The sequence below is a fragment of the Phycodurus eques genome, chromosome 4 (assembly GCF_024500275.1).
Source record: "Phycodurus eques isolate BA_2022a chromosome 4, UOR_Pequ_1.1, whole genome shotgun sequence".
In the NCBI taxonomy this organism is placed as follows: Eukaryota; Metazoa; Chordata; class Actinopteri; order Syngnathiformes; family Syngnathidae; genus Phycodurus; species Phycodurus eques.
Genome location: NC_084528.1, coordinates 15903549 through 15964496, shown reverse-complemented (window position 1 = coordinate 15964496; position 60948 = coordinate 15903549). Strand labels below are relative to the sequence as shown.

The following is a 60948-nucleotide window of genomic DNA, read 5'->3' as shown; positions in this document are numbered from 1 at the left end:
AATCAGCCGGGCTGATTTATCTAGTCTTAATACCTATGCTCGGCGAACCCAATAGAAAATGTGTGACGTCATGTGACTTTCTTGTGTTGTGATTGGTGAACTTGACTTAAACATCACTCGGGCGTAAATTGGATTGGCGCAAACAGCGGCATGAGGAATAATTGATAAATAAAAGTAGCGAGCGAAATTTTGATCATCGATCACGGAGTAAAATTCACATCAGGGCTCACTTTGGCCATCTTAAGGTCCATGTATGGATCTTGCGTGGAGCCCCAGATCGAGGGAGATTATCAGTGGTATTGTATGTCTTCCATTTTCTAATAATAATCTAATACTTATTTTCCACCATAATTTGCTAATAAATTCTTTAAAACTCAGACTGTGATTTTCTGGATTTTTTCCCCTCCTTTTGTCTCTCATAGGTGAGGTATACCTATGATGAAAATTACAGGCCTCTCTCATCTTTTTAAGTGGGAGAACTTGCACAATTGGGGGCTGACGAAATACATTTTGCCCCACTGTACTAGTATGCTCTTAATAGTAACTATGTTACTATTAAGGCAAAAGTAGTAGTAGACATCTGGACTAGATTTTAAGAATTTTATGCCATAAGTAGTCCTATTAGTGTATCATCAAATAAAAATCCACTAACCCAAAAAAATAATATAAGCAACTAAAACTCGCATTATATCTTTATTAAGCGGCTTAACACATCATAGTTCTCTTCATGTAGGAACTCTAATATAGTATCAAAACATTTTTAAAAAGTACAAATAACAAAGACAATGTAAACAACATTCACAAGAAAAAAACGATTTTGTCATGGCAGAATTATAGTTTGTCATTTAGTAAAAAACAAAAACAAAATGCAATTCAACCGGCTATAATTAATGTAGCTGTGTGTGCCTCCAAAAAAGACATTTGTTAAAAGTATTCCCAACTATTGGGATCAAACGCAATGATTTTATCATTTTGCGTTCTCCAATAAAACGGCAAAATACATTGTGTTAAAAGTACAAAAGGTGAAATGTACAGAATGCATGTAACTGTTAAAATCTGGCCATTAAAAAGCCTGTTTTGAAGTTTAAGTGTTATAGTAATAAAAAAATAAAATAAAATAAAAAAACATCGCATGCTGCCTTGGGGCTGGATTGTGCTGCATGAAATAAAGCATCCTCATTGGATGAGGTGGACGTGATTCCAAAGATTGGCGACCGATGAATGTAATGAGTCAAATTGTGCTCCTTAAAGGAAGTGACGACCTTTAGAAGGCGACCTCCCTGCGCCCCGCTGCTCCACCCCTCAGGCTCGTTTGAGCTTGTCGATGTGAAAAGTGAGTTTGAGGGCGGGGCCGAGCTTCAGGCCCATGTACTTCATCATCGTGTCGCTACGCAGCAGCAGCAGCGCCTTGCCGTCGATCTCCTGCGGCGGAGGACAGACGCTCGCGTCATGTCATCTTCATGCTGGACATATGGAGTACAGAGGCACCTTGACTTACAAGTACCCCAACTTAGGAGTTTTATGCTTGGTCTTTTTTTTTTTCCCCCCAGGTATGAGCCAGTACCAGTCATGCCAGCGCTCGAGTAAATTGCGGGGAAACAAAAAAAAAAAATAGAGGAATTCGGGTACGGTAATGCCCTCGGCAGGTGGGTAAAGAGACCGACAGCTCCTCGTGCACTCTCAGCCTTTTATTCATCGAGAAAAAGACTCAATACAAAATAATATTAGTATACCAGTTAGGATACTCCTGATAAAATTAAATAATGTAACTAACATTTTTGAACACATCTGAACATCCACTCATCCATTTTCTGTACCGCTTTATCCTCAATAGGAGGATATCCCAGCTATCTTCAGGCGAGAGGCGTGAACCGGTCACCAGCCAATCACAGGGCACATATAAACAAACAACCACTCGCGCACACATTCAAACCTAAGGGCAAATTAGAGTCTTCAATCAACCTACAATGCATGTTTTTGGGATGTGGGAGGAAACCGGAGTGCCCGGAGAAAACCCACGCAGGCACAGGGAGAACATGCAAACTCCACACAGGCGGGGCCGGGGATTGAACCCGGGTCCTTAGAACTGTGAGGCTGACGCTCTCACCAGTCGGCCACCGTGCCGCCCACATCTGAACATGTGAAATATATTTTTTTATTGTATTTTTCAACATCCGCCTCACAGTTCTAAGGACCCGGGTTCAAATCCGGCCACGCCTGTGTGGAGTTTGCATGTTCTCCCCGTGCCTGCGTGGGTTTTCTCCGGGTACTCCGGCTTCCCCCCACATCCCAAAAACATGCAGGGTAGGTTAATTGGAGACTCTAAATTGGTTGTTTGTTTATATGTGCCCTTTGATTGGCTGGTGACCAGTTCAGAGTGTACCCCGCCTCTCGCCCAAAGATAGCTGGGATAGGGTCCAGCATGCCCGCGACCCGAGTGAGGAGAACCGGTATGGAAAATGAATGGATATATAATAAAAAATATGGTATAATTTTGGCGTGAGGTACCGTGTTCCTTTTTTTTACACAACGCAACCCTTGTACATACAGTAATTACACTTACACTAAAACCAGTGTATTTGTTTACATTCTCTTTTATTCAGTTTTGTTTTTATACAATACAATATTCCCCCAGATACTGTAATTTCTCGTGTATAATACGCTCTTGATTATAATAGGCACACCCAAACTTGACCCCAAAAATTAAGAAAGGTCTACCCATATACAATGTGTACCCATGATTCCATTCACGTTTATATGCTATAACAGTTTGTGGTTACTCACTTGTGATTTGTTTTTCTGCCCAACTCTAATCAGCTATATTAATACTGAGATGTGTTTGCTCTTTAATAATGTATTTAATGCTGTGATCCACCGTAGTTAAGTTTTTAATTAGAAAACGATTCAATAGAATTCAAAATAAAAAAGCCACAATATTAAAGCTAATGCGTATCGTTAAAAAAAATACATTAATAAAAATATATATATAGATATATATTTATATATACATATATACACACACACACACACACACATACACACACACACACTGCGATTGGGTGGCGACCAGCACAGGGTGTACCCCGCCTCCTGCCCGAAGTTCGCTAGGATAGGATCCAGCATCCTCCCGCAAGCCTAGTGACGATAAGCGGTACAGGAAATGGATGGATGGAGATACTCCCATATCGCTGTTTTTGTGCTTATAAGTATTGCTTTGGCGCACTCTTGTGGAATCTTGGTGCCAAGGAACTATGTTGATGCAAGTTGAGGAGCTTCAATGTAGTGCTTTTCCAGCATCTTGTGGCATCTATAGGCAATTCTAACTCTTGGCGTCAATTACTTATAGATTTTTGCTATTCGCGGCAGGGCTCGGGTGATGTTGCATATAAAATGAGAACTTGCAATGCGCTGCTGTAGGCACCACTGCTGAATCTCACTAGGCCACGCCACTTAAATCTACGAATACTGTACAGTAAGTATGTACAGAAATTACTCTTTACAAAACCAGATGATTTCTTTGTCGTCTTTTATGATGTTCAATTTTTATACAAGTGCTATTTTTCTTTATTCAAACCACGTAACAAAAATGTCTGTTTTACAGATTGATGGCATTTCAAATGATTTCAGGGGGGAAACTTGATTTGCTGTACGAGTAAATTGAGTAACGAGTTTGGTCATGGTACGAATTAAACTCGTAAGTCAAGGTACCACTGTAATGATATCCACGTATGCTTACGTGTTTCCTGAACAGGTCGGCGTGCGGCGCCAGCACGGGGTCGATGTCTTGGATGTACCGCATGACGTCTTCGACGCTCCACATGGTGGGGTCCTGGCCAGAAGCCGATCCTAAAGGAGCACAAACACCGACTCATGCAGGTACTCTGTGTGTGCGTGTGTGCGCGTGAGTACCTGATGTGCCTTCGCGTTCTACACGGCTCTCCAACTTTTGTGAGCTCGGGGAGCAGGGGCTCTTCTTTAAGTGCTCTACTGTTGCCGCCACCGCGCTGGTCTTGACGGACTACCCTGACCAGCACAGAACATTCAACTGATAAAATATGCTATTTCCACCAATAGTAAACCTGGACAAGTACTGGCTTAAGCAGGGGGACAGGGGCACTGCAGGATTTGAGTCCCTGGCGGTGTAGTGTGTTACTGATGATAGCCTTTTTTACTTTGGTCCCAGCTCTCTGCCAGTCATTCACTCGGTCCACCCGTATGGTTCTGAGATTTTTGCTCACCGTTCTTGTGATCATTTCGACCCCATGGGGGGAGATCTTGCGTGGAGCCCCAGATCGAGGGAGGTTATCAGTGGTCTTGTATGTCTTCCATTTTCTAATAATTGCTCCCACAGTTGATTTCTTCACACCAAACTGCTTACCTATTGCAGATTCAGTCTTCCCAGCCTGGTGCAGGTCTACAATTTTGTTTCTGGTGTCCTTTGACAGCTCTTTGGTCTTGGGCATAGTGGAGTTTGGAGTGTGACTGCTTGAAGTTGTGGACAGGTGTCTTTTATACTGAGAACGAGTTCAAACGTGCCATTAATACAGGTAACGAGTGCAGGACAGAGGAGCATCTTAAAGAAGAAGTTACAGGTCTGTGAGAGCCAGAAATCTTGCTTGTTTCTAGGGGACCAAATACTTATTTTCCACCATAATTTGCTAATAAATTCTTTAAAACTCAGACTGTGATTTTCTGTTTTTTTCCCCTCCTTTTGTCTCTCATAGATGAGGTATACCTATGATGAAAATTACAGCCCTTTCATCTTTTTTCATCACAGCCCTTTCATCTTTTTAAGTTGGAGAACTTGCAAAATTGGTGGCTGACTAAATACTTTTTTGCCCCACTGTACTATGTCAAGCACTCACTCTTTAAACTCCACCATACCGCTCTGTTTTACAGATGCCATGTTAAGAAGCAATTCCTCTTTGAATTTAATCTTAAACTTCAGCTTTACAGATGCCATTTCAAGCACTCTCTTTCAACTCAACTGTAAACTTCAGCTTTAAAAATGCCCTGTCAAGCACTCTCTTTCACCTGCACTATAAACATAATTTTTACAGACGCCAACTCTGCTGAACATGTGATGTGCTATGATAATGGCGTCTGCAGTGACCCACGGTGGTGGTATGAGTCATAGCAAATTTATTTACAAAAATGGTACAACAGGGCTCGAGACTAAAACCAAATTGGTCACGTGACCTTTTTTCCCCCCAGCTTATGTGACTACAAATTTCATCGTCACATTTTCCTGAGTGCATGTTTTAATGGTTGAAAGTCACCTTCCCCCCCCCGCCCCCCTCCCGCTGCAATATCCTCTTTGAGAGACTGAGACTGAGTGTGTGAGAGAGAGAGCGAGAGAGAGCGCTGTGACCGTGTGACGGCGTGTCAATCATTGTTATGAATTCCATTTGAGTTTAAAGCAACCCGCTGCAATATGATTGGCTGCCTGTCGTCGGGTTATAGGGTTACTGTTAAATATGCCACCACAACGTACGCTGATGCGTCTGGCCAGTGGCCACCACATACCTATATTGATGCTAGCCCGCTAGTTATTTATTTTAAATGACAAGTGTGGGGCTTCAACTCATCTGGACTACCGGTGAGCAAGCTCGCGAGCCCACGACCATTTAAAGTCTGGTAAGCCGGTAAACCGCTCCTGCCGCCAAGTCACCTACAGCTTTTCTTTTTACACACAACATTATCACTATCAATGCTGCTATAATTGTCGCGTGAATAATACCAAATAATAATAATACCTGAGTGACGTATGATAGACTCAAAATTATGAGGATCTGTCCGTGCGTGTGTGTTGGGGAAGCTATACTGTTAACTGCAAAGATTGCCGGCTTAATTTGTCTCTCGTTTTCATCCCACTCATTATTACAAACACAGAGACACAGTCATGTGCAAAGGTTTTAATAACTTTGTCATGAAGCTAGCAAAGCTAACAAATCTATCTAAACCCTGTTTATAGCACAGACATACAGATACTGTATGTGCAAAGTTAAAAAGTCCAGACTCCTTTAGAGGGGATTGTATAGGAAAACAAACTATCATGAAAATAAAGTGCAATAATTACAGTAATGATTTATTTATGTTCTGTTTGGGACTATGATTTTAAATAGGTAAATTGGTTTGTTTTGCGAGTATATCACTTGCAAAATAGTATGACGAATCATAAATGATACTTTCATATGGTGGTACACTTCTGTAATCATTTTTAAATGTAAGTTAATAGTTGTGATAATGCTAAAAATTAAGTGGATTTCCCAGGGGGAAGCGGGTTAGGAGCACTCATTATAAGAACTGGCCCCTCTGAGTTGAACAAATGATCAAATAAAAGTAAATAATTAATTTTTTGTTGTTTGTTCTTTAAATTTAATTGACCTGTTTTGTCTGCTACTGCTTGTTGCGGACAGAATTGTGTTCACAGTAACATATCTTGAAAATATCATCTCTTGAGTATTCATACGAAACTATGGTAATGTCATGGTCATGCTGTACCTTCTCAAAAAAAATGGTGCGACCAAATCATGTGCTGGTGCGACCAACTTTTTTCAGTTGGTGCTACTAGTGCAAAAGCCCTGTTCAAGTGAGCACAGAAATTGATGCCCGTCGTGAATTAGAGTGGAGGTCACTGTCTGAGGAATTACAGTATGTGAGCATCAACAAATATGACACCATTTTTTTCAATCTGCTGACAATAAGGAGTGCTGTTATTCGTCACCATGAAATATATCATGAGGTAGTCGTACCATTGGCAGAGGGCTGGGAGATCTTGGCCACTTTTGAGGGCATGGAGCTTTTGTACGAATCCTGCAGGAGCCTCTTAGTGCCTCGACCGGGACCCGTGGTCAAGTTGTCTCCCAAACTTCTCCTGTCTGAATGCAAAAAAGGAAGTGTTATACAGTGAACCTGAAGCTATATTGCAGATTTTTACAGTATACAGGAAAGTCCAAATTTAGAATTGCAAGTCTTTAATGCAGGATCACGTTGTGCTGCAAAATGCTGGGCGGCACTGAGGTCTACTGGAAGACATGCAGCAGCAGAGGAAGAAACACAAGAAAAAGAGGCAGAGAAGGTCCACAACTAAACTACAGGAATAGTGTTTTTTTGCAACTGGACAGAGAAAACATGCCTACTTGTAATTTTGTATTTATTGCTGCTCCACGTGTGTTAAAGTAGCAGTCATGTCTACAGCCTTTCTTCTAATATGTTAGCATTAAGCTAGCAAACCTCTGCTATTATATGGTTTGGTTGAACATTTTGGTGTTTAAATATACAATGTAGGTCTGGGCGATATGGCCTAAAAATAAAATGTCATATTTAAAATAAAAAATACAAATTAATTTGCGATTTTCTTTCCCAATTTACCCCACCCCCCTTTACTTTTTTTTAATACTTTTTTCCCGACCGATTTTACTTTTTCCTAAGAAAAGTAAGTTCAAATAACAATTTGAATAAAATACTACTGGGAACAGAAATGTAGCATAGCATCGAGAAGCGACTGTAAGCAGGACAAACGCACGAAGACGTGCTTGTGCCCAACGGCGGCGAAAAAAAGTGTGTCTTAACTTTGTTAAAATTAATGACCAGTCGCCTCAGTGCAACATTTGGAAGAAGATTATATTGCGCAAAGGAGGCTTTCACAATGTGTAACGTCTGACACGCTCTGAGCCTCAGCCTACACCGCATGGAGCTTCAGTGAACTCAACTCTCAGTCAATTGGGTGAGTGAAACAAAATATGTCTGTGCCAACAATGAGGCAGCTAACAAGGTAAACAGTTGGTTGCACTTTTGCACTGATGGTTTTTAGCGTTTATTTTAGTCTTCAAACCAACGTAAGAGCTGATGACAGAAAAAAAAGCTTAACATTAAAACTTCACCGTAGCAACTTTATATCACAATGAATTGGGACAAAATTCACATCAACGCTGTCTCACTGTATCACAAACACTAACCTTGTGCCTCATCGGTGGGTAAGGAAAAGAATAAACCTTTTATATCATTTGGTTCAATCCATTAAAAAAAATAAAAATACCCCAATTCCAATTAAGTTGGGACGCTGTGTTAAACATAAATAAAAACAGAATACAATGATTTGCGGCGGCACGGTGGCCGACTGGTTAGAGCGTCAGCCTCACAGTTCTGAGGACCCGGGTTCAATCCCCGGCCCCGCCTGTGTGGAGTTTGCATGTTCTCCCCGTGCCTGCGTGGGCTTTCTCCGGACACTCCGGTTTCCCCCCGCATCCCAAAAACATGCATGAATTGGAGACTCTAAATTGCCCGTAGGCATGACTGTGAGTGCGAAGGGTTGTTTATTCCTATGTGCCCTGCGATTGGCTGGCAACCAGTTCAGGGTGTACCCCGCCTCCTGCCCGATGACAGCTGGGATAGGCTCCAGCACCCCCGCGACCCTAGTGAGGAGAAGCGGCTCAGAACATGGATGGATGGACAATGATTTGCAAATCATGTTCAACCTATATTTAATTGAATACACTACAAAGACTAGATATTTAATGTTCAAACTGATAAACTTTATTATTTTTAGCAAATAATCATTACCTTAGAATTTTATGGCTGCAACACGTTCCATAAAAGCTGGCACAGGGTCATGTTTACTACTGTGTTACGTCACCTATTCTTTTAACAACATTCAATAAACGTTTGGGAGCTGAGGACACTAATTGTTGAAGCTTTGTAGGTGGAATTCTTTCCCATTCTTGCTTCTTGTACAGCTTCAGCTGCTCAACAGTCCGGGGTCTCCGTTGTCGTATGTTACGCTTCATAATGCGCCACACATTTTCAATGGGAGACAGGTCTGGACTGCAGGCAGCCAGTCTAGTACCCACACTATTTTATTATGAAGCCACGCTGTTGAAACACGTGCAGAATGTGGTTTGCCATTTTCTTGCTGAAATAAGCAGGGGTGTCCATGAAATAGACGTTGCTTGAATGGCAGCATGTTTTTCCAAAACCTGTATGTACCTTTCAGCATTAATGGTGCCTTCACAGATGTGTAAGTTACCCATGCCATTGGCACTAACACAGCCCCATACCATCACAGATGCTGGCTTTTGAACTTTGCGTCCATAAAAGTCCGGAGGGTTCTTTTCCTCTTTGGCCCGGAGGACAAGACGTCCACAATTTCCAAAAACTATTTGAAATATGGACTCGTCGGACCACAGAACACTTTTCCACATTATATCAGTCAATCTTAGATGAGCTCGGGCCCGAGAAGCCGGCGGCGTTTCTGGGTGTTGTTGATAAATGGCTTTTTTTGTATAGGAGAGTTTCAAGTTGCACTTACGGATGTAGCACCGAACTGTATTTACTGACTTTGGTTTTCTAAAGTGTTCCTGAGCCCATGTGGTGAGACTTTACACATTGATGTCGGTTGTTGATGCAGTGGCGCCTGAGGGATCGAAGGTCACGGGCATACAATGTTGGTTTTCGGCCTTGCCGCTTACATGCAGTGATTTCTCCAGATTCTCTGAATCTTTTGATGATATTATGGACCGTAGATGATGAAATCCCTAAATTCCTTGCAATTGTACGTTGAGGAACATTGTCCTTAAACTGTTCGACTATTTTCTCACGCACCTGTTCACAAAAAGGTGAACCTCGCCCCATCTTTGTTTGTGAATGACTGAGCAATTCAGGTAAGCTCCTTTTACACCCAATCATGGCACCCACCTATTCCCAATTAGCCTGTGCACCTGTGGGATGTTCCAAACAGGTGTTTGATGAGCATTCCTCAACTTTCTCAGTCTTTTTTGCCACCTGTCCCAGCTTTTTTGGAACGTGTTGCTGCCATAAAATTCTACGTTTATGATTATTTGCTAAAAACAAAATCAACATGATATTTTGGTTGAGGGCTAGGACATGAGATCTGTGCTTGTTGTCTGTATCTTTTATACATTTAAACCCGTGTACGGCTGCATGGTTCTACTGGACCACCTCTGTCGTTGTAGAATACAACGACACCCCCTCCAGCTCTCATCTGATTTTCTCACAAGTACTGTTGTACAAATAGGGTGAGGCAACTTGCAGCTAGGTAGCACATACTGTAGCTGGAGACCAACTCTAGCTACTCCTCCACTAAGAAGGAGCAGAGTGTTTAAACGGGTTGCATCTTGGGACGTGAAACTCAAGAGCAAAAAAATATGCAGGTAGGCGTGAATAGTTTTTTAGTACATACCTGGGGTCTACAGTTTGCAGTAAGTGGATAAACGCAATCTTTCTGCTGTAGCTATGGGCCATAACTTTAGCGATGTGCAAAGCGGCCGCTTGAGTGATTGCCCTCCATCGTGCCCATTTACATTTCATACATGATGCCTTCGATAAATGAGTCCACCACAGTAAGCTGCTTTTTAGCAGGAGCTTGTTGGTTGTAGCGAGCCTGTTCCACTTTTAAAGATTGACATTTCTCCCACTTGGCTGGATGCTGACGTTTCCGATGCTGGAATAAGTTCGCTGTGCTGGTGTCTTTTGTTGCAATGGGCTTTTCGACAGACTTAACAGCGTGCAGCTAACTTCTTCCACGTCTGTTGCCACAATTCCTTTCTTTTGAACAAATCTTTTGCTTTCATTAGCGGTGTTGCCACAATTCCTTTCTTTTGAACAAATCTTTTGCTTTCATTAGCGGTAGCCATGTTGTTACGCGAGTCTGACGGAAAGAAGGGGGAGGGTGGTAGCTACGAAAGCCCCAAAAATTTTAGTTTATTATTTTTTAAATTATCCGCAATTAAAAACTTGGGGGGAAAAAAATTATATATATATATATCAACCAGGCCTAATTCAATTTTATCTGTTAGTTTTAAAGGAAACCTCTATTGGAACTGCAAAATAAACATCTAGAAGCAAGCACATTTTTCCTCTTATTTGGAGAAGTATGTGAGCAAGAGTCAGCGATGTCATACAATAGAGGGGGTGGGGGGGGTCGCGTATAGCCCACGATAAACGGGGGTTCCCTGTAGCTTTCATTTTTTATCAGATGACATGTAACCAGGGCTGACATGTACCTGTATGGAAAGTGTGGCCGTCGTAGTGCAGGTTTTCTCTGGCCACAGGCTGACTCCCAAACAGTGGGTCGCAGTGAAGGTTGTGACAAAGCTTCTCCAGAAAGCGGAGGACATAGGTGACACTGCTGACGGTAGGCAGCGTCAGCGTGTGCTGCTGCTTCTCAAAGAAGGCTGGAAGCACATATTCACCCACAAACTCAGTCAGTCAGTATTTCAAGCAAAGTTCATTTCATATTTCATATTTTCATACTATTATTTCAAATAACCTCACCTGAAATGACCTCACCCCCCTGGCCGGCCTTAAGGCAGGAGAAGATGGTTGCCTGGTTGTGGGCAGAGTCAACGCAGGCTTGGACGCACTGCTGAAGCACAGACGACGCCCGGCCGGGCCCGAAGTGGTCCGGCAGCTGCTGGATGCGCCGCTGGTCCAGATGGGGCCCAACCTTGCCATACTTGTTTAGGTAGACACAAACTAGGCGGGCAAAATGACAATGATAATCGATGCGAAGCGATAGAGTGGGGGAACACTGTAATATTATAGCATTTACCTGTGGGGGCCTGTAGTGCAGATTTGGGAATGGTGGCGTTGTCGAGGGGCACAGTGCTGGTGTCAGGCTCCGGGGTGCTGCTGGTGGGAGATGTGGGGACTGGATTAGGTACCAGGCGAGGTTTTCTCTAGATAAAGAAGAATTACAGCATTAAATTTGTACCAGTCTTGAAAAACATCACCATTTAAAAGGATAACATACAATCGAAGCGTCTGTCATGTGTTGTTGGGCTGTGGCACGAAAATACGTGTAGATCTTTTGACACAGTACAAAAAAAAAAACAAAAAAACAAAATCGCCAAATTGAGGATATAGCGACTGGCACTGACATTCAATCGCAAGTGTACATTATGAGGCCAAACATGAGCAAGAGCAGCATCAGTGTACAATGTTACCATTAAAGGTGGAAATACAAACTTGCAGCTGCTGATGTGTGCCTCAAAGGTAAACTAATAACTTGTCACTTGTCAGCAGAATGGAGCTCTCCTTTATAACCAAGCTTCTCCTGTGAGTATTATTGTTATTATTGTAAAGTCTACAATACTGGTTAATGAAGCAGATGCACAAATAAATGTGTCAAAATGTTTAATTTGACATGTGTTTAGTGTTAGTAATTTAATTTGCATCAATTTACACCAATAATTGGTTAATAAACAGTTTCAAATACAAATTGATTTTGCAATATATTTTAATGCAAAATCAAATTTCATCTGATTATTCTAGATCAAGATTAAAGATTCTTTGTCATTGTAGAAGACATGCTACGACAAAATTCAGGTGCACTCAAGAACCAGACTAAAATCAAATAAGTATAAAAGTTAAGTAATAAAATACTTCCATTTATTCACTTCAACTCACATTCAACTAACATTTTGCACTCCACATTTATACCATACTCTAAGTACAAACATGTGCAGTGAAAGGATAGCAGTCCAGACATCATAAATGAGAATAAAATGCATGTTAATGGGGAAAAAAATAATAATAATGGGGGGCAATTCTTTGATGGAATAGTCGGTAGGATAATCGATTCTAAAAAGATTCAATAGTGACAGCCCTAGGCTGCCCTTTGATAGGATAATTGATTCTAAAAAGATTTTATAGTGACAGCCCTAGGCTGCGCTAAGTGTTGCATTTAAGAGCAAATGCAAAAATGAGGCGGCACGGTGGCCGACTGGTTAGAGCGTCAGCCTCACAGTTCTGAGGACCTGGGTTCAATCCCCGGCCCCGCCTGTGTGGAGTTTGCATGTTCTCCCGTGCCTGCGTGGGTTTTCTCCGGGCACTCCGGTTTCCTCCCACATCCCAAACACATTCATTAATTGAAGACTCTAAATTGCCCGTAGGTGTGACTGTGAGTGCAAATGGTTGTTTGTTTGTTTGTGCCCTGCGATTGGCTGGCAAGCAGTTCAGGGTGTACCCCACCTCCTGCCCGATGATAGCTGGGATAGGCTCCAGCACGCCCGCGACCCTCGTGAGGAGAAGCGGCTCAGAAAATGGATGGATGGATGGATGGATGGATGGATGGATGTAAAAATGAGCTGTAAATGTAGTTACGAGCGAGGAAAATCTATGTGGTTGGTATCGTTGATTTTGAGATATCTTTTTTATTTTAATTTAATTTTTTTAAACCTGTCCTGTTCAGCTGCATGGCCATGTAGAAAGGTGGATCTGTATGCCTTTTGTGCTGGAACAGTTTTGCTGTGCAGCAGGGGAGTTTGAAAACCTCTTGAGTTGATATCTTAATATAACCTGTGTTATTGTTTGCTGTCACAGCACAAGCAATTAAAGCCTATAGCGTGTTTATATGGAACTTATGAGTGAATGAACATATCACATGCATGTTAGTCAACTGGTGTACCGAGTTGCTGACCCGGCACATTGAGGAAGGGTGGGCCCGGGCCCCTCCATCATCAAGGGGGGCCAACCCAGCGCCTTGCCCAACCAAAGCGCCCGACCGGTCCCAAAGGGAGGGGCATGGGTACTGGACCACCCCGAGATCTGAGATAGTAATATCTTGAAAATCAGTCAGTCACTCCTATCCACTCTCTGTGACTTTTTTGTCATAGTTCCCGCTCCCTGTGACTTTCGCTCCCGTTCCTGTCCAATCACGTGATTAATAATGAAATTTACTCCCATACCGCAGGATCCAGTGGGAATCCCCCAAAAATGTCTGCCTCTAGTTCAAATCTCGACTCAGGACTTCCTGTGTGGAGTAACATTTGCACGTTCTGCCCCGTGTTGCGTGTTTTTTTTCTGGGTACTACGGCTCCCTCCCACATAACAAAAACATGCATGGTAGGTTAACTGAGGCACATCGACCTATATACTGTTACAGGTCCAACCATCCATTTGCTGAACCGCTTATCCTCACCAGGGTCACGGGTCTGCTGGCGCCCAAACCAGCTGACTTTGGGCTCGAGGTGGGGTACACCCTGAACTGGTCGCCAGCCAATTGCAGGGCACATATAGACAACCATTCACACTCACATTCATACCTACGGACAATTTCGAGTCTGGATTCAAATGTGAGTATTAATGGTTGTTTGTTTAAACGTGCCTTGTAATTGGCTGGCGACCAGTCCAGAGTGTAGCCCACCTCATGCTCAAAGTAAGCTGGGATAGGCTGCAGCTTACCCATGACCCTAATGTGGATAAGTGCCATACAAAATGGATGGAGGAATGGATGGACTGATATTGTTAACATTTAATATAATAATGTCAGAAAGTTGGCAATTCACAATTTATACTTTTCCAAAACCCTTTTGTTTTCTCTCCATGCTGTTTGATTACTTGCTTACTGCGCAATATAAATTACCGACCTCATGAGGTTTTAGGAATAGTTTTGAGTGACAATGGTAAGATAAAAATGGTTGGCAGTTGTTCAGAATACAATATTTCTCTCTCGGGCATGTCACATGGGGAACAGCATCTACAAAGTAAAGCGACAGGCCAAGTTCAATAAAATATTGGCAATGCTGGCTGGTTGGCAGCTTCAATGAATCTCTGGCGGCTACATTATCATCATTAGGGTCTGATGCACACTCTTATGATCTGCCTTGCCAGCTTGCAAAGTGGAAGCGTCACTCAGAAACTGCATTTGACAAGCACACAACCAACTATTACGGGTGGAACAGCTACCTTGCTGCCAGGCTTTGGGCCTCTTTTCTTTGGGATCTTGACGGGTGTGTCCTGTGTCTGCGGCAGGGCTATCCTCTGTGCCCAGTTGCCTGGGAGTCTGCCGCGGGGTCGTCCTGGACCTGCCGTGGGCCGCCCGGGCCCGGCAATGGTGTCTGGCAAAAAGCCGGCTCTCCTTACCCAGCTCAACTGCAAAGACGAGGCAAAGAGCGTGATGATGGAAATAATGGTCCCATTACTGCCCAAAAATATAGAATTGGTAGAAACCAGTGGCGGGGACTTACCTGACTTGAATCTAGCACTAGATACCACTGCCACAACGTCCCAATTACAAAAACCAATCAATACTATATAATAACGCAATATAGTAGCACATTAGGATGGCGATTTAATCAAAATTTCAGCTTTTTAAATTGTGGCTTCGGTAGCTTACTGATATGCATTGTTAACACTGAAGTAAGAAAGAAAGCTTTTATCTATATAGCACTTCTTTATAACATGCAGTTACAAGGCGCTCAATAAACATGCACAAGTGAGACAGATTGTTTAGAGTAGAAAAAACATGTAGGCAAAGTAGACAAGGTTGCAAACATGACACTAAAAGAAATCAACTAGAATAAAACAAAACAAAACATGGCAGGTGAATAGAAAGGCTTGACAATATAAATGAGTTTTCAGGCGTCGTTTAACAAGACATGGCAGCCAACAGAAATGAGCTGGTTTTACTAAAGAGGTACAGTTTTGTCGGTTTGGAATTAATTGGTTCGTGTGTGTGTGTATGTGTGTGGAGGTACGGGTTCATGCTTCGCGTTTCCACTATATTGCAGATTTTAATTCTAGGTGTTACTCTTTTTTTTATACTGTTTGTACAATACTTTGGTGCTATCCATTGCTCTTGCTCTTTCTCAATATATTGTGTTTGTATAGTTTTAGATGCATTTATAGGCCTTTCAAAAAAATTTATGTGCCGTAAATGCAACAAAAACATGCCTCGTGTGTATTTAAATAGGGTATTTCTACTGGAATTTGAGGTAGTTGAAGCCGCTCTAGTACGACAATAGCCATTTTGACAAAAAATACTTTTGAGACACACTGGAGAGTTACTTAACAATAACCTCCCGACTGTTCAATCAAGGAATCTCTTAAAGAGAATCTGTCCCAACAAAATAAAGTTTGACAAAAAAAATCTAAAGAATGACATGATCCGAGGAAATTCCAGAAGAGATCTATCAGTCTGGAAAGGCTTACAAAAGTCATTTCTAATGCTTTAGGATTCCTGTGAACCATAGAGGAGAGCCATTATCCTCACATGGAGAAAACATAGAACAGTGGTGAAATTACCCAGGAGTGGCCAGCCTACAAAGATTACCTCAAGAGAACAACAATTTATTCAAATCCTGGTTGGCAGACAAACAGCTGGCAAGTGGCCGAGAACATCTTGCCATATGTATGGGCCGGCATTTTGGGCGATAGCTTTGCAACAAAGTGATCGGCTCGGAGCACCATCCTTTATTCCCCCGCATGATCTAAGGTGGCGGCACGGTGGACGACTGGTTAGAGCGTCAGCCTCACAGTTCTGAGGTGCGGGGTTCAATCTCCGTCCCCGCCTGTGTGGGGTTTGCATGTTCTCCCCGTGCCTGCGTGGGTTTTCTCCGGGCACTCCGGTTTCCTCCCACCTCCCAAAAACATGCATTAATTGGAGACTCTAAATTGCCCGTAGGCATGACTGTGAGTGCGAATGGTTGTTTGTTTCTATGTGCCCTGTGATTGGCTGGCAACCAGTTCAGGGTGTACCCCGCCTCCTGCCCGATGACAGCTGGGATAGGCTCCAGCACGCCCGCGACCCTAGTGAGGAGAAGCGGCTCAGAAAATGAATGAATGAATGAATGAATGATCTAAGGTGCCATTCCAATCGGTTGGAATATTCTATTGTTGCCCTCTACATGGTGCCAATCCTCATTGCAGTTATCCAGAGGCTTGACGATCACACATAAACTGCACCCTCCCTCATCCACCCCCGTTAAAAAAATGCCATTGACGTCTTTAGACGGCATTGGCAGGGAATAGATGGATTCTGAATGACATCTTTGGACGGCATTGGCATGGAATGAGTTAAAAACGAAAGACCTAGTCCGAAACCTTGGTGTACTGATAGATTCTGACCTGAATTTTAAGTCATATCAAATGAGTTACTAAAACAGCCTTCAACCAGTTGAAGAACATATCCATAGTGAAGGCTTGCATGTGCCAAGGAGACCAGGAGAAGCTCATCCATGCTTTTATGTCAAGTTGACTTGACAATGTATGTTATGATCTTCTGACTCGACTCCCCCAAAAGAGCATTAAACAGCTGCAGCTCATTCAAAAACGCTCTAGCACAGTTTCTGACCGGAACAAAGAGGTCAGAACATATTACTCCAATTCTAAAGTCTCTACACTGGCTCTTAGTCAGCTTTAGAATGGATTTTAAAGTTCTGCTACTGGTCTATAAATAACTAAAAGTTATAGGTCCTGAATACATGGAAGAAATGCTCATGGAATACAAACCAGTAGGGCTCTGAGATCTACAGACTCTGGTCAAATACAAGAGGACAGAGTACAAAGCAAACATGGTGAAGCAGCATTTAGCTTTTATGCTGGACACAAATGGAATGAGCTTGCAGCCCCAAGTGTAAATGCTTTTAAGTCCAGGTTAAAAACTTATTTTTTCTCATGCTTTATAGAGCATTTCCACTTGTAAATGATCTTTCTTTTACTGCATGCTGTTTTTATTGTATTTTTAGTTCTCTTTTTGTTTTAAATGATTATAAGATGTTTAAAAAAAATACTTTTAATCACATAAAGCACACTGAGTTATGTAAATAAATTTACTTTGCTTTATTTTGAAAACGAGACATGCAGGAGAAAATGTTGCTCTGTGCGTGACATGTAAGGGAAAACCCCCGCTAAGAAACAGACAACATAAGAATTATTTCACATAGGAAGAGAAAGGCGCATTTTCTTCAAGTTTTGAATAACGTTTACTCATCCAGCACTGATAGAAACCAACATCCATCCATCCATTTTCCGTACCGCTTTATCCTCACAAGGGTCATACACTTAGAAATGTTCTGGTGTCTGTGGCCTACCTTACGTCCAGGCTTGGGTCCACGTTTTTGGGGGATCTTAACAGGCTCCAGGCCTTTGCTCATCTGGATGCTTGGTGGTCCTGAGGCCGAGGCCTTCTGACTCCAAGACCCCTTGGCTTTCCTGCGGCTGGGTTTGCGCCCCCTCTGACCAGCAGGCTTGCCAACTGCGGGCGGCGTGTGCATGGCCGAGTTCTCCACTGTGCCGTCTGTTAAGGGCCCAATGCTCTTTAGCATCACCGCTAAAAATAGACAAAGATAGAAACAAACGGAGGGGAATTACTAGGAATGTTTTGGGATAATGGAACGTCCACAGTATTGAATGAATTAATGAGGGCTTATGATGGTGACAGTTGACTCAGAAAATTATTATTATTTCAATTTCTATTGGGATTTCCTTGGTGCCACAGAATTTTCACCCAAAAAGGCATTATCAGCATTGAACAAAAAGAAGGGAACAACAAGGCAGCATTCAGACAAGATGTGAAGATTCGAATTAGCTCTGCCTTCCAAATGCCTGGCACTTGTGACAAAGCCAGAAACGGTGTGATTGCGAATAAATACCTTCCAGGCCTAAAAGTGCATCTCTGTGTGAAGGTAGCTGCTGACAGATGGGAGGTCACTCTGACAGTCAACCACACCCTGACAGTCAATCAAACACCTTTCACAGACACGTGTGACGGGAAAAATTATTTTCACGAAAAACAGTAAGAAACAGAAATAGTTTAGAGTACGCAGCCTGCAGAGATCCTTAATTAAATACACTTTAAAACAGGTGTTTCGATCAATGCAATGCTGCAACAACTTTTCATAGGGGAGCAAAAAAAAAAAAAAAAAAATCACATGATCAATCCTTACAGATGGCTTAATTCTTTGTTTATACATTTGAAAGAGTATAAGGACCTCTAGGTTACATGTTCATTGAACAGTGGGAGCCTTTGCGCAAGCAAGCGACTTGTTTTCCTCCCCTTGACAGCAGTTGAGCAAGTTCACACAGTCACACTCAAAAACTTAATGGGAGGCTTCGTTCTATTACTTTAAAATGCATATCTGCCATCTCACTCTTCTTACCTTAACTGCACTGCCCAAACAAAAGTCAAACGTGTCATGTCATCTGTTCCTTTCTCCGCAGATTAATTCTGGCTAGCGGCTCTCTTCCTGCGTCGCTTCTCCCTGCTCTTCTCTCCTCCCTCCATCTGCCAACCAGTCTACATAATAGGGAATATAGACTGTTTAATGACTTTCCTTCACTCAGTTGTTGGTTCTCAGGAGCACCTGGCCATCCATAAAGTGTAAAATTGAACACGCAAGTCCATCTTTAACTGGTCGAAAATCCAGAGTCACTTTCAAGCAACAACCAGTCCTGCCTACTACTGTACAATGTGTGAAACACTACATCATGCAGAGGGCACTATCATGTACTGTAATCCAATTCAATTAATTTCAATGGATAAAGTTCAGTTGACATACGAGTGAATTCAGTTACAGTGGCTGAAATAAGTATTTAACACCTCACCATTTTTCTCACTAAATATATATTTCCAAAGGTGCTATTGACATGACATTTTCACCAGATGTTGGGAACACCACAAGTAATCCATACATACAAATAAAGTAGAACACATAAAATGAGAAATTAAGTTGTGTGTAATAATGTGAAATGAAGGGAAAAAGTATTGAACACACAAAGAAAGGGAGTTGCAAAAAGGCATGGAAAGCCAAGACAACACCGAAAGTCTATCAATAATCAAACAGCAATCCAGCCCCTTGTCAGTGCAAATGAATATCAGCTGGTTCAGCCCTAATTGATGGCCTACAAAAAGGTCTCATTAAGTTCACCGACCTTTGAGTACCATAATTTAAATCCTCTGTATGTGTTACGCATATTGAAGAATTGACCGTCAAAGCACCCTGACCTTCAAATGAAGGGCTAAGTGGAAGGGGTAAGACAAAAAGGAAGGGCTAAGTGGTAGAAATGGGATCTCAAAACTCAATCTCAAAACTTGTCTCAAACCCCATTTTTATTTTTTGGCTTTATGGCATGAGACTCTGTATTTGTTTTGTTTTTTTGCATTTAGTTTTGTTGCATTTGTTTGTCATCTTTTTAGTTTGTGTATTACTGCTTTATAGATTGTTTGCTTTTTTTGTGTACAACACCTTGTTTCAGCTGTGGTTGTTTCTAAAGTATTCTATAAATAATGTTGAGCGCTGACTTGAGAGACTATGTCAAGGTTCTTGTGTACTGGTATTTGTGTTTGGCACACACACAATATGGTGTATGAAGTGCACTCATGTCATGCATACACCCAGATGTTTTGAATTGTGAAAAAAAATAAATAAATCAAAGTATTTTCTGCGCACACTTGGCATGACGTGACACGCCGCGTTCCGAACAAACGCCGCACAACACTCATGCAGGCCAAAGTTTTGCATTCGAACACTTGAATTCGCACCTTTTGTTCCAGGCGGCTGTAGGTTGTCCCCAGAGAGTGCGCACCAGCCGACTGGGAAGATGTCACGTGAGTCGTAGCGGCAGTAGTAGTCAAAGGCACCCCGCCAACCATCGAAGGTGACCTGCACCTCCACTCCACGCAGAGCGCCCACAGTGGCCGGGCAGATAAAGTGAGGGTTTTTGCGGTCCACCGCCTCCAGCTTCATGCCTACTTGGAAGGAGTTCTGCTCCGGCGCAGCAGGCTCCTGCTGGGGATGATGCAGGAGTAAGAAGAGGGTCATGGATGCCGGAAAGTTAAACAAACACTTACATAATAACTTAAAATAAAATATTTCAATAAAAAAATACAATTACTGGAATAAATAAATACAAAGAATTGTATATAAAATGTAAAATCAAATACTTAGCGGGATCTACCCCAACTTTTCCATTGATAACACTGGACCATACATGATGGAGTGTCTTATGTAGTTGGCATACCGCAGCGTTGTATAAATAGAGATTGACAGTGACTCAAGTTATATCTGCAAAATATTTTACTGTGAATATGAAGTTTGTCTGCAACAAGCAGTGACTGGCTAAACAGGTCATTTCTTTTACATAATTTTAAAATGGAACAATGGAAACATGTTCAGATAAAAACAAAGCATAACAACAGGAACATGCAATTGTTGGTACCGTAACAATTTTTTTTGTCAAGCTGTTCACCTTTGGCAACAGATTTGGAACTAGGAAGCACGCTAATCTCCTGCAACTCATGAAAGGGATTCGCCTACGATGAATACTGTACGTCAACAATGTCCCCATGACCAACTTGAAAATTTAGATAAACTTTTCAAGCATTTTAAAATATTTATTTACAATAAGTTTGTACTGTACTGGGGGTTTTAGGCCACGGAAAAAAATCTACAAAACAATAAAATGGAAATCTTCCGTGTAGTGTGACATATGAACGACAGCTCTCCGACAGTGCACATTGACGTCGACAAATAGGATTGCTTATTGCGACCGGTACTTTGCTTCTCTTGCTCACCTTTGTCAACATACTTGCGCGCCGTTGTCAAAATGTATTCCTGCGCACAAACCAATGTTTACCGAAGCTTTAGAGTATGAATCGACACAAAGCCGGCATATTTACATGTAAACGTTAGTGCTAGCATTTCGCTGGCTACATAAAATTATGTTGCCTGATTGCGAGCCGTAAGCCGAAAAAATGATGTTGCCTGCTTAAGAGCCGTATAGTATCATTGTGAAAAAACTAATTTGTCTTGAAGTCTGATCCAGGCAAAGAATGTTGGATTCTTTTCTCATGTATTCCATGTAGTGTGACATAGCAACAACAAATCTCTGACAGCGCACTTTGACGTCAACCAATAGGACTGCGTATTGTGAAAACAATTTTCTTCAAGCATAAATACATTTATTTACACTGCTCAGGTACATGTTGATGTACAAATCTAAGATTAAAATTCAATTCGCCTCATTTCTTTGCTTTTTTTGTTTTGGCCTCCAACTTGAGCCAGGTCCATCTTCACCTGTACCTGACGCCTGCTTCAAGCTGTGCCACATGAATAGCATCCTCCTCTTTAAGCACTCTCATTCTGGAAAAGAACTAACTAAAATCATTGTCTGTTTCACTTCATTTTTCACGATTACCAACTTCAAAGGCTAATCCCAAATGGGTCCTCATAGAAAATATTAAGTACAGTACTTTTCTGTTTGCATTGGCCATTTCTGAATTTTAAGTTAGTTCATTCTGTGTTGTGACATAATCCTAAACATTGCTCTGTCGTTTAATACATTTAACATTAACCTGCATTAACATAACTAATTAGACAATAGTAGGTGGGCTTTCTAATTAATACAAGATGGACTAGCGGATCAACTCTTGTCGCAGATGTTACGTGTGCTTTGCAGTTCCGCTGGGATCATAAACAGGGCCACGACCCCCAGCACCTCAACGCAAAAATACAAAAGACCAGTGCAACAAATACGACACTGGCTGATCTGATGAGCAAAAATGTTGCTTAAACGTAAGAGTACCAATAGAGGATGTCCACTTCAGAGGTGGGTAGAGTAGCCAAACATTGTCCTCAAGTAAGAGTACTGCTACTTGACAATAATGTGACTCAAGTAAAAGTAAGAAGTAGTCCTACAAAAAATTACTTGAGTAAGAGTAAAAAGTACACAATGAAATTATTACTCAAGTACTGAGTAAATAGTGAGTAACTTTTAAAAAAAGAAAATGAGTAATCTATTTTTTTTTTTTTTTTACCACAGCGTGAACATCAATACAAAAAAAATTTCAATGTGCCAATTTTGATGTTGCTGTGTATGCGCGCGCGTGTGTGTATACACAGTCAAAACTACAAAGAAAACATCTGCAATTTACTGCACGGTGTTTTCTCAAGTTATAAGTGAGCTGAAATATCCACGTTTGGGCAGACGGTGCCAGACAAATACTACGATATATGAAAGCTGTTGTTTTTGTTCGTCTAAATGTAAACACGAGTAGCGCGCCATTGCCTTCATGGTAACGATGACCTTCCCAACATGGCCGCCACGTGCAGATGACGATCAGTGGGGCAGGCTTATCTAGTGTGAATACCTATGCCCGGGAAGCCCAATGGAAGACGTGTGAGGTCATGTGATTTTCTTGTGTCGTTTGATCGGTGAGCTAGACTTAAACGTCACTCACGCTTAAATTGGATTGACACAAACAGCGCCCAATGAGGAAGTCGAAGTCTCGCGCACGAAATAGTTGATAAATAAGTAATAATTGATACATAAAAGTAGCAAGCGACATTTAGATCCTTGTAATGGAGTAAAAGTACCGTTACTTCTGAACAGCAGAAGCGGCGGAAGTTTTTTTCTGGTCTCGTCAACTCCTGTGACTTACCCAAAGCAAGTCCGAGCGCACACGCGGAACCTCAGGCCGCATATTAGTCCGCCACAGAGGAATATTCACAATTACATCTGTGTGTGGATGGTGGAATGGATCTAGGTACCAGGATTTAAGGAGTACGAAGCAGCCTATGACGACAGCGGTTTTTCATCCATTTTATTTGTGTGACTCCAACTCAAACTTAGTAGTTCCATGGAATGTGAAATCATTGAGTCAGCCAAACCCCTTTTCATCAAATACAGCAAAGAAAAATAAGTACATTTAGTGGCCTAAATTGATTCACATCAGTCCAACTCAAATGACTATAATTAGTCTAAAATAAATTATTTTAGCGTTTACCCCTCCCCACAATTTATTTCACACAACACAAAATCTGGTAAATGTGTTTTTATTGAAAACTCACAAAATAAAACTACATTCTTAGGAAATGCATTTTGAACTTTACATGCTTACATTTTTAAGCTTCTTTGTAGTTGTATAAAACACCTTTGAGTCTAGTCACTCATATAGTAACGCAGGTTAGTGCATCTTGAATTAACACATTTTAAGTACTCGAAAAGCATCTTCGATGACAGTCTTGGACTGTGAGCACACACCCTGACTGTCCCTTATGAAAAAAGTTAGATTTTCAGCTGCTGTACCTTTGCATTTAGCTTGGGTCCATCCAAGTTCATAATAATCGTCTGGAAAAACTCAGAGGTGTACTTCAGGTTTTCTGGAAAGACTAGATGAAGTGCCCTGATGAGCCCAAACAGCATGATCAACACCATGATGACACTGCCAGCGTTGTTAAGGACCTCGATCACAATTCCCACATCCTCTGGCTCCTCATGTCCATCTTTTCGCATTGTGTAAATCTTTATGAACGTGACGGTGAAGTTCCTTTCTGCATCCTTAGCTACCGCGGGCTGAACAACAACACAAACACAAAAAAATAATTAATTAAAATGCAACACACGGAGACACCAAACAGAAATCCATATACAAAATTACATCCAGCAGTTTAAAGCAACGGTTTATCAGTTGTTATGGTCAAAAGAGTGGGATAGAATAAAATGTGTGCACGAGCCATTTTGTAAACTCTTAACGCAACAGTGGCGCAGGAGCTAAAAATAGCACTGATTCAGTATTAGCAAATAAAATACTGCATTAACAGAGCAGTACGGTGAATAAGTACTGTACTCAATTTAATGTACGCACAACACTTGGTCACAAACTCTTAAATGCTTTTGCCCAACTTGATTCGCGTGCAGAAAGAAAAAATGGCGTGAGGAGGGAAGGAGGTCACGTGCCAGGTGCTACTCATCAATCAATGGGCAATTTAGCTACCCTTTGATGTTTTAACAATATACTGTACTATAAATGCCCCATAAATGACCCGCCTTGCATTCATAAGGCAATTTTTGATAAGTGAATAACGCACAAACGTCACTGAACTTTCAATTCATACATACATTCAACAGAATCCACGAGTGGTGGGGGTCGGGGGCTATGCGGAGGGGGCGTCTGGCAAAACAAATTATTAGTTAATAATTCACGTTCGTAGCTTCCGTACATACGTGTACACTTTTTCAAGAACACGTTCTGCGGTTAAAACACTAGTTAGACACGAGTAGTCCTACTCAAAGTCCCTTCTAGTGTAGGCCATCTTAGCAGTTAAACCTAGCATAGCTAGCTAGCCCATAATGCCTGCCCAACTACGTTGACGGTCTTCGCGGTCTTTTGGGAAAGGTTATTTAAAAAAATAATAATAATAAATTAGACAAAAACAAAAAAATCAGTACTCACCAGGGAGGGAAATTACAGCTGTCTTTCTCCGCAGCAGTGCCGCCACAAATTGTCGAATGTTGCTAAAGAGAGCAAGCTGAGAGCGCAAGGAACAAGTGTCTGAGCCTTGCATTGGGCGGTCCTAATTCAAATTTCAAATGAAACACATTTCTTTTGAGTTCATGAATGTCAAAGTGAAACTATTATTTAAGCTTTACAAAAAGTACATGTGTAAGTTGTGAATTAGATTTGTTTCAGAAAATCAAACAAAAAATAAATATGTTGCATGAAAGAAGGGCTTGAATCATTTTCATGAGTGCAATGAGGATAAGCGGAACAGTAGCGTCTGAATACTTTCCGTACCCACTGTATTTTTAGCGCATGATTCGACAAAACGTTGGCATGTTAGTGTTAGCACTAGCTTGTTGTTGCCTGCTTGCGAGCTGTATCGTCTTAAAAGTATAACATACCTCAAGCAATCCCTGAATTGACAGCCGAAAACGTCGTCTCCCCAGCACCCCCCCCAACCCAACATTTTCACGCGGCGGTCCGCTGTTTGACAACAACTTATTGTCGCCATGGTAACGGTTGTATCAAGTTGCGGTGACAGGTGACACATTTTTCTGGCCACGCCTCCCCAACAGTGTTTGATTTGACAAGATAAAGCCCAGCAATTGTATAAAAAAATAAAATAAAATAATAAAAAAAAAAAAAAAAAAAAAAAAGGGATATGGCGGTATAGGAATATACGGCGTGTAGTGTTGCCACTGTCTGACTGAGATACGACAAGATTTTATGGCAGTAGTCTGACATAGTTCAATTGTGAAAGACCAACTTTGTCTAGGCATAATAGTGCATCCAACCAACTACTATTCGAGGACCTGCTTGTGAGTGTTGTACAGGTACCTTGTGAAAGATGCGCTGAGGTGCCATCTCAGCTCCATTTAGTGTCTTCAGAAGAAACAAGGGCCAGGAGGATGCGTTGAGACGGAAACCTGATCCACGAATATACAGAATGTTAGGTATTCCACCCATAGCAAAAGGTATTCCACCCATAGCAAAAACCCATGAATCAAAACAAATGAGGCCAGTGTCAGTGTGCATCTTTTACCAAGCGGTGGCTGCAGCATGCCGCCGCTCTTCTCACAGTTGCCGATGGGCTGGATCTCGGACGAGTCCACCAAGCGCCAGAAGTCGTTCTTGTTGTCGGAGCCGTCTAGGCGCAGGCGAAGACGCGACCCTGTCAGCCCCACAACTGTGGCGATGCAGGTGGATGTGGTGTTGCGCGGGTCCTGAGCCTCCAGCTTCATACCGGCCTTAAACTCATTGAGGGGAGGCGCAAGACTCTAAACGAGTTGTTGATTGACGTGTTAGTGAAACGTTAGTCTGAGATTCACTGTCAAAGGTATTACTTACCTGACGGAAGCATGAAGCAGGTGCCGCACTGGCGCCTGTCTCTTTTAGGTACTTCTCCCAACTGAAATGGCCTGTGGGGATACAAATAGTTAGTACACCACAGAAATGTGTGTGGGACTTACTTACACTTGAACCTCTGATGCTCAATGCCTTGAAATCATATAATTTGGAATTTGACCAACTTTTTAATGAAAAATATGGTTTTAATTTCAGACAAGACTTCACACTTTAGAACTGCATGATGTTTTTCTCTTTTTTCATGCCACCTTTTCCAAGGAGTAGCCTCAACAGTGGTGTTAGAGGGGACATTGTGTAAATTTGACTTATTTGTTTGTATACAATAGCTATTTTTGATAACTCTAGAACCCCTTTACAAACCACAGCTGCCATTTCGAAGTGATTATATGGCAGATATACAGCAGTTAATCGATAAATATGATTCCAATTGCATGTCTCCTTTAAATGAATGTAAGAAGAAAAATCAACGCATTAGTTACATTAAGTGGACTGACATTCAAAGCAAGTGCCCTGATGCTTTTGTACTGCGTGACCAAACCTCCCTTCACCTCTACCATGTCTTTCACACAGTGATCTTGTTTTTTTTTTTCTTCCCCCCAACAGAACCCAGTGAAGCGGAATACTGCTCTAACTGTGCGCACTTGCTGACAGTGCCAGAGTTGTGTGATGCTTGTCGGACACTGACATTTCTTTCAACACAACAGTGCAGGAGAAATGAATGTCAGGTATTAATTTTTGCACCACGGTCCCATCATTGTGGACCCAACCTCTGTTATGTCTTAAACTCCTTCAAAAGGCAGAAAATTCCGTCATCAACTTTGTCCCAAATCAACACTTTTTATCCAGAGCAGTGAGATGGTTAAAAAACAAACAAACAAAAAAGACACACAAATACAAACCGGGAAAAAGCAGCTTCTACACAGAGTGTAAAAATGGCGTAATTTACTGAAGGGTATCACAGGTTTTTTGGGGGGGACATATTATTGCTATTAATTTATTTTTTCACACTTTTATGCCAGTTAAAATTGTATTGCACCATGACCCTGGAATTGATCATTTCTATTTACACTATGCTCGATAGCAAATTAATAATAATTACCTTGGAACAGGGAGGGCAACCTGGAGGGCCGTCCACTCCGGGCATGCTTGATTCTTCTTGCATCTTTCCACTCGATAGCTAAAAGGGTCAGAGAGCAAAAATAAATTGATCTACATGAAATATTCCTCTGTCAGTATTCAGCATCGCATGATATTGCTGTACAAAAAACAGAATATATTGAAAATATCAGGACTGATTGCAAATACATCATCCTGCAAGCTACTGAATGAATACTAAATCATTTGAATGACACAGTAATAATATAGTACCTTTCTGCGGCACAGGCTTCCTCATACTCCAATGGTATGGACCAATCTCAGGATATGAAAGCTGCCTTCGACCCTCAAAGATAAAAAAAGCAGTACAATCTTACAATTAAAAAGCACGTTTTTTTTAAATCATGAAACATTCCAATTATTGCAACATCTGAGCATGACTACACTTGAATGTAAATATCAGGGGCGTAAGGAAAGCTGAACTCAACTTTATTTATATAGCACTTTAATAACAGCCGCAGTTCTAACAATGCACTGGACACAAAACATAATAATAATAATACAATCATAAATGACCAAACAAAAACTTATTTGCTTCATTTTATTCCCTATTGTTGCACGTTGTTTGAAGCTGTTAGTAGAAGAGAGAGGGGCAAGATTGAAGTCTCCATCGACCCGTATGAGGGCGCCGGGTTCATAGATGTCGCTGGCCACGATACTGAAGTTGTAATTTCGTGATAACAGCGTGCATGACGTCACTCACGTTTGCTACAGGCTGAGTTTGAAAGCAAACAAGAAACTGTAGTTTTCGATCAGCCGATGGTTTGTCCATTGGCTAGTAAAACACACAGAAAGATTGCATCAATTCTCCAGTCCCATTTAGTCGTCTCTCTCGCTTCACTTTACTTTTTAGTGCTGATTCTCATCCCTCTCCACATCTCCTACGGGACACACTAGGCTCCATGTTGGGGGGCGAAGCTCCTCGCAGCTGTACCATCGCAGACAATCCAACTGTGCCCACTTTCTCCGCTCAACAAAAACTGAGCTGTTGCAAACATGTTGCTGTGAAGGCCACATCAATACAAACAATTCCTCACACTCAAGCATTCAATTCAAAGTATGCAATGAACGTGTTTTTGGATTGTTGGAGGAAACTGCAGTACTCAAAGAAACCCCATATAAGCATGGGGATAACATGCCAATTCCACACTGGTAGGACTGAGTTGAGATTTGAACCCTGAACCAGGGTATGCCCTGGACTGGTCGCCAGCCAATCGCACGGGGAACTGAACATGTATCTTTTAGCATTGTCGGAGGAAGAAACACTGGGAAAACCCACACATGCACGTGGAGAACATGTAAATTCTACACAAAAAGACCACAGTCGAGATTCGAACCCTGAACCTCAAAACTGTGAGGCAGACATCTACCCACTAGCATCGTGCTGCGGTGTTTCGAATATTTTGCCTCTCAACTCTCAGGATGATGCATTGGGGTAACTCGTTGATTGAGCATCATTATCTTTGAAAAGAGACGAGATCTTGCATTGGATATCATTAGACTATGCAGGCAAGTGTATCCAGTGAAGTGTCTGTTGAGTGTACACAGTATATCAGTGAGGAGTGGAAGATATCCCAGCCATCTACTTCTTATATACTGCTTATCCAAGGAAGCAGGGTACACCCTGGAATGGTCGCCTGTCGATTGCAAGGCAGATATAGACAAAGGCACATACAGACAATTTTACCATCTTCAATGCAACATGCATATTTTAGGAATGCGGGAGGAACAAAACCTGGAGAAAATCCACATAAATTTGCAGAGAACATGCGAGCTCCACGCAGGAAAGCTGCCGTCGAGTTTCAAATCCCCCCACCCCCCTCCACCCCCGCCGCAAAACTGTGAGACGGCAAACACTCCCTTACGGCGCTGTACTGTTTCTAATATTTTGCCACTAAACTCACAGTTGGATGCAATGGAGTTCAGGGCTGCCACTAACAAATATTTTTTAAATCAGTGATTCTATCAATTATTCCACTGACTAATCTAATAGAAGTGTATTTTGCATAAAAGTTTATTCCAATTATTTTTTTCCCAGACTACTATTTATTGACACATTGTTGTTTAATTGGTATTCTTTGATGGTTAAAAAAAAAAAGGCAACAAAAAAACCAACAATTAAGCAATATCACAGATGAGAAACTGATGAAACTGACCAATCTCACCAATCTTTTTTAAACAGAGCTACTTCTTGGGTATTGATCAATGCAAAGGGCTTCTAGTTTGATATACGTTTCTAAGGTTGCATCATTTTCAACTACCTCAATTAAAGGTTACTCATACTCATTCATTCATCTTCCATTCCGCTTATCCTCACTAGGGTCGCGGGCGTCCCGGAGCCCATCCCAGCTACCTCCGGGCGAGAGGCGGGGTACACCCCGAACTGGTCAGCAGCCAATCACAGGGCACATAAAAACAAACAACCATTCGAACTCACATTCACACCTACGGGCAATTTTGAGTTTTCAGTTAACCTACCATGCATGTTTTTTTGGATGTGGGAGGAAACCGGAGTACACGGAAAAAACCCACGCAGGCACGGGGAGAACATGCAAACTCCACACAGGCGTAGCCAGGATTTGAACCCCGGTCCTCAGAACTGTGAGGCGGATGTGCTAACCAGTCGTCTGGTTACTCATACATTATTTCAATAATAGACTATTTTTTCCCCCAATAATTGATTGAGATTCAGTTACTGGTTTGTTCTGTAACATGTCAGAAAATGCAAACATGTTGGTCAGTTTTCCAAAGTAAAAGCAAATGTTTGCAAATGTCTATTTTGATTAAACACAAAGATAATCAGTCTGCTTTCATGGACAACTACAGAAATCCGACAATATTTACTGTCAGAAGGCTGAAATCTGAGGATTCGGACAAGGTAAACAAAGGCTCCAAAATATGAATCTTTTATCAAAATATCCATCCATCGATTCATCCATTTTCTGAGCCGCTTATCCTAAGAAGGGTCGTGGGAGTGCTGGAGCCTATCCCAGCTATCATCGGGCAGGAAGCGGGGTACACCCTGAACCAGTTGCCAGCCAATTGCAGGGCACATAGAAACAAACAACCATTGGCACTCACATTCACACCTACGGGCAATTTAGAGTCTTCAATTTACCTCATATGCATGTTTTTGGGATGTGGGAGGAAACCGGAATGCCCAGAGAAAACCCACGCAGGCATGGGGAGAACATGCAAACTCCACACAGGCGGGGCCGGGGATTGAACTCCGGTCCTCAGAACTGTGATGCAGACACTCTAACCAGTCGTCTACTGTGCCGCCTTCAAAATATCAAGGACAAGGTAAACAAAGGCTCCAAAATATTAATCTTTTATCAAAATATCCATCCATCCATTTTCTGAGCCGCTTATCCTCACAAGGGTTGCAGGCGTGCTGGAGTTGATGATAAATTAGTCGTCGATTAATTGTTGCATCCCAGTGGAGTTACAGACAACTGCGCGTTATCATTTGTGAAGGCAATTTTTGACACCACTCTCTTCATATTGGAAGACTGGGCATTATGGCGTGCCTAATGAAGTGTCTGGTGAGTGTATGCTGTATTTGAATGATGACTGAGGATTTGCTACAACTGGTTACAGTCGCCCAACAACAACGGATTCACCCAGTACTTCCCCAATGCAAACACCCTATGAAATTGAACAAGCTTGCTTACCTTACAACTCCATAACCACTTAGCGGCGTTCTATTCCCACCGGACGGGCTGCTTTTCAACAGAGGTTCGCCTTTTTCTTCCGCCAAACTGGGGGACGGCGTTCAAATCGAAGCGACCCGGTACCTGTGAAAACCAGTGACAAGACAGGACAACATTAACGGGCTTCAACTTTCACAAAACCCCTCGGCCACGGAAAGCCTCGAGTCACCCAGAAACAGTGCGTCTGACGCAGACACGAGCAAGTGGTGTTTCGCCCACGGCAGTGGCACGTAGACGCGCGGCGCCTCATTCAAAGTACAAAAGCAGAACGACTCCCTCCCCCTCGCTTCCCCATCGAGGAGACCTACCAGCTCCGCTTGACAGGCGGCCGTGCCAGTCGGGAGCTAGGCTAACTAACGCTAGCCGCCACGGTGTAAGTCCTATTAAAACAAAGAACTCAGTGTGTGAAACTTCACCGGACTTATCGTGTTATTACAAGCACAGATGCTAAGTAGGCAAGCTAGGCGAAGTCAGCCCAAGATGCTAACTAGCTTAGCATGTGTGGTGCGAGCTCGTTGACCTCTTTTTTTTTTTTTTTTTTAACCATATTATGGAAGTTCGAAAAAACAAGAGCGTACCTGGCACACTTTCTGCGGGGGCCGCGTTCGTTTTCGGGGGCTCCGCGACGACGCTGCGTACTGGAAGAAGACGCAGCTCCCAGTGTTGTTTATAAACGTGACGAGCTTTGTGGCGTGTGATTGTTACCAAGGAGTAAGCTTGTCAGAGTCACACAGGCTGGAAGACCGATACAAGAGGAAACAGCGGAACCCAGGGACCAAATGGTAGTATTACAAGAAGAACGTCATGCGAAACATCAAGCGAGATACACTACATTGACGGGGGCGATTATTATTAGCCTTCAGTTGTTATTTTTGATTGTCCTGTAGCAGGGGGCACCAGGTAGCCCCCAAGGACCTCATGAGTAGCCCGCTGGCCTCTTCTAAAAATATGTCTATTGCGGCAAATCAACTGATTGTACAGACACGACTCAGCTGAAGTGTAATGCTGAAATGAATTTCAATGTCTTATACAATATAAAGTGCTCCATACAATACACTTTACTCAGTACACTATGCATAAAATAGGCTTCTCTCCATCGAACATATGTGCGCAATGCACCAAAAATACCCCAGACACCTATGTTCATGCTATATGGAAATGCACACCAATTCAATGCTCTTTGTCTTCGGTTACACAGAAACTTTCTTATATTTTGAATTTAAGGATTCCACTTTCCCCAAGATTGTGCATACTTGACGACTTAAGCACAACCGACCTGCCTAATAAATATTCACAATCATTACTCGTCGCGTTAGCTACCGCGGAGAAAACAATTCTATTAAACTGGAAAAACAAACAAGGTTTTAACATCAATCACTGGCTAAATCTCATCATAGAATATATTGCGTTAGAAAAAATATCAGCAGAAAGTACAAATCAATTACATATATATACGTACAGTAGATAGCTGGTAACCCTTCCTCAACATGCTAAATCTAGATTCTTGATTCCTTTGCCTGGGTAGTGTGCCATCTGACAATAACAAGACTATGTTCTAAGTGTAAAAGTAAACTTTTGACTTCTGTATTGTTTGTTGTCAAGGCTGTTGTTGTTACTTTATTATGATTCTATTTGTAATTCTCTTTATTTTTTTCTTATTCATTTATGTACTTGGTTTTTTTTAAATACATTTTTTGTTATTTATTTATTTATTCTTTTCTCTTTTTCTTTCTCACATTTTAGACCAGGGTGTGGGGTGGGGGCGGTTGGGGGGGACCACTGGATTGACCTCCCGGGGAGCATTGATGGTGTGATGGTGACTCGCCCGTGTTCCGTGGGTGCTGGGGCAGTGCCAGCTGGCGCCCGCCTAGGTCCCCCGCTCTGGCCGATGGGGCCCCCTGTCTTTTTTTTTTTTTTTTTGTCCTGTTCGGCTGTTAGGTCAAGCAGAATGGAGAATCTGTATCCCTTTTATGCCGGAACAGTTTTACTGTGTCACAGTGTATGTTTTTAAGCTTCCGCTGTGGTTTCTTCGTATTATAATTGAAGTTTATTGAGAATCAGAGTCGAACAGAACAAAGCTCCTAGAGGGGAGAGAGAAACGAAGACAAAAGACAAAGCATTAATTGTAAGCAGGATGCAAAAAGTAAGTAGTTACATTATCTACAACAATGAAACATTAAATATGAGTGTTGCATGGGGCTGTAGTGCTACACTCTGTGAGGGAAGGACAGGACAAGCTAGAACAGGACAGGAGAAGAAGCATGCAGGACAAGGGTCGTGAACCCGGCTGTACAACTGAAGTGTGGTGGGATGTGCCTGTGTCTATAGGACGAGAGTATGAGTGAGGGGATACACAAGCAATTTGCATATTCATGAGTTATTTGTCGCAATAAGTGAGTGGCCCCACACCCAGCGAAAAAGTCCCAGGGGTGTGTGCCTTCAGACACATGCAAGTGAATTGACACCGTTTTACATGCACAAAGACTGACAGAATTGTCCTGTAATTGCTGTGCCCGCACCGCGGACGCTGAGGACCTCACCCAATCAATCGAGTGGCGGGATTGGGCCCGAGGGTCCACCCGAGAGCAGCCTGGTGGACGGGACACCGCCCCACCCTCGGGCTGGACGGGGACTGCCTACAACATACCCTGCAGGTTGGGGGGGCGTCTTGCTCTCCTGTGGGTGGAGGGGGGTTGGGGATGGTGGCGGGGCGCCTGGGGGCGGTGGGGGCGTGGGGTTTGGCTGGGGGGTGGCATTGGGTCCCTGTAACTTCCTCTGGGTGGCTGGTTGTCGTGGCGCCTCAGTGGGGCGAGCGAACCGCCCTTGGTCCCTCGGTATGGGATGTGTCCCATCCACCGGGCTCCTCACGGTGGACTCGTGGGCCCGATCCCGTCTCTCGATTGATTGGGTGGGGTCCTCAGCCACTGCGGTGCCACTGCGGTGCAGGCATAGCAATTACAGGACACTTCTGTCAGTCAATTCACTTGCATGTGTCCGCAGGCACACACCCCTGGGACTTTTTCGCTGGGTGTGGGGCCACTCACTTATTGCGACAAATAACTAATGAATATGCGAATTGCTTGGGTATCCCCTCACTCACACTCTCGTCCTAAAAACTTTTATAATTTACATAGTCACTCCCACCACACTTCAGTTGTACAGCCGGGTACACGACCCTTGTCCTGCATGCTTCTTCTCCTGTCCTTGTCCTGTCCTTCCCTCACAGGGTGTAGCACTACTGCCCCATACAACACTCATATCTAATGTTTCATTGCTCTAGATTTACTGATTTACTTTTCTCACCTTGTTTACAATTAGTGGATAAATACATAAATATCCATTCTAATACTAAGAAACCACAGTGGCAGTACTCCACTGTGACACAGTAAAACTGTTCCGGCATAAAAGGGATACAGATTCAGCATACCAAGAGCTTTTGGGCAATTCATTGCTCCCAACTTTGTGGGAACAGTTTGGGAATGCTACTCCAACATTATATAGTGGACCGACGGTCCCTGATGCACTTTTCAACCATTTATTAAATGCTGGGAGAACTGTAAAGCAAAGTGAGCACAATCATACAGAAGCTGCTGTCAGCCACAGCTCTCACTCAGAAACACACACATACTCGCACGCCTTGGAAATCCACATGCATGTACAGTACACTGACACTGCAATACTATAGTATGCATTTTTTTTTTTTTTATAGTATACATTTTGTTTTTTTGTATTAAAATACAGCTACAAGGTGTTCTAAAAGTGTGCTTTAATAAGTTTGAGGGTGTTGTAATTAGTTGAAATGTTTCTTAAGAAAGACATTTTTATTTTACATAGTCTCTTTATCGAGGATTATCACCTACAGTGGGTACGGGAAGTTTTTTAGACCCCATTAAATTTTTCACTCTTTCTTATATTGCAGCCATTTGTGAAAATCATTTAAGTAATTTTTTTCCTCATTAATGTACACACAGAACCCCATATTGAAAGAAAAAAAATATTTTTTTTGCTGATTATTAAAAAAGAAAATCTGAAATATCACACAGCCATAAGTATTCAGACCCTTTGCTGTGACACCCATATATTTAACTCGGGTGCTGTCCATTTCTTCTCATCATCCTTAAAATGGTTCTACACCTTCATTGGAGTCCAGCTGTGTTTGATTATACTGATTGGACTTGATTAGGAAAGCCACACCCCTGTCTATATAAGACTTTACAGCTCACAGTGCATGTCAGAACAAATGAGAATCATGAGGTCAAAGGAACTGCCTGAAGAGCTCAGAGACAGAATTGTGGCAAGGCACAGATCTGCCCAAGGTGACAAAAAAAATTCTGCTGCACTTAAGGCTCCTAATAGCACAGTGGCCTCCATAATCCTGAAATGGAAGACCTTTGGGACGATCAGAACCCTTCCTAGAGCTAGCCGTCTGCCCAAACTGAGGGGGAGAATTTGGGGGAGAAGAGCCTTGGTGAGAGATGTAAAGAAGAACCCAAAGATCACTGTGGATGAGCTCCAGAGATGTAGTCGGAGATGGGAGAAAGTTCTAGAAAGTCAACCATCACTGCAGCCCTCTACCAGTCGGGCCTTTTATGGCAGAGTGGCCCGACGGAAGCCTCTCCTCAGGGCAAGACACATGAAAGCCCCCATGGAGTTTGCTGAAAAACACCTGAAGGACTCCCAGATGGTGAGAAATAAGATTCTCTGGTCTGATGAGACTAAGATAGAAATTGTTGGCCTTAATTCTAAGTGGCATGTGTGGAGAAAACCAGGCACATCACTTGTCCAATACAGTCCCAACAGTGAAGCATGGTGGTGTCAGCATCAGGCTGTGGGTGTGTTTTTCATAGGGACATGGAGACTGGTTGCAACCAAAGAAAAGATGAATGCGGCCAAGTACAGTGACAAAAACGCTTTCCAGAATGCTCAGAACCTCAGACTGGGCTGAAGGTTAACCTTCAAAAAAGACAATGACCCTAACCACACAGCTAAAATACTGAAGGAGTGGCTTCAGAACAACTCCGTGACTGTTTTTGAATGGCCCAGCCAGAGCCTTGACTTAAACCCAATTGAGCATCTCTGGAAAGACCTGAAAATGGCTGCCCACCAACATTCATCATCAAACCTGACAGAAAGTGGAGAGGATCTGCAAGGAGGAATGGCAGATGATCCCCAAATCCAGGTGTGAAAAACCTGTTCCATCATTTCCAAAAAGACTCATGGCTGTATTAGCTCAAAAGGGTGCTTCTACTAAATACTGAGCAAAGGGTCTGAATACTTATGGGTGTGTGAAATTTGGCTGCTGTAGAAAACTGCATTTATTCCGATAAAGAGTATGGCAATGTGAAAATAGCGGCTGTGACAATTAAGGCCCGAGTGGCAAATGTGATGTGATTTGGAGAGAACAGCCCCAGCACTTGGCTTGTGTGTGTGTGTGTAATGGTCACCTGGCAGTGCCGTTAATGTGCACTTCATCCTACGGTGGGCAGGCCGTGGCCCCGTGGCACTCCCCCCCCCCCCTTGCAGCTCCAGGCAATTATGTTTGGTTTCATACGGTGAAAAGGGTTAATTGGCAGTGCCCACGCGCCTGATTGGACCTGTTTCACGCCTGTCGGCCTTCATTGCGTCAAAGGAAGCCCCCCCCCAGTCCACTGGGAAACCATTATTAGAACACTCACACAGTCACTCCTCATGGATATGCACACATCGTGTTCTTAAAATGTAATGTTCTTATCATTGTGCTCATGAGTGGTAGATATGGGCACAAAAGCTGCAGTGAACTATAGAAGTAGACTCATGCTGAGGCATGAATGTGCTTACATTCTAGTGTTACCCACAAGGGGTCAGTGTTGTTTCAGTCAATGCTCATTTTCACTCCTTTCTGTCCTCCCATCCTTTCCAACCTCTCATTATCATCATCATCATCATGCTATCCTCTGAGGACCCACATGATCCATCACGGCACATTGTTCTGTCATTTCAAATCACTCATTAAATCCTAATAATGATCGTCTTCTTTCATGATGTAATATTTATGCCGTCCTTCTTCCCGTTCTCTCTTCTTTTTTGAAGTGGATTTTGTGTTTGAGAATATCTCATTGTCAAGTTTCCCTCTAGTGTTATTGTGTGCTTGTCTCTCTGTAAATCCATGTGATCTTAGTTCTTTATTAATAAGGCATAAACCGGGGAGCTGCTGGCACTGATCCCCATCATAGCCGTCATACAAGTTCGTTAGAGCCAATTAAATGCGTCGACAATGGACCCTGCTCAGCGGCTATTGCTTTTATAAGGCACACGCTTTAGAGATATATACTGTAATGATTCTATACGTCTTACAGAGGTGCTTTTGAAAGCTAGTGGCAGGAACGAGCCTCTCAATTTAGCTTGCTTTCCTGAGAATTTAGTAGGATTTAATGATTTCATGATCCATTTTCTAAAGCGCTGGTCCTAATTAGGGTCGCAGTTAACTAAAACCTATCGAGGCTAACTATGGGTGTCCCAATCATATTTGACATGACACCCCATGCTGATGTATTTTTTCACTTGTCAGGTGTTAAATTTAAGGCCTACACTTCTTTCCCAGCTGGACACCAGGCAGCACGGCCGAAATCGGACAATCCCAAAAATATAATTATAAAAACAAATACAGTTGGCGACTCCCTGCCACACATCAGGAAATTGACCCCCACACATTCAAACAAATACGGTCCAATGGAAAAACTCTGACCCCTGGTGTTTTTATTGTTTTGTACCCGTAAACGTAATTTTTTGCCAGATGAAAGCTTGCGTGTATTTTGGCGATAGAGACTCTCCAAACATCACTATTTCATCCACAGGTACATCTATCCATCCATCTATTTTCCACACTGCTTATCCTCACTAGGGTCGCGGGCATGCTGGAGCCTATCCCAGCTGACTCTGGGCGAGAGGCGAGGTACACCCTGGACTGGTTGCCAGCCAATCGCAGGGCACACATAGACAAACAACCATTCACACTCACATTAACACCCTACGGGCAATTCAGAGTCTTCAATTAATAAATATATAGATATAGATATATATATATATATATCAGAATAATCTTTATATGCCAAGTATGTCCAAAAAACACACAAGGAATTTGTCTCCGGTAGTTGGAGCCGCTCTAGTACGACAACAGACAGTCAATTGACAGAGAACACTTTTGAGTCATAAAGACATTGACAAAAAAAAAAACAGTCACTGAGCAATAAAGCGTTAATAGTTATCTGGTAATGCCGGAACATTTTTTATTTTTTTTGGACAATTGTGCAAAAGATGCAGAGTCCTCTAGCACTTAGAGCAGTTCGAATGACTAATATTGCAATAGTCCGGTGCAATGACCATTGTGCAAAGGGCGCCGAGACTTCAAGGAGCGTATGCAGTTTAAAGTGACGAGTAGCGCGATAATCTGGGACAATGTTGGTTGTGCAAATGTTCCAGATACTCCTCAATCAGTGTGGAAATGGAGCAGATGCTACTCTGGCATGAGTGGCCAGTATTGGTCAACAACAGATATGCAAATCGTGCAGCGTGGCGATACTACTACAGTGAGTGCACGAGTAATATATAATTGGCCCCACAGAAATGTGACAACGAACTCAAGTCAAAAAAATTGCCAGCATGTTGCAATAGAATTGTAGGTTAGGTGTTTAAGAAGATGATCGCAAGAGGGAAGAAGCTGTTGGAATGTCTGCTAGTTCTAGTTTGCATTGATCGGTAGCGCCTACCTGAGGGAAGGAGCTGGAAGAGCTGGTGACCGGGATGTGGAGGGTCCGAGAGGATTTTGCACGCTCGTCTTAGTTCTGGCAGCGTGCAAGTCCTCAAGGGTGGGTAGGGGGGTACCGACAATCCTTTCAGTAGTTTTGATTGTCCGTTGCAGTCGGAGTTTGTCCTTTTTTGTAGCAGCACCAAACCAGACTGTGATGGAAGAACACAGGACTGATTCGATGACTGCTGTGTAGAACTGTCGGCCGCACCACAGCTCCAGGCGCTCCACTTCCTGTTGATATGCAGACTCGTCACCGTCCTTGATGAGGCCGATGACAGTGGTGTCCTCTGCAAACTTGAGGAGTTTGACAGCCGGGGGCGCTGAGGTGCAGTCGTCAGCAGAGAGAGGACACAACCTTGGGGCGCCACAGTGCTGATGCTGCGCGTGGATGAGGTCGTCTCTCCCAGCCTCACCTGCTGTGTCCTGCCCGTCAGGAAGCTGTAAATCCACTGGCAGTTGGCAGGTGTGACGCTGAGCTGGAGAAGCTTGGATGAAATGAATGCTGAGCTGAAGTCCATGAACAGGATCCTCACGTAGGTCCCTGCACTGTCGAGGTGTTCAAGGATGAAGTGCAGTCCCATGTTGACTGCATCATCCGCAGACCTGTTCGCTCGGTAGGCAAACTGCAGGGGGTCTAGCAGGGGGCCTGTGATGCTCTTGAGGTGGTCCAGCACGAGACGTTCAAAGGACTTCATGACCACAGATGTCAAGGCGACAGGCCTGTAGTCATTTAGACCGGAGATTGCAGGTTTCTTGGGGACTGGAATGATGATGGAGCGTATGAACAGGATGGTACTTCGCACACTTCCAGAGATCTATTGAAGATCTGAGTGAAGACTGGCGCGAGCTGGTCCGCACAGACTTTGAGGCAGGATGGGGACACATGGTCTGGGCCTGGCGCTTTGTTAATATTTTGTTGTTTGAAGATGCGTGTCACATCCTGTTCGTGGATGGTAAACGCAGAAGTCAGAGGTGTGATTGTAGTCGGGGGTGCGTCCGGGTGGGTGTGGGGTGTGAAAGTGTCCTTTTCAAAACTGCAGTAGAAGGTATTCAAGTCGTTGGCTCGTGTGCTATTGTTCTCAGCTTGGGGGGGATCGTCGCTTGTAATTAGTCAGCGATTGGAATGCATGCCAGACTGATTTAGAGTTGTTAGCGCTAAACTGTTTCTCCAACTCTGCTGCATAGTTCCTCTTTGCAATGTTAATTTCTTTAGTCAGCAGGTTTCTAGCGCTATTATACACGGCCCTGTCCCCGCTCTGATATGCGTCCTCCTTAGCTTGGCGAAGCTGCTTAAGTTTGGCAATGAACCACGGCTTGTTGTTGTTGAATGTGCGAAATTACTTTGTTGGTACACACACATCTTCACAGAAACTGATATAGGATGTGACAGTGTCCGTATATTCATCCAGGCTGCCAGCTGAATTTTCAAAGACACTCCAGTCTGTGCAGTCTAAACAGCTTTGAAGTTCCATCTTTGCTTCATTGGTCCACTTTTTCACAGTTTTCACCGTAGGCTTCGCGCATTTAAGTTCTTGCCTCTACGTCGGTATTAAGTGAATTAAGCAGTGATCAGACGAGCCCAGGGCGGCACGGGGTATAGCACGGTATGCGTTTTTTTTCGTAGTATAGCAGTGGTATAAAATGTTATTTTCCCTGGTAGGACAGTCGATGTGCTGCTTGTATTTAGGGAGTTCGTGGTTGAGTTTAGCTTTGTTAAAGTCCCCGAGAATAATGAGGGGTGAGTCTGGGTGTTTTTTTTCAATTTTGTTGACTTGTTCGGCGAGCGTTTGCAGTGCGGCGTTCGTGTTAGCTTGAGGCGGAATATAGGCGCCAGCGAGAATGAATGATGCGAACTCAACGAGGCGAGTAGAATGGCTTACAGTTCAAAAACAGCGACTCCAAATGCGGGCTGCAGTGTGTGCTGAGCTCCGTGACGTCCGTACACCATTTTTCGCTGATATAGAAGCATATCCCGCCGCCTTTTGTTTTCCCCGATAACTCTGTGATAGAATCTGCTCGGTGGAGATGAAAACCCGGAAGCATGACGACGCCGTCGGGTACATCATCACAAAGCAAAGTCTCCATAAAGCACATGGTAGTGGAACGTCCGAAGTCTTTACTGGTCTTTATCAGAAGATGATGCTCGTCCATTTTGTTGGGTAGGGAGCGTACATTCGCGAGGTGGATCGACGGGAACGCCAATCTGTATCCTCTCTTGCGGAGTTTCACCTGGATGCCGGCTCGCTTCCCTCTGTGGCGTTGCCTCCGCCTCCATCCGCCGAAAACCGGGGAAGAAACTGAGCGAATGTTAACTCGGGGAAGAAACTGAGCGAATGTTGGTGAAAGAAAGTCCGGAGTAGCCTCTTTGATGGTTAGCAAGTCTCCCCTTGTGTAAGTGAGTTCTGTAATGTCTCCAAAGACGAACAAAAAACACAAAAACAAAAACAATACTAGAGAGCGCGTAACCGAGGCGACCACACTTGTAGGTGCTATATATATATATATATATATATATATATATATATATATATATGTATGTATGTTGCAGTGACATTTACAGGCAAGTCAAATTTTGAATTGCTGCAAAACTAGTGGGTGAAAGTCGGCAGTAGTTGCTGAATGCTGTATGGCAGGCCAAAGAATCCCTTTATCAACAGTTGTTCTTGACTTTGATACTATCGCCGTATGTGAAAAATGTATCTCCATTCTGTGTCAGTGCTTTTAATGTAGAACAGGAACACAGAAAAAAAGACAGAAAAGTGCCAGCTTCTACAGGCATTGTTCAAGGGACTACTACTGTATGTGTGTTTGTGTCCTTATGTTTTTATGTCACACTCGGTGGGTGCAGTGCTGGCGACCCAAGGAAGTGCAGTGTCAAGTGTGAAGACGCTTGGACGTACGATCCCTTTGTATTTTTGGCTCAAATGTGTTTTTGCTGTCTCTCTTTCACAGCCGCATGTTTCCATGTGATTTCCTCCGTGGGCCTCCATTGCCAGCTCCCATCTTTTCGTCAGCGGGACTCTACCACCTGGAACTCTCTGTTCAGGAATTAAGGTATCGAGCTATGGATGGAAATGTCACAAGAAAAAACTTTTGACAGTTATTATGAGGGACTATTTTGAGGTATTTTGGCAAAAAATATTTCTTTACACATTAAAACCACACGCACAAGTTTTTTTAAACAGCTTGGAGTTGAAAATTCAGGTGGCTTTTAAATTTCTCTTAGTGAACATATATACAAAGACACACACAACACAATCAATACAAATGTAATGTAAATGTAGATTTGTGCACACAAGTAGATCACAACTTCATCAGAAGACCATAAGATAGTTGCGATTGAACTGCATTAAAAATAATGTTTTTCACAGATTAGGAAGAATATATGCCTGTGAGTATTGTTATATTACCTGTCTGTATGTGTTACTGCAGCATTTCTGTGTGAATAGTCATTATTTGAAGGTAAATCACTCCAGTTGTAAAATATACAACGTATGCAACTCTTTTTGTTGTGTTTAGTTTTACAATCAACTTCAAATGGAGTATCAATAAACATCTTAAATTCGACAAATATGGAGCCTTTTTGAGGAACTGAATGAATAAGCTTAAAGCTGTACTTCACTGCTATTTCTTTTATTTAAAAAAAATAATTTTCACCCAAGCCACTACAAGAGGAGATGACAGAATGCTGTTTAAGCCTATCAGCTTCTGAAACATCTTGCTTTCGATATACATATATATTTTTAATTTAGTGACTATCCTATACATTCCCACACTGGATCACTTGCTGGTGCTCTTAAATGATGTACCGGAAATTACGTATTTTACCTATGAACGGGCAGGCCCATATATGGACAGCGCGTAGGTCGACTGAGCCATAGAGAAAGGAGAAAGCATGCAGGGTTAGGAGGAGGAGGAGGAGGCCGGACCAGCATTTAGTCTACGTCATATCAAAGCGACAAAATCTTTGTTGTAGTGCTGAATTCCAGCATTAGGGCGCGCCAGAAATCCCAGATTATGGCTTTAATGTGTGACTGTTAGTTGTGAAATATGACGAGACACTGACTATGAGTGAGGAGTGAGGCAGGACAGATTTCATTCAAACATGGATGAGTAACTTGTTGCACATTTCTAGAGTAATTGTATGTTTTTGAGTACATCTCAAGGATCCATGTGCGTCCCGTGTCCCTGATGCACAAAAATGATGAGGGACTCAAGAAGCTTTGTGAATATGCTTCCACTGAAGCACAACATTGCGTACCTACGTACAGTATGTGTCCAAGACTCATATTAAGGAGTCTCGCATCGCAGTTTCCGGGTCAAAATTCGCATTCTGTGCATCAAAAAACACATTGAAAAGCAAAACCGCAAATCAGGTTTATCGGAGAGACGGACGGTCACAAAGACGGAAGATGGCAGTGGCGTATTTGACACAAGGCGCTTATGTCACTGATGCATGGACACGGAAGTGAAGTGTTCAACTGAGAAGCGCCAAGACAGCGTTTGCAAAATGCAACACTGAATTGAGAAGAGAGAGGGAAAAAAAGACAAATGGTGAAAGTGTGGTCGCATTTCATGAAATGCGAGGCGAGCACCCGTTTGTTGTAACACGGACCTTTCTCTCCGTGGAGTATGACGCCGCGTTGCGGGATCCAAGAGACGAAGGTGAAGCACAAATTGATGAGCTTACCGTTAGTCTACTTTACAAACATAACGTTAGCGCTGCGGGCTGAGGTCTCTTTGTGTCTCTTTTAATTATGATTACCGTCGAATGTGTGGCTTTTTTTTTTTTCTTTTACCGTGACAAGGACAGTATAACGCAACCATAACGGTACATAGTGTGCTTTTTGCTCAGTATAGTCACTATATGACATATGACCAATTTGATGATCCGTTAGTGGCAAACCCTTGAGTCAAATAGGTAAAAAACATGGCAAATGTGGCCAGAGGAATAAGACTAAAATGGATCATCATCATGTACCCAAACAGAGGAGGTTTTAGGTGAAGGGAGATAAAGGAAATATTTTTCTCTCTCAAGGTTTCTTCATTTTTTTAGCAAATTGTACACTTCCAAAACTTGTAGTAGGACAAAGAATATTTGTCGTATTCTAATCAGCTGGTCTAAGCTCATAAATGCACAGCCATGAACCTAATGTATTAATATGTCACAAAATGCTAGCCGTTTAAGTGACGATGCACAAAGGCTGTGAAAGGCCACTGAGAGCTCTTGTTAAAAGTGCATATAATATGTGATACGCCATTATGAACTAAAACAAAGGTTTTGAATAAACATAACCTCTAAAACGGTTCAGTTAAGATTTGTTAAATTAAACGTAAATGTAAAATTGTTTGAGACTTCACCGTTGTGTCAAGATGCCAAACAAAAAAGGGGGAGCTCAAACTTTATTTTTCTTAAGTTCAGCACTTTATTTGAACACGTATAACTTTCTCTTTTTATTTACTTGCTCTTATTGTGAAATGCTGCCCTGCTTTTATTTAGTAAATGAGAGAACATTACACAGTTGTGCTCATATGTTTGATTACTAGGGCAGAATTTGTAAGATGTGTACAAGTTGTTATTATGCTCTAATATCATTATATCAGTGGCATAAAAAAACATTGATACTATCATTTATCTTGAACATTTTTAGGAAAATATATTGTTCTCAAAATATTTGCTATCGTAGCAGGCCTAAACAAATCTATTGATATAGAGCAAGAGCAATTGATAACATAAAAATATTGTACAAACAGTATATAAGATTAAAGAGTAGCAACTGTAATAAAAATCTGCAATATAGTGGAAACGTGAAGCAAGAACCGCGATGTAGCGGAGGATGACTGTTTCTGTATTCCATGATGATAAGTTGCAGGGACTCATTGTTCCAGAGCTGGGACTCATTGTTTCAATGACATGTACGTCCCGGTCTATGATCTGTGTATCTGTATATGTTCCACAGTTGTTCACTATTCTTTATTATTAATCATTTATTATTCTGATAATGCAGGTCCCTTTTAAACATCCATCCATCCATCCATTTTCTGAGCCGCTTATCCTCACTAGGGTCGCGGGCATGCTGGAGCCTATCCCAGCTGTCATCGGGCAGGAGGCGGGGTACACCCTGCACTGGTTGCCAGCCAATCGCAGGGCACATACAAACAGACAACCATTCACACTCACAGTCATGCCTACGGGCAATTTAGAGTCTCCAATTTATGCATGTTTTTTGGGATGTGGGAGGAAACTGGAGTGCCCGGCGAAAACCCACGCAGGCACGGGGAAAACATGCAAACTCCACACAGGCGGGGACGGGGATTGAACCCGGGTCCTCAGAACTGTGAGGCTGACGTTCTAACCAGTCGGCCAACGTGCCGCCCCTTTTAAACAATACAAAATATATATTTTGTGCACTTAAAAAAACTATATTTGGCAGATATTGTAGGCTATATCAGACATTTAAATGTTTTTGTGTTGGTCCATGGCCTATTGTAAAGCTATTTGACTAGCTATTTTGAAAAAATTATGGAATTTTTGTTTTTATCCAATTCATCAATTAATCGCAAAAATAATCGACCGATTAATCGAATATGTAAATAATTGTTAGTTGCATCCCTAGGGGATAAACATGAGTAATGGGTAAAGGATTTCAAATTATTTTTGCATGTTTACAAAAATATGAATATTTGCTTGACTGTTGGGGAAGGTGTCTATGGAGTTGTTTACACTAGACTGGTTATATGTGAATATTGATAAAGAAATAGTATTGTTTTGATTTTTTTTTTTTTTAAATGCTTTAAAGACTCAATACACAAACATCTGCAAACAAATCGCGGCGTGGCCGTTTTTGAAAACAACACTGCCATCATTTCGAATAGAGGATTGAAGCACATGCTTTGGGGGTGACAAAAAAGTAAACCTCATGAAAATCGGTTGAGAAATGATCAAGTTATGACTTATTTTCAATTTCCATGCATTGCGTTTGATGGCAACGTACAATTGCTTTAAGACACGACTAATCAACAATCAATTCCACACAATCAATTGAATTCTGATTTATTAATCATTTGGTAGGCCCTTCCTTATTAAATGCATAAAATTCCAAACTTGCCTGAAAGCAGTCAAAGGGTATTCAGAAGACAGCTTGGGATAAGACCTGGGAGGACTAAGCGGTTGGTCCACATTTAGTAATAGTGACATCACCAACTAGTGGCCTGGTATGCATATTACATCTGTTTCAATAATTTCAGGTCCATGTGAGCAGGGACAACGTTTTTCTGTGAATCTCACGTGTCCAACTCAAGGCCTGGGGGTAAATCGAGTCAAGATTTCATGTATCTTGCTAAAATGTTTTTTCTTTTCATTTTGGCAGAAAATCTGAACCAAAATTGAAATTTTCCATCCTTTATTTTCTTTACTTTTCCAAATATTACGAGCATTTATTTTATAAATGTGTTCTTGACATAAATTGAACAATAATAATTTATTCTTGGTTATCGATATTTTCCATGACTTTGACTTCAAATTCACTTTGATGTTATGAAAATATACTGTATGTAAAGAAGAAAGAAATGCAGGGGCAATTTTGTATACATAATAACAGCATGAGGTGATCACACATTGATAAGATTTTAACAGGCGTAAAGGAAACCACAACTACAATCTGGCCTTCGAGGAAAATGAGTTTGACACAGATGTATGTGAAAGTTTTTTAAAAACACAAAATAAAAAGAAGCAAGGTACCAGTCATTGTTTGGTGTCTCTATAGATCAATCTTACTGTGCCTCTTGCCCAATCCACTTATCCCTGTCACCCTACACAGAATAAGTGGTTTTGCAAATAGTTGGTACATTGGACCAGTTTCTCTTTTTGGCAGCGTAGTAGCGTAGTAGTTTTGAGTCTGTTCCGAATGTCTTGCTTGCTCTTTTTCATTTTATCACGCTAATTGAGTCTGGCTCTGCTCATTGGCAATGTGTTTTTGGACTTCCAAACATGTTGCCGAAGGTGTCCACTCGCCAATGGCCAAGATCCATCGTCGCGGCCTGTTTCTGCTCACACAGGCAGGACGGCGAGGATCTTTTCCCACTGCGCCTCCTTGTCACTTTCAGCACTCTGGCACTCTCCAACAAAGTCACCCCCTACCCCTCCTTTATTCACACGGACACAAATATCCACATACACGGCGTCATTAATACACACACGAGCATGCACAAGTGTGTGCACACGGCGAGAGTGAGATTGCGTGTGTTCCCTCCCAACTGTGCCTCAGAGGACACACACAAATGCGAGTCCTGGTACACACACCCCATCTCTGCTGCCATCCTGGGAGGGACATGCGAGAGAGCGTGGGAGAGAGAGAGCATGAGCATATGTTGGATAGACGTTTGTCAGAGGGGGGATATTTCTCTTTGGATGTTGTCTCACAAGCTCTGATGGCGTGGCGCAGAAAGAAGGCATTTTTTCCCCGTCCAATTTATTAATCCTTTTAGGCGATGTTCTCTGTTCAGAAATGCAAATTGAATCAATCTGAGGCTGACTTTAAGACTTTTCAAGTGGGATTTAATTAGAAGCCAGGGCCTGCAGTTTTTAATGAGAGAGGGGGTGGAGAAAGAGAGAGAGAGAGATGGAGAAAAAGAGTCATGGGGAGGGAGAGTTGGTTTGCTGTTTTGATCTGGGGTCCTGCTGGAGAGAGGATACACAAACACCCACAACGAAAACATGCACACACACAGACACACACACAAAGTTACAAACATGCGCACATGCACGCAAATTCACCCTGTGTTTGGTTTTTCCCTCATCTCCTTCTTCTGAAAGTTCAAGCAGACATCTTTTTTGACTTGAAAATACATCTCAAAATCTACTGCCCAAAAGTACATCAATGTAGACGGAATGAAACTTGACTTTGGACTTCAATGTTGTTGTGAGTCCAGGAGCTCAGGGTTGGAAACACGTTACAATAGAAATGCTTGTTGGAGGAAAAAGTTCAGTTTTGGAAATTTTGGGACAGCTCACTCAAAATATGAGCTGTGTATATTACTGTGTATGTTTGTCTTTCTTTATACCCTATTGGATTATATCAGTTCAAATATATATCAGTGCATGTACTCAGGATAGGAAGAACAGGCCAGTTCAACAAATGTACTTACAAATATTTTTTGTTTGGATACGCTCGTAACTTTACTGCCGGTTGAACTGGTGGCGGGCCAATCTCTGGCCCTCAGATGCGTGCAGGACCGGTACGGGATGCTGGTAGTTGTACGCTGAGGCTCTGCTGACCAATCGTGGCTAGGAAAAGCGATCAAAGCCGCATGGCCGGCTTCTTTGATAGAAAACCCCGCCAGCTTGGTTGCGGCGGGCATCTGCGCACATGGTGGCACCGGAGGCGCCCGAGGACAATGGAAACAAAAGAAGGGGAAGGGGGTTGGCCGAAGGCTTGAATCTAGTCTAGACTTTTGAACCATACAATGGGTTTAGGAATCATATTACCGTATTTTCCCCACTATAAAGCGCACTTGAAAGCGTTTAATTTTCTCAAAAATCGATGGTGCACCTTTTAACTCGGCGCCTTATGTGTGCACTGCGTTCCAAAATCTGTAAAAATGTTGTTGTGCGATTTTGGTAAGCGCTCCGCTTCATTGACTGTCAGACCATTTCCCGCTGACATAGGGACGTAATACGTACACTCCTGCCAGCGATAAACCAATTAGAGAACATTACATAAAGCTACGTACAGTACGTATGCTTATCTCCGCCACGCCTCCGGTAGGTATACTGTGCTACCGGTATGCTGCATAACAACATTTGTTTAGCTAAGGACCCCCGAAAATGGCATCAGCGAAGAGACATGCTTATGAGCCACAATTCAAACTACAGACTATCAGTTCTGCGGTTCTAAATGGGAATAGAGCAGCCGCGAGAGAATTCAAAATGAAGCACAAGAACAGCCAGGAGAAGCGTCTCTACAGTCACCATTCGACTGAAGGCAATAATGATAGCACAAGACATGAAGATCGAACACTTTCAAGGAGGTCCGTCTTGGTGCTTTCGTTTTATGAAAAGACGCCATCTCGCCATCCGCGCAAGGACTACCGTGGCGCAGCAACTGCCAGCGAACTCCAACCGCTGGACATTGGTGTAAACAGGTCATTCAAAGTGAAGTTGCGAGCGCCGTGGGAGTGATGGATGAGAGATGGCGAACACACCTTTACTCAGACTGGGAGGCAGCGCCGGGCGAGTTACGCCACTATATGTGAATGGATTGTGGATGCCTGGGCTCAGGTGTCTCCTTTGACTGTTGCCGAGCTTTTGCGAAAGCCAGCATCATTGCGGAACAGCCACCCGGCAACGAGACTGACTCAGACGAGCATGTTTGATGGCGAAATTGCCCAGCTGTTCAATTCAGATACAGAAGACGAGGACTTCAATGGATTTGCGACAAAAGATTGATCAAAAAATAATGTGAGTGTATTTTTAAATACATAGTAGAATAAAGTTCAACCAAACTCACTGTTTTGCTTCCGTTACCTTGTTTTGGAATGCGCCAAATAATACGGTATGCCTTATGTATGGCTTAAGACCTGTAAAACTGACAATAGTGACACAGACACCAAGGCATACATTTGGAATATTTCTACAGAGTTCGTAAGATATCAAAACGAACATTTTATCTTCAAAGGTGACTCCAATGGTTCAAGCTTGCAGTTCATCTGAACGCCAGTTAGTGGCGCCTTATGTGCATGTTTGAATATTAACCAACCAAGTAGTGTTCTAGGAGGGTTGGTCCCTCAACCTTTTGGTTGCGGAAGGGGTCTTTTGAAGCCAGGAATCAAGATTTGATGGGAAGCTGCTAATTAGGTTAAGGTCCACTTGACGTACACCAGGCATTCTCCTAGTGGCCGTCTCACAGCAGGGCAGCGTGGAGGAATGGGGTTATCAAGTGGTTGGGAGTCCCTGTGGCACCTCCAATTGCAGGAGCTACACTATAGTCATTGAAATCAAGAAATACCAAAGTAATTGACTGAATTACTGAATGCAAAAGTTTACTGGTTTGACATGCTACAGCATCCACCTTGTTTCTGATAACCTAACAAATAAATATTCCTCCTGCTCTGACAAAAGATTATGCGCATGAAAGTATTAAGATTGGTTGAAATTAACCAGTAACCATGTCCAGCCATCCATCCATTTTCTGAGCCGCTTCTCCTCACTAGGGCCGCGGGCGTGTCGGAGCCTATCCCAGCTATCATCGGGCAGGAGGCGGGGTACACCCTGAACTGGTTGCCAGCCAATCGCAGGGCACATAGACACAAACAACCATTCGCACTCACAGTCATGCCTACGGGCAATTTAGAGTCTCCAATTAATGCATGTTTTTGGGATGTGGGAGGAAACCGGAGTGCCCGGAGAAAACCCACGCAGGCACGGGGAATACATACAAACTCCACACAGGCGGGGACGGGGATTGAACCCCGCACCTCAGAACTGTGAGGCTGACGCTCGAACCAGTCGGCAACCGTGCCGCCCAGTAACCATGTCTTTGACCTAACTCAACTACTCCAAACACTTAAAATCATTAAAATTGGTAAATGGGCTTTCACTTGTATAGCGCGTTTCTGTCTTCAAGGAACACAAAACACTGTCGTCATTCACCTAGCCATGATGCAGCATCAGGAGCAACTGGAATTTTCACAGCAGCTACATTTTGGGTTTAGTTATTGTTGAAAATCAGTACTGTTCTTGCATTCTCTTAGAGAAATACCTGAGAATCTCCTGAGGTTTGATTGTATTGTTAAAAAAAGTTATTGGTAGAATGCTTCAAAAAGGACTATATTGTTCTGATTTACGATCGATTTGCTTACATTGTCCACCTTGTGTATGATATATGTCAAAATAAACAGCGTTCTTGCCTTGACATTGAATAATGTTTCAAAATCCCCCAAATTATAGTTGGCTTCTGTTAGGAACTAAAAAGAGACCTAGACAGAAGCAACAAATGTACCAAGACCAAATCGAGCATCAACACCATAAGCGCTCATTGTCAACCTTGTTTTGAGGGTTTAAAAACATGAAGAATACAAAAATATGGAATCAAGAAGTAGATAATCAGTAGCTGCTGTCAACCTTGCGCAATTAACGGATGCACGGTGCTCTTACGTATCTTGCCGTACAGCCGGGTCGTTCGACTCCGTGAGGAATCCTTTTCAGGCAGAAACTTCCTCTGCAACCGGTCTCCTGACATCACAGGATGACCAAGGCTCAGTTAGAACAAAGTCAGTTCAGCTTCCCACATGCTTTCGTTTGACTCACTGAGAAGGATTGAAACATCCAAAAGTGGCATGTACTCAATGAGCACACGCATGTACGGTATGTGTGTCAGAGCCCAAATGTTATTTCTGTTTATTGTGTTTATTTTTAGTTATTGCCGCTCTTTTGAACATTTGCGGACCTTCCTGTCGCTCGAGTACCAATGATTGTAACAGACAGTGCCTCCTTCAAAAGAAAATCTGCTGCTTGGATTCATCAGAGACTTTTCATTGCCATTTGGCTTCCACGTATTCTGGCTGATACATTTTGGGGAAATATGTTAAAATGTTAAAAAGGGTGAAGTCAGCCCATGGTGCCAGGATGTGGTTTTCTTGGGAGCCCTCCACCCTCTCCGCCTTTGCGTTTCCACTGACCCACTCATAGTGGGGCTGAGGAAACGTCATTGGCATTTTTGAGTGCAGATGTGTGACATCTTCACGGCTGTGCCGTGCGTCTGTGTTTTTTTTTTCTTCCCCTTCTTCCCTATGTGTGCTTTGCTTTTTGTTTTGAGGAATCCACGAAAGCCAAGTGGGTGGGGAAGGCTTTGACTCATGAGTGCTTCTAAATTGACCATTTCCACTTTCAGAGGTTTCTGTGTGATGCCGTCTCACAGGAGATGCAGTTTGTCTATGTGCAAAAAAAAAAAAAAAAAAAAAAAAAGGAAGAGCCAGTGATAAATGTCAGGAAGATTATTTCAATCTTGCAAAGCTTAACATGGGTAGGACTAAACATGAAAAGATAGGAAGCAAAACAACAATTTTCTATGCCAGCGGGGTTGACGTGCACTTGCAAAAGAGGGAAAAGATGTGAAGACTCCCATTAAAGTCAAAACAGCCAGCGCGTGCCACCGCGAAAAATTTTTTGACAACTAACTCACACTGTCAATGTTTAAACAATGCTAATTAATCTCCGTTATAGAAACATGTAATTAATCTCCCTCTCATCCATTATGGCTGTCTCTGTCTGCTCACTCACATTTAATGGAACATGAAAGGGAAACCCAAAGAGCAAATGCTATGTTGTGGTCCTTGTGGGGAGCTCATTGTGGGACTCACATCAGAGGAGAAGACAGGCCGAGAGACAGACGGACGGACATGTTTTGACAAACAGACAGTTGGTCCAAAACTCCTCCCTATCTTAGCGCTCTGTGCCACCTCCCTCACTCACCCGCTCCCTCTCTCTCTCAGTGTCTTTGAACTAAGGCCTTCATTAACAATCTGCTGATTAACAAGCTGGGGAACACAGGGGGTAGATGGATCAGAGGCGTAGAGATAGACAGCGAGAGACATGTAGAGAAATAATAAGAGCGGGATGCAAGTTAGACTGCTTCCACACTATGCCGCCATGTTCAGACTGCATATTAATTTCCATGGGGCCGCGGCAACAACACTAAAAATACAGCTTCATTAAAAAAAGGGGAAGGAAAATAAAATAATGGATGGAAAAGTTGGACCTGGCTCAAAGTTAGTTGCAAAACAAGGATGGGTGCTCTGGAGAACTCTAAATTGCCCGTAGGTGTGAATGTGAGTGTGAATGGTTGTTTTTTTTATATGTGCCCTGTGATTGGCTGGCGACCAATTCAGGGTGTACCCCGCCTCTCGCCCAGAGTCAGCTGGGATAGGCTTCAGCTCGCCCGCGACCCTAGTGAAGATAAGTGGTACGGAAAATGGATGGATGGATATACAGTACAGTATTCTGTCATAAAGTGTAGTAGATACAGTGGTGCCTTGATTTAAGAGTGACCAGACTTACAAGTTTTTCAGAATACGAGCCATTGTTTGGCCGATTTTTTTGGTTTGACTTGTGAGCAGAAATTTGAGATATGAGCGCTGTATGGTGGCAGAGAACTCATTTCCCTTCAGAACAAGCAGCAGTTTGGCAGATGGTGAAGAATTCTTCCAAAAAGAGGCTTCAAGCTGTTTAATGCCACTCCCAAATGAAGTTTAATGTCAAACTAGAGTCAACATAAAACAAAGAGAATTACATGTTGTGCAGTTTAAACAACTACATCAATTTGCCTTAGGAAAATCCACTAGCTTAATGCTAACACACAATGAAAAATGCCATTGATGAGCTAACAAATAGCATCAATAACCATTTAAGCAATGGATATTTCAACACAAGCGCTACTCAGAGGCAGATATTCTTTATCCTTTGTGAAAAATTTACTACCGCTTACTGAGTCACAAACGGTACAGGAAGTCCTCGAGTTACAACGCACTAGACCTACGAAATCTCGACTTTACGACGCCTGCGCCTTGTCCGCCATTTTTGTCCCAGCACCATAGTGTTTCTGCTTAGCTAGTGCATAGTGCTAGTCTGTGTTTATTTATACGAAGTGTTAACCTTTCCTGCTACAGTCACCTGACCGTGGTCGGGTGACGCAGGGGTTAACTCCCTTCTCTCGTTGCACAGCTGAGCTGGGTGGCGGCAACATTAAAGGCACGAAGCACCGATTTGCTGCTTTAATGGCTTTATTACCTCCTCTGCACATTCAACGTCAACGGGTCCTCCGCTAAACGCTACTCTTCCCCGGTCGCCGTCACTATACTTGCTACTGTTACACACTCGCACCTCCGCGCACTCCTTCCTCCTTCATAGTCACGTCTCACTCACACATCGACGCACACGCCTACACACCCTGAGCTTGCTGTCACAATCACGTGGGACAATACCCGTAACAGAAGTATTTCGCCGAAAATTTCGACTTTAACGGTGAAATTCGACTCAGTGAAAATCGTGTTACGTCGCCAGCGTAGGAAAGGAGCTCGTTCGTAAATCGAGGACTTACTGTAGTTTGTATGTGTCTGCATGACTGTATTATAATACAGTACCCTGGTGACAAAGTCACTCACAGTAGAAGGAGCCACAATGAACTAATCATGATGCACAAACTGTTTAATTATTTACATTCTATTTAATTACCGCATTTTCACGACCATAAGGCGCACCATATTAAAAGGCGCAGTTCTCAGTTACGGGGTCTATTTCTGTATTTAACACATACATAAGACGCACCGCACCGTATTATTGGACGCAGGCATGGTAAAAGATACGCTAGCTTAAAACATACGGTAGCATGCATGCACACTAAAACATATGGTAACATGCATGCACGCAAAAACATATGCTAACGTATGTTTTTAGAAATTAATGTTTTTAAAAAGGCAGCGGGAACTGAGTTCGGTTGTACTTTATTGATGTATTTAACGATGTACTCACGTTATTTTTTGATCAATCCTCATCCACAAATCCATCAAAGTCCTCATCTTCTGTATCCGAAATGAACACCTGGGCAATTTCGCCATTAAACATGCCGGGTTCCCTCTCGGCATTGTCGGAGTCAGTCTCGTTGCCGGGGGGCTGTTCAGCAATGATGCCGGCTTTCGCGAAAGCTCGGACAACAGTCAAAGCAGATACCTTAGCCCAGGCATGCACTTGCGAACCATTGATTCGTTGATCTTGAATTCTCTCGCGGCTGCTCGATTCCCATGTTCCTCCGCGTAACTGATAGCTTGCAGTTTAAACTGTGCTTTGTAAGCGTCTCTCTTCGTAGGTGCCATTTTCGGTGGTCCTTAGCCAAACCGATGTTGTTTTGCACAATGCACATACCGGCACTATATACCTACTGGGGGCGTTCCTTTAGCGTCCTCTTTCACGTGCACCGTTCCCCCTTCAACCGCCGCATGCTGTCCTCAGTCACATCCGCTTTTCCTCTATATAAGCAGCGTGTCGGCAGGAAATGCTCCCAGTCAGTCAAGCGGAGCGCTCATCAAAGTCACACAACAACATGTACAGATTTTGGAACTGGAACTGGAAGTGCACACATAAGGCCGCCGCATTATAAAGCGCCCCGTCCATTTTGGAGAAAATCGAAGACTTTTAAATGCGCCTTATGGTCGTGAAAATATGGTATGTTATTATAACAGTATTTGTTTTTATGAAGCACAATATTATAGAGTACTATTTTCCTTATTAATAAATACATTATACATTTTTTGTTTGTTTTTTTGGAGGAGACTGCAACTGATTAATGGCATTTCTATTTATTTCAATAGGGAAAGATGGTTTGAGTGAGGCTGTGTTTTGAGTTTGAGCTTGGTCACGACTCACGGAACAAATTAAACTCTGATATCAAGGCACCATTGTACCTTGTTAATATTCTTAATTATTATAGAATTGTGCGGCACGGTGGGCGACTGGTTAGAGTGTCAGCCTCACAGTTGTGAGGACCCGGGTTCAATCCCCGGCCCCGCCTGTGTGGAGTTTGCATGTTCTCCCCGTGCCTGCGTGGGTTTTCTCCGGGCACTCCGGTTTCCTCCCACATCCCAAAAACATGCATTAATTGGAGACTCTAAATTGCCCGTAGGCATGACTGTGAGTGCGAATGGTTGTTTGTTTCTATGTGCCCTGCGATTGGCTGGCAACCAGTTCAGGGTGTACCCCGCCTCCTGCCCGATGACAGCTGGGATAGGCTCCAGCACGCCCGCGACCATAGTGAGGAGAAAATAATTGTAGAAATAAGTTAGTCACTGTTCACATTAAAACAAAAAAACCCAATAAAAAATATTCACGTTCTATGATGAATTAGTTGTTAATGACCATAAGAGATGCAGCAATCTTTTTCATGTTCTTAATTCTTAAATATAAAAACAACAACAATAGACACATAATAAGTGATATCGAATTTGAATCCCTTCAATGTGAGACGTATAGGGACCCACATTTGATATCACGTATTATATGTATTATTATTTATTAATGTATATTTTCTTTTGCTTATTTTATCTTGAGGTCCTTATTTTAGAATAAGTGTCACCAATAAGCCAAATTAAAACCTAGTTAATCCTTTGGTGTTTGCTAAACTGAGGTTTTGCATCACATATTGAAGGACAAGTGCTCGAATTCGACGTTTTGCGAGGCAGATTTTTCTGGCAAATTTAAGCAAATTAGAATGTTATGCTTGGCTAAAAAAACATGTAGGTATCAACTGGAAGCTGTTCAAACCACAGGCAAATGGACTGACAGCATGCCATTCTGTGTTTATTTGACCAAGCTTTAGTCTGGTTTATTGTGTTTAATTTAAGGCCTAATTTACACAGAGTTTGCTGGACCATGGAAACAAAAGAGTGGGCGCCGGAGGAAAGTCTTGAGGACAGTTCCCATTCTGATGTCAAATGGAAAAACACTGTGATAGATGACAAAAAATGTAATGGTAGTCCGTGTGAGCGCCAAAAGACTACATACCGTTTGTCCCCGTGCATTCCTTGTCTTCAACTTTCCCTGCGTTCAGAGTGGTAGCTGGTGAACTCATCTTTTTAAAAACCATTACCATAATCCTAACCCCAGGCCTATTCATAAAGTAGTCTTGTGAACTAATCGTCAAAACTCTAACTCTCACCCTGAAACCCTAACCCTAATAATGTAGATGTCTTGTGAAGCGATCAGTTTTAAAACCACAATCTGACCCCAAACCCTATTCATAGGAGTGTCATTATAAAACAATCTTCAACACCCTAACCCCTAAATACTTAATCCAAACCCTGTTCATAGGGGTGTCTTTGTGTTCTTCTTCAAAACCCTAGTCATACCCAATGTTTTTAAAAACCCTGACGCGAAATATAACCCCAGCCCTGTTCATAGAGGTGTCGTCTGAACCAATCTTCAAAACTCCATCCCTAACCCTGAAAACCTAACCCTATTAATACAGGTGTCTTGTGAACCAATCTTCAGCAACCTAAACCCAACAGCTAACGCTAATCCCAAACCCTATTTGTAAGGGTTTTTTGTGAACTGATCTTCTACACATCACTAACCCTACCTTTATTCTATTTTATAGCATTAACTCTATTCTTTTTTCGAATGATATCTGACACATGATCATTAAGATAGCAGAGGTCAAATCATTACATGGTCCTTGTGAGTAGTCAGCCTGTACCACAGATTTTCAGCGATAATTCTATTTCTGAGTAACAACCCAATTGATTTTCAATGTGTGAGCCACAATGTAAACAAAAGTATTGGAGAAGTGCTGCTTTTCCTTATAGCTAATCATTGCGGACTTCGCACATTTAGGAGTTTGTAGCATTTTGGAGATGGCTATGAGAAAAAATACGAGTAACAATTATCAGTCACACAATTTAAAATAAAAAATTATCTTTGCTGGATTCAAAATGTATTTTTACACATTATAGTTAATCCAAAAGAACATAGTTTGCATAGATGGCACAGACTCAACTATTTATTTACCACCACCTCTGCACTATACACAAATGAAATTAAAAAGTTCGGAATTAATTTAGTCATCCCTCAATGTTTTTTTCTTTTCTTTTCTCAGAGCCTAGCTAGAGTCGCATATAATTTTCAGATGCCAACAACTTATTAGCCAGTGTGTTTAGTGCATGCAGAAGGAGGACACAAAGAAGCGGCAAAGGAGACATTGAAAATGACCGGGAGAGATGGGAAAACCAGGCTGTCACGCGGTGTTAGACAGGGGGAAGAATTCAGACTGATGTGGCGAGACAGCGAAGGAGCTGGCCTGATGTACAGATCGAGCAAGATAGGACAGGCGGAGGCAGCGAGCGCGAGGGATCGTCCTCCAAATCAATGGCGTCTCCCATCAGAAGATGAATGCACTCAGGCGCTCCCTGCGGAACTGAGCATGCGCATAAGAAAAGAAAGTCAGTCCAACAAATAATGAATACGCAAATAAATAAATAAGGCTGTAAACCAATGAATAAACATGTTAAAACTTCTGGAGGACGGATCATGATCGATATTCAGTCGGTGGTGAATGTTTGCACATGTGCCCGTCTTTGTAAATTGATTTTTTTATTTCTGCGTGTTACGATTTTTCAAAGATTATCACCGTACTCACTGCATGATTGCTTGTTAAAGTCATGTTTTTTATCGTGACTTTCCGGCTGCCGATACACTGTACAGTACATACGCTTATAAGCGTCCATAAGAGTGTGTTCAAGAGTCTTGATCGACTGGGAGTTCTTCCTTGTGTAAGTTTATATTTACTTGCATTTGGCTTTGTGATGCATTCATCCATTTTTATCAGTGTAGGTCTGCTCGTGTGTATGTATGTGCATGTGTGTGTGGTGGGCTCTCTGGTGAGTCTCCTTAACATCAAACAGCTGGAAGTGATAAAATATTTAGGAAGCACTGGGAGTCTGTGAATATTAATACTGCTTTTTCCTTCTGTTTCTTCTATACCCCCCTCTTTTTCCTCATCTTTTGCTTCCTTGTTCATTCCTCGACCGTGTGTCTGGTTTCCCAACCCTGTTCCACGTGTCCCCTCTCGCTACCCCATTGATGGGGGTAAATCACAGTGCTATAATTGGGAGTCGCCGACGCCCGCTGGCGCAGGGAAGAGGAGTTGACCTCTGCTCCTCTGTCATGCTAGTGGCGTCAGCTTCTCACTGCGTGGGGATAAGCCGTGTCAGTCCCGCGCGGTGCCCGGCGGCGGCAGAGTTAGCCAGAGTGCACCCCCTGCGCCATGTCAGACATGAGAGTGGACCAATTGGCAGACACTCACACTGGCTCATGAACAAGAAGAGCCATGGGGCCTTTTTGCCCAAGCATGGCTGGTATTTGGGAATCCAAGCCTGAACATCTACTGCACTGATATTGGTAGTGCTGGAGCAGCTAAAAAATAGGGGGGGATATTGATAAAGGGCCATTTCATGCATTTCCTCCCTCTTCTGATCAAAGTTAGCAAAGGCCCAATTTTTGGATGCATCAAAAAGATTTTTCTGAGGCTGGGGTGTGTTAAGAGTGACTATTCCTTCCTGAACTAATCATTATCGCACATACCATGTACAACCCCAATTCCAATGAAGTTGGGATGTTGTGTTACACATAAATACAATACACTACGAAGACAAGATATTTAATGTTCAAACTGATACACTTTATTGTTTTTAGCAAATAATCATTAACTTGGAATTTTATGGCTGCAACACGTTCCATTGTGTTACATCACCTTTTCTTTTAACAACATTCAATAAACGTTTGGGAACTGAGGACACTAATTGTTTAAGCTTTGTAGGTGGAATTCTTTCCCATTCTTGCTTGATGTACAGCTTCAGCTGTTCAACAGTCCGGGGTCTCCGTTGTCGTATTTTACGCTTCATAATGCGCCACACATTTTCAATGGGAGACAGGTCTGGATTGCAGTCAGGCCAGTCTAGTACCCGCACTCTTTTACTACGAATGTGGTTTGGCATTGTCTTACTGAAATAAGCAGGGGCATCCATGAAAAAGACGTTGCTTGGATGGCAGCATATGTTTCTCCAAAACCTGTATGTACCTTTCAGCATTAATGGTGCCTTCACAGATGTGTAAGTTACCAATGCCATTGGCACTAACACAGCCCCATACCATCACAGATGCTGGCTTTTGAGCTTTGCGTCCATAACAGTCCGGATGGTTCTTTTCCTCTTTGTACAGTACATACAAAGCGTCACTCGTGTCACTCTCCACTTAATCTCTATACTTGGCTGACACTGACAGCAGTGCTACTGCTACTGTCATGGGTGTGTGTCCCGGTTTTTGTCTTCCCCCTGTTTCACACACACCTGCTCCTATGAGCATCTTCACCACCTGTGCCTCGTTCACCCTAATTACCCCTTGCATTTAACCTCGTGTCTCATTCTTTCTCGTCGCCAATTCGTTGTACCTTGTCGTCGCGTTCCAGCATTCTTTGTTCCACGTCAAAGACTCACAGTAAGACTAGACCCTGTTCTGATTATTGACCTTGCCTTTTTGCCTCATGTTTTTGGATACTGTTGCCTTTTTTTGGATTGCCTGCATGTGTACCGACCTCTGCCCGTATATTAAACCTCTCTTTTGTGAAACTGTCCATTTGTTTTGGAGTCGTGCATTTTTGGGTCCTATCCTTTGTTCCGTTCATGACAGCTACTGACACAAGCACCATTATACAGTACTACATTTTTACAAGGCATGAATTTAAATAAATAAGTCAATATTCTACAGTGATGGAAGGTTTTTCTTTTTACAATTCAATAGTAAAAAAAAGATTTGTTCTTCATATCCATTCATCATAACATGTAGGCCTGGCCTACACGAAAGAGTTCTTTATTTGTTGGCTATATCCAATGTTGTGTTGGTCATATGATAGAATAATTATTGTGTTTAGTGAATAATCTTGAAGATAAATTTGCTGCTCGCAGTATTTGTTTAAAACAAACAAACACACAAAAAACCCTCCCAATTAAGAATATTTTCCGAAATTGTTCAGCCCTACTCCTGATTGATGACTAGCTAGTTTTAATTGGGCCCACTTTGTGAAAGCTTAGTGTGACGAAAGCCTACCCTAGCCACACTTGTGTGTAGTTGGCCACCACATTATTTGTGTTTATGTGGCTAAACTACATACAGCATGATTTTTTATGCTGTTTAGCCACATTGGCTAAGAGGTTTCATAACCCAGTGCCAACCCTGGTTGACCGTTTGAATAACATGTCTCATAAACCATTCACCACAGTAAAAATGGCAAGGATTTGCCAAGCTTCTTCTACTGCTGTTTCTTTTTTATAGTGTTTCTCAGCAGTCTGGATGCTCGGTGGCACCA

The 60948-nt window shown here is 42.6% G+C and overlaps 1 protein-coding gene across 6 annotated transcripts; it reads right to left on the bottom strand.

The window, feature by feature from the left end:
- Positions 1-680: 680 nt before the first annotated feature.
- On the bottom strand, positions 681-31968 carry LOC133401349 (polycomb protein SCMH1). 6 transcript variants are annotated; one of them, XM_061674243.1, is made up of 16 exons: positions 31836-31968; positions 31219-31341; positions 27758-27830; positions 27489-27566; positions 26372-26442; positions 26067-26301; positions 25862-25950; positions 20285-20531; positions 17835-18073; positions 14710-14895; positions 11573-11699; positions 11296-11496; positions 11025-11195; positions 6756-6881; positions 3737-3846; positions 681-1463 (listed from the first exon to the last, which is right to left on the bottom strand). In XM_061674243.1, exons 3-16 carry the CDS (start codon positions 27780-27782, stop codon positions 1377-1379), a joined length of 1992 nt encoding a protein of 663 aa, XP_061530227.1. In that variant the 5' UTR covers positions 27783-27830; positions 31219-31341; positions 31836-31968; the 3' UTR covers positions 681-1376. The 6 variants fall into 6 exon arrangements, with proteins under 6 accessions (XP_061530227.1, XP_061530225.1, XP_061530226.1 ...); XM_061674241.1 differs by having other exon boundaries at positions 681-1422; XM_061674242.1 differs by having other exon boundaries at positions 681-1422; positions 20285-20528.
- Between the last annotated feature and the right edge of the window lie 28980 nt (positions 31969-60948).

What these genes read in the sequence shown, in the direction of transcription:
- LOC133401349 (XM_061674241.1), bottom strand. Translation starts at nt 27,782, where the DNA reads ATGAGGAAGCCTGTGCCGCAGAAAG. An exon ending in TGCACTACAGGCCCCCACAG is followed by an intron (nt 11,497 to 11,572) that starts GTAAATGCTATA and finishes TTGCCCGCCTAG; the next exon opens with TTTGTGTCTACCTAAACAAG. An exon ending in CCGACCTGTTCAGGAAACAC is followed by an intron (nt 1,423 to 3,736) that starts GTAAGCATACGT and finishes CCTCCGCCGCAG; the next exon opens with GAGATCGACGGCAAGGCGCT.